Here is a 60,948-nt window from a genome sequence, read left to right on the forward strand (position 1 = left end):
TCTTTCATTACAATTGAAATCAAATCTTTCTCTCTAAAATTAAAGAGTTCTTCTCTCCTCCCTCTTTCTTTTTCTATCTCTCTCATTCCTTCACCCATTTTATCTTTCTTGTATATCATTAACAATGATTAATTACAAATTTGACTATCAAAATGTGTAACATGATATTTTCTAATTGTATTTAAATATTAAATTAAAATTAAAATATTAAAATTAAAATTGAAATATAACTATATTATAGGCAATAAATCTAAAAAGATTTATATTCCCATAATGTTATTACCAGTAAAAATTATAGGCAATAAATCTAAAAATTCTAAATACTTAGACCATAAACTATAATTTTACTCTAAAGCATAATTAATTCAAACTTCAAATGATCATTTCACATTATCTAAACTAACAATAGATGGTACTCTAAACTAACTATATCATCTAATTATCAAACTAACTAAAATTAAAAACTAACAACAAAACTTAATCTAACTAAATAAACATGTTAAAATCATAAAATAATACAACAATAAAATTAAAAAGGGACAGAAGAACATAATTACTTGAAATTGTCAAAAAGATGGAAAATAAAAAGTTTTACCAGAGAAAAGAGGATGAGAATGAAGAAGAGTGAAAATGATGAAAAGTGAAAATGAAAGGGTCACGGATTTTTATATTTGGATGAAACTCCTTAAAATTTGCCGAAGAAACTGCCGAACTTTACATTATATCAGAAAAAAATCCTACAGAATTTTATAAAATTATCTAATCAGATTTATATATATAAATGATTTTAAAATAATAAATTTAAAAATTAATTATTTTTATTGATATATCAATAATTCAATACACGATTAATTAGTAATGGGGCATCAGACAATAGCTTCGGAGAAATGGATCTCATGGATTATGGGAATGCAAATGGAGGTGGTGTTTTAGTTCCAATTTACTTGTCTGCCAGTGATATGGAGAGGTTTGCAAAAGAACTTGATGATATGCTTGGGAACCCAAATCAACCTATCCAGAGTGGTAAATACCAAATAATTCTCAGAATCTACCCTATAACTAATTAATTATAGCATATGTACATTATTTGGGGTGGGAATTCAGAATAAAGGAATGGTTTGTGTAACATGGCATTGGTTAGGTGGTATTGTGTTGGTTTTTTTGTTAAGTTGAAACAAGAAATTATGAGCAACTAACCAAATCCATTATGTTCATTGAGATTCAAGTTCATATGGACCTCAGGTCACATATTGATCAAATATAAAAAGAAGACAGAGAGATAGCTAAGCTTGTTTCAAAAGAAGCATCACATTAAAGAAAGAAATATACAATACAAGCATATCCCATAACAAAAGGGATTTCATTAGACACTATTTCCAGCACAAACCATATTAGATTATTTCCACTAGTCATCATGAGGAAATTCATCAGTTGACAAGAAACTAAACACTATCGAATCCTTAATGTTTCCTTTAAAATAAGTGTACTTTCTGAGCAGACCCTCCTTAAGGAACCCAGCCTTTTCCAGTACTCTCTGAGAAGCCTTGTTCTGAGGGGAAGTGAAAGCCTGCAACCTTACCAGATGAGACAAGTCATTGAACACTTGAGGCACAGCCATCTTCACTGCTTTGGTGGCTATGCCTTGGCCCCAGTAGTCTCCGGCCACGGCATAGCCTATGTCAGCCTTGCATCTATCATCACCTGACCACGGATACACCGAAACAAAGCCTATGGAACGGTCGTCAAGGCAGATTGAGCGTCGCCATGGATGAGGTATGCACACGTCTCTTATGAAGGCCAAAGCCTCTTCCCTTGAACCACAAGTCTTCCATCTTAAGTTTTGTGTGACTTGATCATCCCCAGCCCATAGCAAAAAGTCGTCAACATCGCTTAGCTTGAATGGCCGCAGAGAAATTTTTGAGAGATCCAAATTCGACATTTTTCACCAACTGCCTTATATATTATTCACGTTATTTATAATTTTATAGCGGCCTTGTTTTTTAATACACCATCACCTACTAGTCTAGTACACCAATTCACCTACTCCACAATTCCCATATATCTTTCATTTTTTTATCTCTGTCAGGACCCACTCACCTTACCCCATAAATTTAAAATAGGGCAAAACACTAAAATAAGTCAAGGGGAAAAAATTTTTACGTAAATCCGCCAAACCAAAATTTAGTTCATGAATCAACCAATGCATGTTTATATGTAGTTCGAATCAATTAGATTCGAACTCGGTCTACACATAATTCGAATCATATTGTTTCGAATTATACACAAAAGTCACACACACACTAATTCTAATCAACTTGATTCGAATTACACACATAAAATAATTCGAATCAAGTTGAATCGAATTACATCATGATTTATTAAAAAAATTAATAATTTATTAAAAAATTTATTAAAAAATAATAATTTAAAATTAAAATAAAATATATTTTATTTCATGCATTAAAAAAAATCTAACAAAATATTTAATTACGAGACTTTTTTTAAATATTAATGAGCTATCAATTCAAATTTCATAAAATACTCTTTTGTCCATTTTTAATAGCTCATGAATATTTTTTAATAAATTTTTTTAAATTATATGGTGAGATATTACATGATTCGAATTACGCATGGGAAATTCGAATTATACGGTGAGCAATTCGAATTCTATACAATACTCTTCTGCCCATTCTTGATAGCTCATGAATATTTTTTAATAAATTTATTTTAATTATATAAACCACAAAAAAATAATGCAAAATAATTTAAAAAATGACTTAAAAAATATTAGGAATACTATAAAAATTTGTAATGTTCTAATGATTTAGGTAAATACATGCATGTACACAAATTTTAAATAAAATACTCTAGATAGTCAATAATAATTTAAAAATTAAAGAAAATATTTTATTCCATCCAAAATAATTAAAAAATATATTTTATTCTATACAAAATAATTTAAAAAAATGACTTAAAAATGTTACGAGTACTATAAAAGTTTGTAATATTCTAGTGATTTAGGTAAATACATGATAAAAATATATTTTCTTTAATTTCTAAATTATTAATGTCCTAAGTCATTGCAAATTTTTATAGTACTCCTAACATCTTTTAAGCCATTTTTAAATTATTTTGCATAGAATAAAATATTTTTTGTGGTATAATTAAAATAAATTTATTAAAAAGTATTCATGAGCTATCAAGAATGGATAGAAGAGTATTGTATAGAATTCGAATTCCTCACCATATAATTCGAATCAGAGTGATTGAACTTTCCATGCGTAATTCTTTTTTTGGTGACTAAATAGAAAAGAAAGAAAAAAGAGACAAAACCAAATTAATTGGCTAGGGTCATATCTAAATCTATTAGATGTTGAAGCTCACTCCATGGTTGGCTCCAATTCGAGTGAATGTCCGCGACAGAAGCAGCTGCTTTAGCCATACAATCTGCAACACTATTTGCAGTCCTCTGAATTAAAAGAATAGAGACTCTCCAATTCCAATTCATAACCTCCTGAATATGCTTTGCCAAATCCCATTCCGGAATATCCTTACTAAGCATTCTCTGGTTTACCAAGAAAAGAGCTTCTAAACAGTCTGTTTCACAAATAACCTCACGAAATCCACTCTCCCAAGCAAGAAGCAAACCTCTCCAAATTGCATACAATTCAGCAAAAAGAACACTGCACACTCCGACTTTTCCAGTGCAACCTTTCAACCAACATCCATCAGGATTGCGAATAATACAACCAAAACCAGCATAGCCAGAAGGAGCAAACCAACTAGCATCACAATTCAATTTAACAGAATGAACTGGAGGTGGAACCCAATGCAAACAAAGTGAAGGAGGAGACAGAGATTGATGCATAGCAAAAATAGTGTGAAACTCCCTTACTGAACTACGAATCAAACTCACCACTTTACTAGCACTCCATGAATCATCTATATTAAATAAGTCATGATTTCTGCTTCTCCAAATCCACCAGATAGTCGAAAAGAAAAGAAAAGCATCTCCACTCCTTGCACCTCTGTAGAGCCAATCATGTAAATTCGAGTTATCTGAATACAAGCCTAAAAGGGTCCAGACCTCCTTGGCACTAGGGCACTCCCGAAGACAATGAAGAATGGATTCAGAACCATTCTGACACCGATGACAGGTGCTAGATAAAGCTAAACCATGACCCAAACGAAACTCTGCTGTAGGAATAGCATTATGGAGACTGAGCCAAATCAAGAACTTATACTTCTCAGGAATATGCAAACGCCATACCCACAACCAATTATCATGCTCATTCCAGTCAAACTTTCTTTTGGCTAGCCAATTGTACCCACTCCTAGCTGAGTAGAGTCTAGAAGATGCCACACCCCACGACCAACCCGAACTCTCTCCAGCATTCAAATCCGGATTATAAGCATTCAAACGCTGTTTGACATCTTCTGGAATGATAGAGAAAATATCATGGAGATTCCATTGACCATCTTTCCAAACGTCTCTAATAGTTAAATCAGAGTCAGATATATGTACAAAAGGGACATCTTGAGCAATTGGGCCCTCAATACTCCAATTGTCAAACCAAAAAGATTGATCAAGTGACCCAACGCACCAAGAGAAGGCATCCTTAAGAGCACCAAAAGCCTTTGAGATACTCTTCCAAACATGAGAAGCATTGCAAGGGACAGGGCCATCTAAAACTCCCTCATTCCTCAGATACTTCGCCCTCAATAGAGCAACCCAAGGCTTGTCCTGACAATGAAAAAGTTGCCACACCAATTTACCAAGTAAAGATATATTAACACACGCAGGGTCTCTAACACCCAGGCCACCAAATTTTTTTGGAGTGATCACGGTCCTCCAATTAACAAGAGAAAGACCTCTACCATCAACTTGACCCTTCCAAAGGAACTGTCTCATCATAGAAGATAATTTATCGCAAACCCAATTTGGAAAAAAGGATACCTGCATATGATAGACAGGGATGGATGCTGCAACAGAATTGATCAGGCAAAGTCTCCCTGCTTTATTTAGAAGCCTTCCTTTCCAATTAGCTAATCTTCCCCTCACCTTTTCAATCACCGAATGAAAAGAAGCCCTACTGGTACGGGAATGATTAAGGTTAACTCCAAGATATCTTCCTAAGTCCAAAGCAAAACGTATTGAAGAAACACTAGTAAAAATATTTCTTCTACGAGCAGTCACATTTTTAGAACAAAAAGCTTTAAACTTTTCAAGATTCACTTTCATGCCAGATGCCTTGCAAAAAATATTAAGAGAATACATGACCATTTGGACCTGACTTTTTGTAGCCTGGCAGAAGAGTAAGAGATCATCTGCAAACATCAAATGAGAAAATTTTGGGCCACCCCTAGTGACAGAAACTGGTTTCCACACACCCTCGACCACCTTATGAGATATATAGCAGGCAAGTCTTTCCATACAAAGCACAAATAAGTAAGGAGACATTGGATCGCCCTGTCTAAGCCCCCTTCTAGGAGCAAAACTATCCAATCTATTCCCATTCCACATAATAGAAAGAGAGGATGCACGGACACAAGTCATAATCAAATTAACAGTGATGATAGGAAAACCAAAAGCAATGAGAGTACTCTCCAAAAACCTCCAATCCACCCTATCATAAGCTTTTTCAAGATCAATTTTAAAAGCAAGAGTACCTTTCTTGGATTTTGTGTGCTTCATGAAATTCAAAATTTCTTGGGCCACAATAATATTATCAGGAGCACCACGACCCGGAATAAAACCTCCTTGTAAAGGACTAACAATATCTGGAAGAAAAGGCCGAAGTCGGTTAGTCAATACTTTGGTGATAATTTTATAAACAACATTACACAAGCTAATAGGCCTGAAATCCTTCATAAAGGTAGGATTATCAATTTTAGGAATAAGCACAATCAGAGTTTCCATGATGCTAGGATTTAAGAACTCTCCCAAAAAAGCGCTCCGGACAATATTCCAAATCTCAGTGCCTACTATCTCCCAATATTCTTTAAAAAAATAAGCTTGAAAGCCATCTGGACCAGGAGCCTTAAAAGGGCTCATACTGAATACTGCTGACTTGACTTCCGCAAAAGAGACAGGGTCAATTAACCTAGCACAAGCCTCAGTGCTTAGAGTGGGCATCGGAACATCCCCTAAACAATCAACCTCAACCTCTTCCGTTGTACCAAAGAGATTCTTGTAAAAAGAGAGGGCTTCTTCCTGGAGAATATCTGGATCAGTAGACCAAGACCCATCTCTAACATATAATCCATGTACTCTATTATGGTTTCTACGCACTAAAGTCTGAAGATGAAAGAATTTAGTGTTTCTATCCCCATACTTGACCCACTGCTCTCTAGATTTCTAGTACCAAAAAAGTTCCTCTTGCAATAAAAGCCTATTATAATCTTCCCTCAGTTCAGCTTCTTTAATTCTCAGAGATAACACATCGGTAACCTCCAAACGCCGTTGAATCTGATCAATCTGATATTCCAGCTTATTTTTTCGCACAAAAATATTTCCAAAAATCTTTGAGTTGAAGTCCAAAGAAGCCTGTTGAACCATCTTAAGCCTTTCAGTAACGCCTCCAAACTCTTGATTCCAAGCCTTACTAATAACATGTTTATAAGAAGGATGTGTTGCCCACGCAGCTTGGAACCTAAAAGGACGAAAACCTTTCACTCTGGGGCTACCATGACAACGAACTAAAATAGGACAATGATCAGAATGAAGCCTGCTAAGAATTTCAGAATAACCCTCAGGAAACATTGACATCCACGACTCATTAACTAGAGCTCTATCCAACCTTTTAGCCAAGTCCCTGCTAGCCTGAACTGCTCTATACCAAGTATATCTCCTACCAGTCACTTTAAGAGCAAAGAGCTCACAGTCATCTAGAGTAGTAGCTAATAGACTAGCTCTGTGAGAAGAAAAATAAGCACCTGTACTCTCATCTGGTGCCACAATCTCATTAAAATCACCAATGGCCATCCATGGTCTATTATGGCCTGAATTAATAGAACGCAAATGATCCCAAAGCATACATCTTTTTTCGAATTGAGGACTCCCATATACTGCACTACAAAGCCAAACTAAGTTACCCACACTCACTTTCACTGTGATACATTGGTCAATTTGATCAATAACCACACAAGAAGCATTAGCAATAGAAGATAGAAACCAAATGCCACCCCTGTGTCCTACTGCTTCCTCAATACCAACACAATGAAAACCCAACTTATCCCAAAAAATTTTTAAATTATTAAACATGGTATGAGTCTCAAAGAGAAAGAAGAAAGATGGTTTATATATTCTCACCAAATTTTTGCAATGCACACGGGCCATCTTGTTAGACGCACCCCTCACATTCCAGGCTATGATATTGAAACTATCCATAAAAAACAGCAAAAAGGGAGCTCCAATAACAAACCCGAGACTCAACATGTTGTCCCTGTCTTCGACAATCCTGCCTTTAATGGACTCTCAAGTGGCAGCCCAATTTTCTCCGTCGAAACTTGCACCATACCTGCCGTCGATGCTCCATCCTTATCTACTGGTGAATTCTGCAAAGAGTTTGGGCGAGGACGCTTTCGCACAGTGCCATTTGTTGTCTCACATTGCTGCTGATAATGAACATTGTGCCGGGTCCCCGAAGAAGCCACACTAACCGATTTTCCAATATTGATGCCCCTGCTTAATTTTACTTTGGATCCAGTAGCATGTGTTGTACGTTGGTGGTTAGGCCTTGTCCAAGTACTGGTAGCCTTGTTAGGAGTCTTCTTTGCTTTTGGTTGGACCTGATGGGTACTAGGAGAAGGCTTTTGACCCATTTTATACTTTCCTTTCCTAATCACTTGAGTCCAACCTTCCAAATCCTCATGTTGTGCATGGTCTATATGAACAGCATGCAAATCACTCTCCACCAAATCCGGGACAGTAACATTTACAGTCTCATCTCCAAGATTCTTGCCAAAATGAAAACTTGCCTTTTCCACATGCACTGGATTTTTTGAATTTGAGCTTTCTGGCTATTTTGCTACATCGCTGATCACCTTGGCATTAGTTCCTCCTCCTGCATTGCTGTCAGTCTTGCACACCTTCATATCATGACCAAACTTGAGACAGGAGCCACAAATAAGGTGAAGACTTTCATATTCAACCTCATATTCAACACCTTCAACAAGAATCTTCTTAGTCACTGGCAATCCTAAATCTATCTGAACACAGGCTCGAGCATATCGTCCTCTTTCAGCTAATTTTGTTGCCAAATCAACCTTAACGGGAATGCCAACTGCAGCCGCAACACGGAGCATTGCATCTTCTTGGTAGCACCAAATTGGTAATCCAGACATTCTAATCCACACTAAAGTTGCTCCAAAACAGTTTTCACTTGATCTAAACTCTTGATCCCAAGGCTTCACAGTCACATAATTTCCCTCAATCATCCATGGACCTCCTAAGAGAACCTTTTCTCGCTCTTCAGCCACATCAAACTTCACAAGAAAGTAGTCAAATCCCACGTCCAATAAATCAAAACCTCCCTTAATCCTCCATACCGTTCGGAGTTTATGAGACAATGCAGTGTAGCTATAATGTTTACCTAGCACCTTAATCACTATAGCATCCTTATAAGGTTCTGCCAAGCAATTCTTAGCTTCTTGGGTAAATGTGACACTCGGTGGTAAGAGATCTCCTTGCTTCCCAGAAACTATCGCAATGTTATCTCCCGATAAAGTTTCAACAAGTGAAAAAGCTTTAGCAATCTTGGAACCCACAACTTTGTCCCTGAAAGAAACCTTCAAAGGCTTAGAAACCCCTCCCGAAATATGATCCTGCTTTTCTCCTGATGCAATCCCTCCCCCGCTCTCCCCCTTATCTCTTCCGCCGACATTATCGGCTGCCTCACCGTGTTTCACCCTCAAAGTCTCTTCCCTGCTCACTCCACCGCTCATCTTCGATTTTCAAAATTGTAATTTTTTTCCTCTTAGAATTCCGTTAACACGTCTACTGTTAATATCTCACCATATAATTTAAAAAAATTTATTAAAAAATATTCATGAGCTATTAAAAATGGACAAAAAAGTATTGTATGGAATTTGAATTGATAGCTCATTAATATTTAAAAAAAGTAATATTTAAAAAAAGTATCGTAATTAAATATTTTGTTAGATTTTTTTTAATACATGAAATAAAATATATATTTTTTAATTTTAAATTATTATTTTTTAATAAATTTTTTAATAAATTATTAATTTTTTTAATAAATTAATTCGAATCAACTTGATTCGAATTATTGTATCGAATTATTGTATGTGTGTAATTCGAATCAAGTTGATTCGACACTTGATTCGAATTAGTGTGTGTGAGTTTTGGGTATAATTCGTTCGAATTATGTGTAGATTGAGTTCAACTCTAGTTGATTCAAACTACATATAAACACGTATTAGTTCATTCATAAAATAAATTTTAGTTTGGCAAATTTGAGTAAAATTTTTTTCCTTGGCTTATTTTAGTGTTTTGCCCTTTAAAATATGTATAAATAAAATGGACGGCCACAGCCAAAAGCTACTTTCTTCCAATTTATATATGATTTAAAAGACTTTAAACTGAAATTGGATAGGGACTGCGCGAACGCAAGTCCCCACTACCACAAATTATGATGTAGGCTCTCCTACTTGAGGAGACCTTAGGCAGACACCCTTCCTAAGTGCAATGGAAGTCACCAACCTAGGCCATAGGCCTTCTTGATCACCCATTGACCCCATCCAGGTAAGTATGCTAAAATGTTGCTCATTAATCTTTATTTATACACTGCATTTTCACCTCCCTTTCTTTCTCCCAGGTGATGTGGGACTTAAAGGTTCCTCTGTTCTTTCTATCTTTGTGAACCTGGGGCTTCTCCCTTTGGATTGGCGGTATCTCTTTCGCTGAACAAATATTGAGGCTAATTCTTTTCTTCTCATAACATTAGGTTTTTGGCAGATCAAAGTATACCTGTAGTTGGAGTGTTAGACATGTATGAGAATTTTGAAGCTAGGAGACTGGGAAAGGTGCTGCTTCATTTTCTTATTATGGTGTTTAAAGCAAGAAAACAATGGGAAGTGAGTTAAGAACAAAGATTCAGAGCAAGCCTCAAATATTTATCAAAAGTATAAATGAAAGAAAAGAAAAAGAAGAATCCCATGATGAGCACTTTAGGATGCAAAATTGAAAAGGAGGTAGCAGAAAACTTGGTACGGTGTTTAAATTTTAATAATAATTGAATTAACTCTTTCAGTTCAAGTGTTCCATAAACTATGGTGATGTTTGTTGAATACAATTATATGCTGATGCTGGTTAAGGCTTTGGGACTGGTTCAAATCGATTTGGAACATTTCCCCAATCAAGATGGTTTTCCCATATAAAACACATGAGAAGTGAGTTAAGAACAAAGATTCAGAGCAAGCCTCAGATATTTATAAAAAGTACAAGACTCCTGCCAAAATGTAAATAATAAAAGAAAAAGATGAGCACTTTAGGATGCAAAATTGAAAAGGTAGCAGAATCAAACTTGCAACGGAACACGTAGTCTTCCTACCATTAAACTGAAGATGAACGTTGTTTAAATTTTAATAATAATTGCCTTCACTCTTTCACTTCAAGTGTTCCATATACAAGTATACACAACTACACAAATGAATCAAGAATCCATCACCGCAATAATTCGTGCTTGTGTGACATTTCAATTCATCTTGACCTTATGGATGGTATGTGGATTCCTTCCTAAATATGATACAACAATTCACGTAGAAGTTATTGCACCATTGAATCTTCCATGGGTGAAAACCAACAATATATGATTGAAAAAACTTCAAATTGAAATTAGGTAGGGACTGCGCGAACGCAGGTCCCCGCTGCCTTATGACGTAGGCTCTCCTACTTGAGGAGACCTTAGGCGGGCACCCCTCCTAAGTGCAATGGAGGTCACCATCCTAAGCCATGGGCCTTCTTGATCACCCATTGACCCCGTCCAGGTAAGTATACTGAAATGTTGTTGCTTAATCTTTATTTGTACACTGCATTCTCACCTCCCTTTCTTGCTCCCAGCTGATGTGGGACTATCTAGCTTCTCAAGGGTTTTTATGTTCCTTCTATCTCTATGAACCTGTGGTTTCTCCCTTTGGATAACGGTATCTCTTTCACTGAACAAATGGTGAGGCTAATTCTTTTCTTCTCAAAACATAAGGTTTTTGGCAGATCAAAGTAAGCCTCATGTGTTTAAATTTTAATAATAATTGCCTTCACTCTTTCACTTCAAGTGTTCCATAAACTATTAAACTATGTTGATTTTTGTTGAATACTATTATATGCTGATGCTGGTTGAGGCTTTGGGACTGGTTCAAATTGATTTGGAACATTTCCCCAGTCAAGATGATTTTCCATAGAGAGACTCTGGATGTTAAGTCAGGCATGATGCTTCCATGTGTTGAAGTTTGAATCTTCCAACTTCTCAGCAATAGGAAGTAAAGCTTGTTTGGTAGAAGATGAGGTTGAGAGAATGAAGGCTACGGTCAAGATCTTGATTCTTTGGCTCTGATAGCATAAGATGTTTTGAGCAAAAATCAGAGAAAAGTAAAGAATTGAAACTGAATATCAATTGCACTATATGCAGAGAATGAATAATGTGAACACAAGGCCAAGTACCTATGCATTATATAGATGCAGAGCCATGCATACTACTAATATGTGACTGAAGTAATGACCTCAACAAACACTTCTTGATCTTGATTTTCTAACTACTGCTACCCTACTTCACCTATATTTATATCACTTACACAAATGAATCAACATCCATCACCACTACTGTAATTTGTGCTTGTGTGACATTTCAATTCACCTTGACCTTATACTTTATTGATGGTATGTGGATTCCTTCCAAACTATGACGGATTAACTACGAGTGATTGCATCATTGAAGCTCCTTGGGTTGCAAAGAAATCCAATACACAGTTAGTCGTCTAAAATTATTCACTTATTCTATGTATATGGCTGCACATCTAACATTATGAATACATTGCTGAATGCCAGGCTTGTTTATTCCTGTTACCTCCAGTACTCTAAAAGCTTCTTAATTAGCTCCACGCTTTTCCACAGTGCTAACTGCTAAGTGCTAACCATGAAGGATGATTGACTTGTTTATACACTTATTTTATTTACATGCAACTATGCAAGTAACTCTCCTTTGTGGAAGAGCTTGAAAGCTAAGGCTGGTTGAGAATTCGGCCCTCACACGTGTAATTCGCTCACCAATATAATTTCATAATTCCTATAAAATAACGATGATACAGGAAATGGACATCTTCCCTATAAATATGATCAGTTTATGTTACTCTTCCCTAAACCAGTTCAATCGTGTTAACTTTGCAAACAATAGTACACACCACACAGTGGATCTTCCAAAGACAGAAGAGAGATGATATAGCAACAAAATAATATATTCCTTCAACCTTTGTTTCTTATTCTCGTGCCTTTCATTTGGGAGTAAGGGAAAGAAGAGAACTAACTAGCTAGCTACTGTTACAGTGAACAAAAACCATTCTATTCAGTTCTGCCTATGCCCCAAGCAACTATTTTGCAAAATATCTCATCCTAACACCAGCTTATTGCAGTATGCAGCTTGATCAGAATTAAAATAGAACATGTAGGACTGCAGATTCATTCAGCCATTTGTGAGCACCTTCCTCGCAGTTTAATTTACAACCCCTGATTTTCTTGAAGTCTTTCCACAACACCTGAAAAAACAACCAAGCAAAGCATTAGCTAATCAATTTGGAAAAACCTTTTCATTGACATAAGGGTTCTGGTATATACTACTTCAAAAAAAAAATAAGCAGTGCCAATGTATTTTAGTAATTAGTTGTTCAATTGAAAAGGATGAGAAATGTCAAGTTGCTGTTCCCAGTTGTGCAAACAGGGACACACCAGATTCAAAATAACCTTACATTATAATTACAATACATAATACAACACCAAATCTATATTTTAGATACAAGTTAAGTGAGAAATCCAGTTTAACCAGAGAATAAATATATCATAACTTCAGCTATATATGCAGAGAAAATTAAAAACCTAGTCCAAAATCCAAACGAACTAGTGGCGACGAGTTTAGGTAATATGCCTCAATGCCAAGAACATTTCGAATAAAAAGTAATGAAAGAAGAACAAAATGAACCATTTATATTTCTTCTTTGATCCGCATGGACAGGGTGCATTCCTGCCAATGCTATTTTGTCCACCCTGAGCCATATTAGACCTTGCAAGATCCAATGGAGTTGAACCAACCAGCTTTTGGACCTATAAAACATCCAAATACCCTAAATTTAGTTGGTTGATCGGTTACACTGAATTCAATTCAAAATTATCTCCAAACCAAAACTTTTTTTTTTAACGTGGTGAATTGATTTAAGCAATTAGAAGCACTAACCTCGCTAATAGTTGTGGGCAATGGTTTTCCCTCTTCTTTTAACTTCTCAATCTTCTTCTGCGCTAACTTCGCCCAAGTGAACTTGGCAAGCGTATTCTCAACTTCAACAAGCGTCGAGTTACAATGCTTCGCCGCTTCTTGTTTTTGATCCCTAGTCAGATTCTGAAAATGACCGAAAATAAAATTTAACAAAAACTAAAATTAACAATAACTGAAACAAGATCGATGAGAAGGAGAAAGCGTACGTACCTCTCCGGTAGGATCAAAATTGGCGAGGCATCGAAGGATAGCTTCGTATTTTTCGAAGGCGGTGGTGAAGGTGACTTCGCTGCTTCTTCCAACCACAAACTGCTTAAAGGTGCCGATCCTTCTTGCGTTCTTCATTTCATCCGCAAAGCCTGTTTGTTGAAGGGCAAAACAGACAAATCACTATTAGAATATGAGGAACGAGCTAAGCTAAGATGAGATGAAGAGAAGAGGAGGATCTGACGGAGGAGGGTGAACGACTCGGAGGAGGAGTCGTTTTGCTTGGGGTTTTGGCCTGTAAAGACGTTTTTGACCTTGTCCATCCATGAGGCCTGAAGCTGTGGTGTAGAGAAGATGGAGCGATACTGTGACTTGTGGATTTGGCTAAAGGATGAGCAAAGATAGTTATTGCTCACTCTCACGAGTGCACGCATTGAATCGTTCCTTCAATTGAGGGGTTTTTTCTTTTTTGTTTTTATATTCCGATGCTGTCACCTCCGCTGGCGGCTGTCTTCAACTGCTCCTCTCCGCTAAACAGAAGGGTACTGCAGTGCTCCCCCATCGTGTTCAAACTTCAAACGACATCGTTTTTCTTTTTTCTTTTTTTTTTTTTAATTCTTTCGAAAATGATTAGAGGACCTCTCTTAAATGAAACCTATTTTAATTTTTTTTTTTTATCTAAACAAAAGAAAAGATCCAAACAAACGGATTTGGATCCTCTAAAATTTGAATTTCACTTTAGAGTGTAAAGTATGATTTCTCACCATTGATTTTATAGGTGAGCCAATAATAAATATGAAAGAGAAACTATTCAAGGGTAGAAGATTACGCTTTACTCTCTAAAGTGAAATTCAAACTTTAGATGATCTAAATCCAAAACAAACACTTATTTTAAAGTAAAACTAATAATTTGCTGAATAATATCACTAGATCTCACCAAATTATATGATTGGGATTACCTCTAATTCCATATCTAGTCATATAATTTGCCACTTTATTTGCTTCTCTAGCTATCCAATCGACTTGAATATACCAAGATCTTGGTAAAAGTTTATGAATTTTGTAAACTAAATCAGTAATTTCATACGTGTATCCATTATCAAAGTCATGCAAAAGGTGCAGGACATCCAAACAATCCATTTCACACATAATGTCTCTCAAATCGCAGTCCTAAACTAAGACAAACCCCTTCTAGACGGTAAAAAGCTCACATCTAGTGATAGATTAGAGAGGAGAACTATCAGAACAGTCTGAGATCCAACTCCATTAATGTCTCTAATAATACAGCCAAAATCAGCCAAACTCAAATCAGGAAATAAATTTGTATCACAATTAACTTTAAAACTATTACCTACAGGGGGTTCCTAGTACCAACGATTCTTGAAGGTGCTAAAGGAAAAACACCGATGCATATAAAGTCTCAAGTCCATGACAGTGCTTCTGATAAAGACAATCACTTTGTGATCTGTCCAGAGATTCCTAACATTGAGAACAACATTATACATATGTCTCTACAACTACCACATTATGGCCCCGAAAGAATCTCATTACCAGGCACAACCTTTCTAAACCAGGCCTCAATGGAAGTGCATTGAAATGAGTCAAATAAAGCGAAGGACTAACATTTGCCAAAGACTCTTGGATTTAACACAGTCGCACAAGCAATGTTCAATTGTCTCCTGATTCGCATTGGATCTCTGGCACAAATCTGAACTAGTTAGATACTGCTAGAATCGGAAAGCTTTCGCCGAAAAACGTTATGAAACCCAGTCACATAGTGAATTTGATCTTCTCCGGAAGATTTAAATGTCAAAGTTAGCTTCAATCACTATTTTCATTCCAATCACTTTATGCTTCAACAACTAACTGTAACCTTCTATTGCACTGTAATATTTTCCCCTTGCAGGCCACCAACTTTGTCCCGGATCCAGGTCAACCGAATTTGGGTAGGGAAGGCCGCAAATGAAATGCTTAACTGTAAGAAAAATTGTCATAGCAAGCATATCTACCACCCGAGATCCATCACACCACAAACCAGCCACTACAAATTCTGACTCAGATATGTGAACATAAGGAACAAGATCACAAAATCTTCCAGACGGAGTCCATTCATCATACCACATGGATTACTGGACATCCCCTACATTCTACCTAAACCCATCTTTAAGAACCTCATATGTTTTAACAGTGCTGTTCTAAGTGGCCAACACATTCTGTCCATCACTACCACCAAAACAAGTCAAATTCTGGAGGTATTTTTGTAACACAATTTGCACCCATAGTTTGTTTCTATTATTGAAGTATTCCCAAACCAACTCGCTAAGAAGTGCCAGATTAGCACAATATGTATCTCTTACACCTAAATCACCCGCCTTTTTGGGAGTAAAAGCTACTTTCCACTTAACCAATAGCAACTCTCTCCATTATCATGGCATATCCATAAGAACTGTCACATTAGTGAATCAATCTTTTCACATGCATACTTCAGAAGGAGAGTAACCTGCATGTTATAGATTGGAATAGAAGCCATTACCAACTTAACCAAACAAAGCCTTCTCGCCTTATTCAACAAACACCCCTTCCAACTAGCAAGCTTGTTCTGAATTTTCTCAATCATTTCTTGAACCGTCCTCCTGGAAGACCTTTCATGCCCAATATTAATCCCTAGGTATCTTCTCAAGTCTTGATAAAAAATGAATACTAGAGACTTCTAAGAGTATCTCCTTCCTTCTTAAAGAAATATTCTTTGAACATTAAGCTTACTAAGATTCACTCATAGGCCTGATGCTTTAAAGAACAAGTCTATATAATTCATAACTTCGTCTACCTGAGCTTTCTAGCTTTACAAAATAATAATAGATCATCAGCAAATATAAAAAATTTAGCCAACTGGTGTCCAAAAAGGGGGGTGTTAAGCTTTTAGCCATCGCTTGGGCCCTAGCTTTTTGACCCAATTTTTCTCTACCCCTTTCAACAACTTTGGTCCAGCCCCCTTGTCTGTCCAATGGCTCCTTCACATCCGCTTTCCCATGCAATGTAGTTGTCTGCATCTTCTCTGCAGAATTCGCTACTATCGCGGCATTAATGGGTGCAATTCCAAATTAAAAAATCTATTGATTATGGGTCACCAGAAAGCTTTCGTGAACAATTGGTCCTGTTTGTACATCTACAGCCACCGAAGAAACCATGGGTGTGCTACATTCTCCTACTATATGCTCAAAACAATTACACTTCTCACATATCAATGGTATACATTCATACTCCACACTATATTCAATGTCGTCGATAATCACTCGCCGAACAACTGGCAGCTCCAGATTCACTTGCACAAGCTTTAGCAAACTTCTCCTTCTCTGCCGACTTGGTTGCGAGATCCACCTTAATGGGTTTGCCTATAGCTGAAGCAATCCATATCATGGACTTTTTATAATAATACCATATGCTCAACTATGCAATACGTATCCAAACTATTATGTCCCCAAATGATGCCTTACATGGTTTAAAATTTGGAATCCATGGCTTGACTGCAATGTAATGCCCTAACATTATCCATGGACCCCTAATAACACATTTTCCTTGTCCTCCTTGAGATTAAATTTGACTAAGAAGTAATCGAAACCAATATACAAAATTTCATAGCCTCCTTTAAGCCTCCATACACTTTTCAATTTATGCACCAATGCCATATAACTGAAATACTGCCCAAGGACCTTAATCACGATGGCCTCTTGTAGGCTTCAAATAAAGCATTTCTAGCCTCCTCATAAAACCTTACCTTTGGAGGCGTTGGGGTCGTCTTGTTTTTCTGTGACCGTCATTGAATCCTTATCTAAGGTATCAACCCTAATACGCTCCAAGGTTTCAGAAGAACTGACCACTTTATCACGGAATGAAATCTTCAGAGCCATTCTAAAACTATCTTGTTGGAAATCCTCCTTGTCACCTGATGCAGCTCTCCCCACACTCTCCCCCGTAATCTCCTTGATCAGGAAAGCCTCACTGTGTTCTGCTCCCGGATTTTTGGAGTGGCGGGGGTGGTACATGCAAAGATACTCCGACACTCAAGTCAGAATAGATCTAAGAGGTAGGGAAGGTTAGGTATGTGTGTCGTACCTGAGGGCACCCTTGGCCTCCTTTATATAGTCCGAGGTAGTTATCTTGTTGGCTAAGATAAGGGAAGTGTTTGAATTTGGTTGATGGTTAGGGGTTTACGGTTAGCAGGCTGGTTTGGACCGCGGTAGTGGTCACGACTAGGGATAGCAAACGAGAAAGGCCGCCCCACCAAATCTCTTTTTTTTTTAATAAACCATTAAATATTAAACAATATATATAATTTCACAACTATTTCAATAAATTTATAATTTCTAAAGAGATAAAAAAATTATAATTTTTAAATTCATGAACATTAAAATCTTTATAATTATAAATATGTAATAAATATAATTATAAACTAAGTTTTTTGAAACAAAATAATAAAATCAACATTGTCCAATGCAAAATAAACATTATCCAAAACATATAATTAAATATCTTCAAGTTTATATCAATAAAACATAAAATATAATTCAAAATATAACTTAGAAGATCTTCAATTATCATCTTCATCCTCTTGTAATTCAATAACATCATAGAAATTTGTAAAAAAATGACCTTGACAAAAAAATGCCTGGCCCCGCAGGGAAGCCCACCTCGCCGAAATCCGCCAAAGCTTGCGGATTAGACAGGATTTTTAAGTTTGATAGTCTCAAATTTCCAACTCAACCTACCTTTTTTGGCGGGTTATGCGGATCGACCCGACGAGTTTCGGCTCGTTTGCCACCCATAGTCACGATCCGGATAACTGGGTTATGGTTGCTTCGATGGGGGCTTGGGACCGAGTCCAAATACCTAGCAATACAACAATGTACTACAAAATTATGTACATAAATCAAACATATTTGGAGACGCTTTACCCCAAGGCTAAAGTATATATATATATATATATATATATATATATATATATATATATATATATATATATATATATATATATATATATTTTGTCTTGAAACTTTGTTAAAAATTTTAAAAATATTTTTAAATTTTAATTTTTTTATTTTATTCAAAAATTTTTTTATTTATATTAAATATATTTTTAACGACTAATTTTTCAAAAAACTTAGGACTGGATTAGTCTAATATTTTTTAAAAATTTAGTTGTCAAAAGTATATTTGATACAAATCGAATTTTTTTTAAAATAAAATTAAAATAAAATAAAATTTAAAAACATTTTTAAATTTTTTTTAACAAACTTTAAAAACAAAAAATATACCTTTCTTATCATAAAAATATCCTCACCCATTTTTATACCTTAACTTTCCAAGAAACTCACTTCTAATGAACAAAATTCTTAAGTGACAAGTAATTCATAAATATTTATAACAAAATTATTTTAGTGTATATAATATAAATTAATTAGAGAGAATAAATACATTATCATCCGCATCTATGAATAATTATTTTAAACATAATAGTTAGAATCTCGATTTAACTTTTAAAATCTTTTGATATTATAATTTTAAATAAATCAATCAATTTTATAAAATTTATACTAAATCTCACAATTTTAAGATTTAAATTTTATTAAAATTTTATATTTTACATATTTAATTTATTTTTTTAATTTCACATAAAATTTCCATTTTCTCTACTTCACTTCTAATGACTCCTACCATATTCATTTTTTTACACATAAATCTCACCACCATGAAATTTAGCAATAATTTTAAAGAATTTTATATTTATACACCACCCTTACAAAATATATTTCAGCAAGACCCTAAAGATATCCCTAATTACATAACAACACAAAAAATTCAAAATTACAAATCAACCCAAACTCAAATCTCCAATTCTAGATTTGGTACTCCGTCACGATATAGCTGCCGGAATGCATTTGTGATTAGTGCCCAAGCTTTTTTTTTGGTATACAGAAACCAAATATTATTATATGAGATTTGAATTCTCTAAATTTTAAATTTTAATTTATATAAAACATAAAATATAATTTTTTATTATTTATTTTATAAATGAAACAAAAAAATATGAGAAAAAAATTATTTAAAAATAATAAATTACATTTTATTATTTAAAATAAAAATTTAAAATTAAAATTAAAATTAAAATTCAAAATTTAAATGATCCATATTAGGGACATCTCTTATGCCTTTCACTCTTTTCTTGTTCCCTTTCAATTCCTTCTGTCCTTTATGAATTGCTTTCTTGTATGCTTACTCATGCAACATACCTTAAGCCCTTTGTTTCTTCCGCCAACTTTTTTTTCAACCAACATATTGGTCGTTGACAATTAAAATGTTCGAACTTTGAAGTCAATATATAATTGTTTTACATTGATTATTCATTACTTGATGATTTCGATCATGAACTCTTGATGAATCCAAAATTTTTAAAAGAAAAAGCATTGTCGTGTATTTTATGAACATAATTTCCTACATTTGCTTGCTTCATTTCTTCCATAAGCCCAATATATAAACTGTCTTCATTTGTCGTGTGTTTTCATAATTTAATTTTTTTATAACTATTTACTGAAAATATAATTAATTTATCTATAATTCTATTTTTAGATGTAAAATAAAATGTGCAACAAAAAACACAATATCATATGTCAATTTTTTTTCTAATGAAGTTAGTAAAATATAAAGTTGTCGATAAATTTTATTATTTTTTTGATATAAAATTTAGTATAAAATTAACATATTATTATTACAGTTACATATATTCTTATATTTTCAGATTTCTTTTATTATAATTTAAGAATATTATAGACTTTAAACTATTTTATTTGTATTTTATTTTAAATAAAAATAAAATAACATATTTAATATGTTTAATATATAATAATAATAATAATAGTGTTATACTAAATTTAAAAAATTTATAATTATAAAATATTATTTTTAAACATGTTATATTAAAATATAAGTCTATACATTCCACGAGTTTAACATTAATTAAGGAGTAACTACACAAAGTTATAGAAATTATGTTGTAAGTGGGTTACAACTTACAACATACAACATATGAAAAATTGAAAATAGACAAAGGTTACCGCACGCACTGCTCGCCGCTTCTTCTGTTTAAGTGCCACGCTACGATAAGACTTCGCTTTTACCCCAAATGGGGCCCACTTTTCTGATCAAACGGCCACCGAAGCCAGCGAGAACAATCAGCGCGAAATCAATGGCCACAACTGCAATTTCCGCTTAGCTAGTTTATCCCTCAGGATGAAAAGACCATCGTGCCCCCGTCGTAATTGAAAATTGAAAATCGGCCGAACCGGGTCAAAGGATCTTTGCAAGAATATAATCGAAAGCCCATTTACTCCCAAAGTCCTAAATTCCTAATGCTCGTTTCCCTTTCTCTCTCGCTCTAGAAATTCAGAGACAACCCCGCTTTCTCTCTCTAGAGTTGAAACTTCGGCAGTAGAAAGAAGGACAACAAGAAATCACAAGAGGAAGTGCGTCGAATTCTTCACCACTGATCACGGTTTGGACTCTCAGTATTCTGTCGTCGAAGTTGATTTCAGCTTGTTCGATTATTCGTTTTGATTCGATTCCATAAAAAAAAAGGAAAAAAGAAAATAGAAGATTATATCGCAGCTATTTAATTTGTTTTAGCTTAGAATCATGTTGCTAAGTGAGTAGCCTTATGATCGGGATAGTTAATTTATTTTATGTTCTAGCAGCTATTGTTTTGCCTCATTCGTTAGCGTTCTGTGTGTTTGGGGGGATGATTTTTGGGGTATTTGATGGTTTTAGCTGGTTCAGTTCGTTGTTGCATCTTAATAGGTTTTGTATTGGTGTTTGATTACGTAACTGTGGCTTTGGTTTTGATTCACATTGAGAACTCGATGAATTTGATGTGCTATATATGTTGCGACTGGCAAATTCAGATTGTGTGGAAACGATGAGCTTGAAGTTCACCTGCTTTCCGTGGTATGGTTGTAATAGTCAAAATAATTGACACGTGGAAATTTAGGGTATAGAGCGGATAATTGAAATCTTGACTATTGAGTAGACTGAGGTCAATCTGTGATGGAAAACTTACAGAGAACTCTGTGTGCTAGTTTGTTTGAGTTAAGACTTAAGAGGCACCTCCTTGGTTGTGCCAAATACATTTTTTGTATGGCTTGTTTTGAAATGTTTGGATGTTTCTTCAACTGTTCCCTTGAGACAGCTGTCCTGTATTATGAACCTTTGTTGTTAAATAAATGGTTATAGTTCGCAAATTGTATTACTTTTAATCCCTAATTACATGGTTCTGAATGACCCATAGTAGACTTTTCTTATCGTGATTGCTTTCTGTAATGTACTCTTGATTTATGTATTGTCATAGCTTTCGCAATGCACCGTGTGGGTAGTGCGGGGAACACAAACAGTTCTTCTCGCCCTCGTAAGGAGAAGAGATTAACATATGTGTTGAATGATTCTGTTGACACAAGGGTGAGCTCATTACTTCTCTATATCTCTATATTCTGTTATTGGAAATGTATTTGTTGACATTGAGCATTAAAACCTGTTGCCTATTCGATGGATGGTTGGGTTGTTCTTGAATAAAGTTCATGCATTGAATGTGGTCTTTGAAAGATCTTTGCAATATTTCATGTGGAGATGATTAGGGACATCAATTTATTCAGGGTTAAAAATAACTTTTGGATTCTTTTGGATGTCAAATACTTATCATTTGAAGACCAAATTGCTGCAAAAGTAGGAACAAGTTGACACTCCCCAAAATCAAGGAGATTGTGTGGTTTCTGCTAAAATATATCTCTCTTTCTAATAGTGTTATGCATAGAATCTTTGTTGTTTGTGCATCACCCGCCTTATATTGTAATAATTACCAACGCTGTTAACTTATGATCAACCAGAGCTCCATCAATTGAGACTAGGACATGGCATTTTTCTTTGAAGATTTGTTGAGATGTTAAGTCATACATTATATATTTCCGCGTCAGCACCAACATTTCCTCTTTTGGTTGAAGAAAGTTAAACTTTTGGGATTTTGTTTTTATTATTTATGCTGTCAATTTTCATCAAGAGCTGGTTCTTTTCTGCAGCATTGTGCAGGCATAAATTGTTTGGCTGTACATAAATCTGCAGTATCTGATGGGTCTGATTTTCTCTTTACTGGGAGCCGTGATGGCAGGCTAAAACGATGGGCATTAGCTGAGGATGCAGCAACATGCTCAGCTACCTTTGAATCTCACGTGGATTGGGTAACCAGTAGTTTCTTATTTTATTCCCCCTATTCTTTTCTCTCAATTAGTTTATTCACATTGTTTGATAACCTTGAGAAAACGGCATTGTTTCTATACTACTGTTACTTGATGAAGCTCGTCTGTAATGCATTCTTTTATTCTGTTTTCCATAACGGGTCTAGTGGCTTTTTGTTTATAATGAAATTTTAATAACATTAATGCCCGTTCTCAGTGGTCAGGTCAAACAGTGTAAGAAATAATATGATTGATGTGTGGTTAAGTGAGTTGCATGCCATGTGCAAATATCATTTGATTATTGGGTACTTGGTATTGATTATGTGGCACCCATACCACCTTGTGATGTTCAATTGATTTGAATACTTTATCTTCTGTTTTTCATCTCCAGCAGATGTGGATTTTTATATGAATGTTATTTATTTATTTTCTCTATTACTTCATCGTACATGTTACTTGCATTTTGTAAATGTTTTTGGTTTGTTGCCTTTTTGTCTTAAAATTTATTAAGCTGTGTAATTATAATTAAAATCAATAAATAAAGCTCAGTTCTGGTGGAAAAGTATGGTTGAGAAGGAAAAGGCAATGAAAATTTGTTACCTTCTCTCTTGTATCTTTAAAAAAAAAAAAAAAAAAAAAACAAAACCAAACCTGTAAAACTGCAAGCTTGCTTAAGATTTGGTTGAATATTGGGAGACAAGATTTTGCTGTATTGTTGAACTTTTTAAAGGTTTATTTTCTTTGCTTGTATAAATCCTGATCCACTCAAGTTTTATTTTGTCATCTCCTTTAAAATAACATTTTATTATTTCATCTTTTTCCTTGTTTAAATTGCTAAAAATTTCAGCAGCTAGTTTCTTAAGGTATGCTGTATTTATTGAGCATATAATCTTGCACTTTTACAATTTCCCCTAAATTCAACACTTTTGTTTCAATAGCACTCATTACATTAATAGGAAACCAACATTGTGAGTCGTCATTCCCACAAAACATGATACCCACGCGTTTATAACTCAATTCCAATACCATGAGTGATAGTCAATTTTATAGATGTTATCTCAATCTGGCAGGTTAATGATGCTGTTCTTGTTGGTGATAATACACTTGTTTCTTGTTCTTCAGACACGACGCTGAAGGTTTGTTGATCGCTCTCCATTAATGTTCTAATCAATATTTTCAATCTGTTATTGTTAACTTGGGATACTGTATGCTTGTGCCAGACATGGAATGCATTTTCCAATGCAACGTGTACTAGAACACTGCGCCAACACACTGACTATGTTACTTGCCTTGCTGCTGCAGGGAAAAATGTAATGTACTCCAAACTTTCTAAACTCTTTATTAAGTCTGTGCATCCATAAAAGGTTCATTTATTGTTTTCGTATATTCTGCATTGAACATGATTGATACTTTGTTTGAATTAAAAACTTGTATCTTTATCAAATGCATCTTCTGATCCTTTAATAGTGGCATGCATTTTAGAGCAATATTGTTGCCTCTGGTGGCCTTGGTGGGGAGGTTTTTATATGGGACATTGAAGCTGCGCTTGCTCCAGTTTCCAAGAGCAATGATGCTATGGTTGATGATTCTTCAAATGGTATCAATGGCCCTGGCAATTCACTACCATTGGCTAACATACGGACCATCAGCTCAAGCAACAACATATCCATGCACACTACTCATACTCAGGGTTATGTTCCAATTGCTGCCAAAGGCCACAAGGAGTCTGTTTATGCATTGGCAATGAATGAAGGTGGAACACTTCTGGTTTCTGGTGGCACAGAAAAGGTACTATGTGGGATTAATTTTCAAATTTGTGTTCTTAGTTAGGATTATGTTCTCTTTGGAAATTTACAGGTGGTTTGTTTGAGCTATAGTGGCTTGAACTTCCTTAGCTAATTGTGGAATTCTGCCCTGATCTTCATACTTGCTTCATTTCTTTTTCTTTTTTGCCCCCTTTTCCCCTTTAGGTTGTGCGTGTTTGGGACTCAAGATCTGGATCAAAGGCTCTGAAGCTAAAAGGGCATACAGATAACATCAGGGCTTTGCTCCTGGATTCCAGTGGCAGGTTTGTTGAGTCCACATCTAATTTTAGTTGCATATTTTCAATTGACATTTATATTTAACATCAGAGTGCTGCGTCTGGGTCACGTTGAGTGGACATATAAGGTTAGATATACATATTTTCAGAAATTTATATTTTAAAGCTGTACTTGGCCACTTGCTTTGTACTTCAAATTTATTATTTTTCTCTAATATCTTAAATCTTTCTCATTTGTTGTTATATGGTCTCTCAACATATTAATAACTCATCTCTTACAAGTCAGCCAAATTATTTTAACAATGATTATTTCAGGTATTGTTTATCAGGATCTTCGGACTCTATGATAAGGTAACTTATGCATATGGTGTCATAAGTGTTTCTATCTTTCAATTTTCCCCGTGTTTCTGTTGACTAGTAAGATCTCCATCTTTTCTGATAGGCTTTGGGATATAGGCCAGCAAAGATGTGTTCATTCTTATGCAGTTCACACAGATTCTGTTTGGGCACTTGCCAGCACCCCAACGTTTAGTCATGTCTATAGTGGTGGGAGAGATTTTTCAGTGAGTGCAACTTTTGATTAAAGATTATGTCAAAATTGTTTATTTAGTTATTGTGTTGTATGGCTTGCTGATTTTTCTAATGCATTTGTTGTTTTTTTTTTTCTTTTTTGGGGTAACGTAAGCTATACTTAACAGACCTGCAAACAAGAGAAAGTAGTTTGCTTTGCACAGGGGAACATCCTATTCTTCAAGTGGCGTTGCATGATAATAATATATGGATTGCATCAACAGATTCTTCAGTTCACAGGTGGCCTGTTGAAGGACGCAATCCCCAAAATATTTTGCAACGAGGCAATTCATTTTTAGCTGGAAACTTGTCCTTTTCAAGAGCAAGGGTGTCACTAGAGGGATCTACACCTGTATGTTACATTTAGTTCTGAAAAAATCACCAGTTAATTTTTTATTTATATAATCTATGAAGTTTTATTTTGTGAACTTGGAACTCTATACTACCAGTTGCATGTGTTCTTTACGGAGATGAATATTTTATTTATCTCATCTCTTTGCTTGATGTTTGGAAATGGGAGGATTGTGTTAAAGAAATTCTTTTTATGAAACTAAAGTTTCTGTTGAATCTTTCTGCTCTGGGGAACTAATAGTTCTTACTTTTTGTTACCAATATTACAAATGTTAACAGGTTCCTGTTTATAAAGAGCCCAACTTAACCATCCCTGGCACCCCTGGAATAGTGCAACATGAAGTTTTAAATAATAAGAGGCATGTTCTGACGAAGGTAAGCATAGTGTTTTTTCATGATATTAGGCTGAAACATGTCAATATTATCATCCATTTGCTGCTAAATTTTAATCTTTCTCTATGACTTTCCGAATCAAGTGATAAATGTATCTTTTCTTAGGATACTTCTGGATCAGTCAAACTATGGGAGATTACTAGAGGTGTTGTGATTGAAGATTATGGGAAGGTGCATTTTGTTTTGTAACTTGCATGACATTATTGTTTCTACGGAGGGTCTGAGCTTTAGTGAATAATATTTGACAATTTCAACCACAGCTAGCCTGCTCATTTGTTTACTTGTGGACTCTTTAATTTAGGTTTCATTTGAGGAAAAAAAGGAAGAGCTATTTGAGATGGTATGATTACTAATTCACCTTAAGAATTTAACTTTGTCATATTTTTTAATTGGTAGGGCCTCATTTATGAGTTATATTAATTTGTTAATTCTAGCTAACATCTATTTTCTTTTGATGCTGATTCAGGTTAGCATTCCCGCATGGTTCACTGTGGATACTAGGCTTGGAAGTTTGTCTGTACATTTAGATACACCCCAGTGCTTTTCTGCAGAGATGTATTCAGTTGATCTTAACATTGCAGGGAAGCCTGAAGATGATAAGGTATGGGTTTATTGTCAAAAATAACATACCTGCCTACCCTTGTACTGAATTTCCAATGATATTGATTTTGCCCCTATTTTTGGCATGCTATAACAATAGCATTAACTTACAATTTGCTTGTTAAGCTATGATAGTTGTCACTTAAGTTTAAATATGTTGGCAACATCATCTTATTAGTGTATTGTTTATGGGATCAATATACATAACCATCTATAGTTAGTGTTCTTGCTCAATCTGAATTCTGGAGTGATTTCTTTCATGGTGTTAGTCTTAATGAACATTAATGTTTTTATAATTACTAGTGAATTGACAGGCATGTGTCAAAATTGACATTTTTTATTTTCACATAAATTTTTTAGAATGTAGTATTTTCATCGGACAAAACTATCCTTAAACTAAAATATACTATATAAGTAATAGTTTTATAATTGAAATATTATTGAATTCAAAAAGTAAAGGATAAATATTTCTGTTAAAGTGATTTTGGCTCAAGTCTATCCTTAAGCTAAAATATAACTATATAAGTAACAGTTTTATAATTGAAATATTATTTAATTCAAAAAGTAAGGGATAAATATTTTTGTGGAACTGATTTTGGCTTAATTCTATTATGTGCTTCAGGGAGTCAGGTTCATGCACAATGACATTATGATAACGTTCTTGGTAGCTTACCATCATTAATCCAAAATATTAACATTATTCTGCAGGTTAATTTGGCTCGAGAAACTCTTAAAGGGCTCCTGGTTCATTGGTTGATAAAACGGAAGCAAAGAATGGGTTCCTCGGCTCCAGCGAATGGGGAATTATTATCTGGAAAGGATATTGCTACTAGAAGTCATACCCATTCAAGAATTGAAGTTGATAGTAGTTCTGAGAATGATGCTATGGTTTATCCTCCTTTTGAATTCTCAGGTGTTTCACCTCCATCCATTATTACAGAGGGCACACAAGGAGGTCCATGGAGAAAAAAAATCACGGATTTGGATGGAACTGAAGATGAGAAAGACTTCCCATGGTGGTGTTTGGATTGTGTTTTGCATAACCGGTTGCCTCCCAGAGAAAATACTAAGTAATTTTTTTTCCTTACTCTTGTTCTTTTTCTCCTAAATGGTTGTGTTTGCACATTGTTGTAGTCAAAAGGAAGAGCAAGAGTCCATGCTTGAGACAGCTATCAACTATTGTATCTCAAGTTGTGGGAATTTTTTCTTCCTATTAATACAGTGCCATTGTTTTATTGATCCCAAAATTTTTGAACATTTTTCTACTTCTAATATTTGTTGCCATAAAAACAAATGGGATTTTGTTCATGAGTTTGTAGTCTGAGTATGATAGCTTTAAGCTTTAACCATGATTGAGACAGCGATATGATGTTCTTTCTTTGAAATTGGTTCTTTGTTATAACATCTGCAGGTGTAGCTTCTATTTGCATCCATGTGAAGGTTCTTCAGTCCAGATCCTCACACAAGGGAAGCTAAGTGCTCCACGTATATTAAGAATTCACAAAGTAAGTTTTAATACTTACAGTAGTTGACAGTTGGAAATAATTGTTTTCATAGGAAGTACGTGTTGTTTAGCTGATGTTGATAATGCTTGAAAGAGATTCCTTGTTTTGTCTTTAAATTCATTTATTTTTAACTGTTGGTCTAGGTTATTAATTACGTTATAGAAAAGATGGTCCTCGACAAACCTTTAGATAGCTTAAATACCGATGGTAGTTTTGCCCCTGGACTTGCTGGGCCACAATTGCAGCATCAAGTAGTTGGGGATGGATCTTTTCGATCTGGATTTAAGCCTTGGCAGAAGCTTAGACCTTCTATTGAAATATTGTGCAACAATCAGGTGAGTTATATTTCTCCTTCAATGCAGTCTTATGATAGTGCATATCTTATAGCTTTGCTGATGCTAATATTGAGCAAGTTCATTGCTTAGTAGCTTGCTTTTGAATGATTGTATGTGTTCTCTGGAATTTGATGACATATGTATTACTAGAATTATGTTATTCCTGAAGAATTTTTATTTATTAATAGCGTCGTCTGATCCATATAGCCGATCCTACCTAATGGGATAAAGCTTTGTTGATGTTGTTGTAATGCATCTGCAATGTTACACCTCACTAATTTCCAAATGCATGAGGAAGAGTTCATAAAAATCTGGTCACTAGCTATTGATGTGGGTAAAATATTTCTGGCCTGCTTACAGCTAAAAATCAGTTTACTCACACGTATGGCACCTAGATGCTTCAATTCAAACAATAGTGATGCTTTTTTAGCATAAAAATTGGTAGCCATGTATAAATTTTATTCACTTGACATGATGAGAATAAGATAAACAGATAATGCAGACCTGCAAAGATACCTACATCTTCAGACTTAAATGCTTAACTTGTACTCCACTGGTCTGTATTTGTCATAAAATTTAATGCCAGTTGCTATATTCTCCAACTGAAATCTTGAGAATATTTTAAGTCTTAGAACAGATCACATATTATTTTGAGATGCAATCAGCTGTGTTAAAGTTTGAGTTTTAATGCAGTTTTTGAACTTTTGGTAATTTTTGTATCATGGTATTTGTTGTTTCAATGTTGCTTCACCTAATCTTCTGGATTGTATTTTGTTCAATTTATAGTACTTTTTCTGCTTAAATATGATCATTATTTTGGTTGAAATCTGCATTTAACCAACTGCTTGAATTGTCTCCAGGTGCTGTCTCCTGAAATGAGCTTAGCTACTGTGAGAGCTTATATATGGAAGAAATCAGATGACCTGGTCTTAAATTACAGAGTGGTCCAAGGCAGGTGAATACAAATTGCAATTGCATCGAGGTGGGTTATCGTACACTATTCTTACTGAAGTGTATTGAAAATTTACTCCTGATGTAGATGGATTGATTAGCCAATACATGTTGTCTCAGCATGGTTTCCGTACATAATTATTATTAGTTGTTGCAGGTTTTTCTTGTGCTTGTGTAAAAATACTTCTGAGCATTGGTTCTTGGATGCCTGAATTGATCGGTTTGTAAATTATGGGATCACTCGTTGATGACCGAATTCGCGGCCGTTCTTTTGACCAGTTTGGCTAGTGTCTCTTAAGCACATAGCTCCTACCATAAAATTTTGAAATATAGGCGGCGTGCACACCTTTGCCGGACATGGCAGAGTCGTGGGGTGTTCTTCTGCATCTGGCTACATGAGGGTTTAATTTTTAATTGACTGTTGATAATTAGTGGGTTGGGGATCATACTTGCATATTGTGGGGGGTTGTTTCGTTCAGGAATCAGGTATATTGAAATTTAGAGATGACAACGAAAACGTTGTAAATTTGGACTGTGCATCAAGTACCTAGCCATAGAAATTCAATTTGTGTTTCTCAGAGTGTAACTTACATTTAGCTCCCCCCATTTTTTTAATAAAATTTTGTTAATTATTAATTGCTAATAATATTTTCATTTGTTCAAATTAGACAGTTGGATATCTGATATCTCCTATGGATAGATGCTCTTCTGTTGTCTTCTCAGCCTGTCAGCCATCCACTGTTTGGTTTGTATTTACCTTTGTCTATCTATGTATTTCTCTATGTATATTTGAGAAGTTTAAGAATGAGGCAGTGTTGAAATCTTAGCTGATAACGTATTCAGTTTCGTGTCCTAGGCTGACATTATTGAACTTGTATTTGTCGGTTACCGTTAGGTGCCTCCGTTGCCTTCGTTTTATGAATATGTGTTTAAACTCATTAATTTAACGAGTTAATAATAATATAACTCATTGGACACTTGCAGAGGTTATATGAGACTTAAGTAATTTTTAGTATTTTGTCATTATTTGACCATTATAAATACTAAATTATTTTTAACAAGTAAATTTTATTAATTCATGTAAAATTTGAAAAATGTGGGCATAAATTAGATTGATTTACATGTGTAAATTCTGGTAAATATAAGTATAAATTATATATTTATTATGCGTAAAAAAAAAGTAATATGTACTGGCTATGTAGCATTACTAGAGGATATATAGCATAAGGTGTGTTTTCTCCTTTTAAAAAAGAGAAATATTGACTCTGAATTTGAGCTAGTATGTGTTCACTAATAATTTATTGTGAAATCGATTTTTTTAATACCTATTAACCATTTATCAAACCATAAAATTTTGAATTGTTCAATATACTTCCGGGATAAATTTAACAATTTAATAATTGAAATAAATTATAAAATGTTCCATCTTGGCATTCATTAAACGCTTTGTATTTTTTTTACACACTTACACTACACACTTACCTATACCATATTTAAGGGTTCATGTTCAAACACTTAGTCTATTCACCAAGATTTAAATTCAGATGCAACATATTAAGAGGCGTATATTTAATATGGGAAGGGGGGGGGGGGATAGTGGTATTTTTTTTTAAATACAAATGAGAGTCAGATTTGAGTTTTTTTATTTTAAATTTTTTGAATATACAAATCTAATTCTTAGATTTCTCTACTTCAAATCTGAGAATCCGATTTGTTACTTAAAATTAAAAAAAAATTGATGTTACTTAAAATAAAAAAAAATTGATCTTATATCAAAGAAAAATATAAAAATTATCTATAATAATAAATTACACACAATTTTCTTCCATATAAAAAAATTAGTTTCATTAAAAGTTAGGAAGGTTTTCAAGTATATCATTATACTTTTTTGGCATACTGATATTTCAATTCTTACAGCCATTGAGATTTATATTAAATAATTTATATAGTTCAGATTGAGTTGGCAAAATTATTGTGAGCATGTAATTTGAAAAGTTCACCAAATACATGCAAATGGTCTTTTCTTTTTCCGGTTTTTATTGGTTCAAAATTCTATGGTTGTGCAACTTGTACTTGCATTGCAAAAATTTTTAGCCTTTTCTTTTTCTAGCCATAATATGTTGTAGAATGTAGAGTAAGCTGAGCTTAAATTTGAAGTCGCGTTTTTTCTAATGACCCTTTCATATGTTAAAACCAAACAAAAATAAAATATGCAACTAGTATAAAAGTAAAAAAATATTTGGTCATTTAGACAATTAATCAATATTTAATTTTGATAAATATCATTTAGTGATTGTTAGTCATATTAGTAAAAGTATATGGTAAGTCTAAAAAAAATATATTATTATTTTTTTAATGATTATCTCTATATTTTAAAATAGCTATCAATTATACATGTGTGTAAAGATAAAAAAAGCAAATGCTATGATATTTCGGTTTAATTAACGAGTATATAGTTTATTTATATGCGATTAGAAATATAACACTATAATAATAATAATAATAATAATAATAATAATAATAATAATAATAATAATAATAATAATAATAATAATAATAATAATAATAATAATAATAATAATAATAATAAAAAAGTTATTTTTTATCATCCTATTTATTTGCAACCAAAAACTAAATGCAAAAGATTTTTATAAAGATGACATCCTATTTAACATTATTTGATTTTTTATATACATATTTAAGTTAAAGCAAGGAAGATAAAAATATATATAATGAAAATTTTCTCATGAATAAAAAAATGAGTTTTATTTTGAGATGATTGCCAATGGGATCGTATATATTCTTATTACTAACTACATAAAATTAAGTAGTCTATGATTTCAATTTTCTTATTTTTACTATAAATTAAAATTAAGGCTAAGTTACTTAAATAAAATGGTTACAAATCAATATTATCATATTACAACTTTTTCAAATTCAAAATGCAATTGCAACTTTTTACGTTTTATCTTTGGCCATTCTTAATAAAATAAAAAGATGATTTATTAAATAGATAAGAATTGTATTCAAAATTTTTATTCGATCTACATTAAAATATAAATAAATATAATTTAAATTATAAAACTTTTAAAATTTAAAAATTAATACCAAATATGTTATATGAGTACATTATATCAGTAAGTATTGTCCACTTAAATTCAGTTTTTAGATAAATAAAATTTAAATCTTAAAATTTTTAAATTTAAAAAATTAATACCAAACTTTTTAAAATTCAGTAAGTATTGATTTTTTAAATTTTAAAAGTTTTATAATTTAAATTTTATTTATCTAAAAATTGAATTTAAGTGGACAATACTTACTAATATAGTGTACTCGTGTAGTATATTTGGTATTATTATTAAATTTTAAAAGTTTTATAATTTAAATTATACTATTTATATTTTTTGATAGATTGAATCTAAATTTTGACGATCCAATTTACATTGATCTCCTATTTACATTTAATATAATTCTTATCTATTTAATAAATTATCTCTTTACCTTGTTAAAATGGGTAAAAAATAAACCTCACATAAACTAATCTTGCCTATAGCAGTTTCTACCTAGTAGTAAGAATAAGGAACTAAATTTGAATATCAAAATTGCACCCCTAGAGAAAAATAATCGTACACAGTATTTTTCAAAATTTTTAATGAAGATGTGAGAAATAAAGAAAAAGGAAATGCATCAATGGATTGTCTTTAAATACTAATTGTTGAATATTTTATCAACTCTTTTATTAGTTAGTGGAGGCAGGCAAAATTTTTCGTTGACAGCTTTGTTAACTGAATTTTCAAAAACACATTATACTTTTCTAAGAACATAGAATTATAGGCCTAATAAATGCAACCCAATAAGGCAACTATTACATGCCACACAAAATATATTAGAACGAGTTTTGACGCTTTGCAGCAACAACCAATGTATGTGTTTGTCTTTTAATAGGTCCTACATCGATGAATCCACTTATGCTTCTCACATGAGAGTTATTAGAAATAGTGGTGATGGGCAACAACTGCAAAGCACGCAGCTACGCATTATGTACAAAGCGAACTATTCTTTCGCCTTTTACTAAAGAATACCGTGTACATGTTGCATTAAGTGGCATACGCCAATTTTTGAAGGGCTTTCTCCTATTTTAGGAGTTGCCCACAACAATAGTTATAAATTTTATTTTGTGAACCTTATTAGTAAATTGCAAATAGATGCATGCTAGGGGGTTAAAAAATTTAGCTAATTATAATATGTAAAAACTTGTTATATGTGAGTACATTGAAATGATAATATTATTTTTATTTAAAATTTTAAAATATTATAAATTAAATTATATCTTTTTAATAATTTAAAAATTTTAAATTGATAAATTAAAATAAAATAAATTAAATAGAGTATGATGTTTCGCAGAGATTGGACTACATGTACATTTAAATTAATTTTAAAGATAAAAAATATAAGTATATAAGTTAGGACTACATGTACATTTAAATTAATTTTAAAGATAAAAAATATAAGTATATAAGTTAAGAAAATTGTGTTTTATATTTGTATTTATATTCAGATTTTTTTATTATATTTAAATATTAATAAACCCCAAAAAAATACATAATAAATTTGTGCAATAAAAAAAAAGATAGACATACATTCATAACATTAAATAGTTTGCACATAGCTATAAAGTTATGGGTTTAATTGCAAGTAATAACCTCTTGTTGATTTTATAAATAATTGTTCCATATAAAATATACATTATATAATCACCGGATAAACAATTTGAAATTTAAAATTTTAAAATGAAAATTAATTCTAAAAATAATATTATGATATTTATATAGATCTAATATATTTAAAGTTTTAGTATCATACATTCATTAATAAAAAGAATTCAGACTATTTTTAAAGTTAAGAAAATCTCATTAATTATATATAAAAGCTTGACTCGTGACATTGTATTTTTGAAAAATTATACAATCATTTTTATATGCCAAACTAACTGTTTTTTAATCTCTTAGATTCATTTAAAAAAATAATGTATTCAAATAATTATTTTATTTAGATATACTAACTTTTTAATAAATTTAAAAAATAAAATAGATATTTATTTTGAAAAAAATATTAAATATCAAATAACTTTTAGAGAAAAAATTTAAAAATAAAAAATGTAAATATAGATAAAATAAAAAATTTTTAGATATAAAAAAATTATTAGAAAAAGAAGTTGACTAAATTAATAAAAAATTTTATTTAAAATAAGAAATATAAAAATTTAATGAAGTACAAATCATGTTAAACTTTTTTATAAGTAAAGATAATAAATAAAATGGTTAAATATATGTAAATTGATGTAAGAAAAACATGACACTTTAATAGATACATATTTATTTGTTAATTAGTAAAAATGTTTGTATAATATTAAACAAATTAGTTCATTAATTGCAAGTGATATATAGTGTGAGTTGTCTTAAAATTTTTTTAATATAAAACAACAAAAACGATGGTCAATGCTATACTAGTAGATTCGGTACCATTTAATTTTTTTATGCATTGTTCTAAGGATATTTTAAATATTGTATTATCCGTTGTATAACAAATATTTTACCAACTATTGTTTCATACATGGCATAGCAGTATTTCAATTAAGTGGATAAAATATGTGAATTTTTTTTAGTTATTCTTGTTAGGGAGATGGGGAGTAACATTGGAACTGAAAAGTTTCAAAGAGGTTAGCTGTGTTTCTGTCATTGACTTTGAGAGACCTCTTTAAATTGTTTCTATTAATGATTTATCAAAACTATAGTAGGAATAATATATAATTTTATATTATTTTATAAAAAGTAGAGAGGTGAGACTCAAATAATCAATCGCGTAGGAGAAAAATAGATTATTGGTAAAATAACATTCATGATCGAATCATGTGAATAATTTATGAGAATATTTATGAGTTGATGGAATTTGAGAAAAATAGTTTATTATTTAAATTAATCTTCAAAAAATTTTATTAATTATATCAGTTTTTAAAAAATATAATTATAAATTAATTTTATATTTTCATCTATTAAATGATGATGTATTGTGTTAAATTTTACGTCACATGATAATGTAGCGATTAATACTACATGTTATAAAATAATTGGTGAACTAATTATAATTATGAATATGTCAACTAATCATTTTATAACATATGATATTAATCTATCATGTCAATATACCACATAATATTTAATGTGATATGTCATCATCTTGACTTATGATTATATTTTTTAGAGACTAATATAACTAATAAAATTTTTTAAAAAATTAATTTAAACAATAAATTATTTTTAAAGACGAATTTGAGTATTAATCCTATATTTATTTCCATAGATAAACTAAAAGGTGCTCACTTGAATTATGTTTGTAGCACCCAAAGAAAAATAGTATAGCCAAAGGTTTTATAATAAAGGCCAATTTTATAGTGTCTATGAATTTTTACCTAAATTTTGCCTAACTTATTTTTTGTAGTAAATTTTTATTTTTTAAAAATGATTTATTCTTATATCTTTTAAATTAAATAATAACTTTTAACCTTTTTTAGTAAATAGGCACCACCTTTTAAATACTATAGCATTCATCTTATAATAAAATAGAAAAAGAAAAATAAATAAGAAGTAAAAGTACTATTGACTTCCAAATCACATTTGAAATTGGCAAAAAAAAATTGGTGTTATTGCTAGATATAAAAATTTAAAGTCATATCAGTCATAGTATCAATATATGCTTTTTTTTATCTTATAATTTTTAATTGAATAAATACCCAAAATGATTCCTAAATTTTAAATTGTTATTCAATTTAGTCTTCGACTTTTTAAAATGATCAATTAAATCCTTGAAATTCAAAAAACTGCATATTCGCTAGTCCCTTGCAGAAGTGACGTCTAAACGTTGATGATGTGGCATTCTAATTCTATGTTGATGTGTACTAAACTTGAATTTGATTCAAATTGGTACTTGAAATTGCTTAAAAATATTCAAATTAGTCAATTTTCAATTATAAAACCCTAATCTCCAAATTATTGTCTTCTCTTCTTCGATCTCTCTGCTGTCTTCTTTTCTTCTTCGTCCTTTCCGCTATCTTCTTCTCTTCTTCGACCTTTCCACTATCTTCCAGTTCATCTTTTTTTCTCGTCTGCATGAGTGATGATGGGTGGTGGAGAGAGAAGCCAAAGTAGCTCAAGTAGGAACAACTTTGTAGGGAGACCTTATGGCAGCAAAAGAATGTGCAACAGGGGAGGTAAGAACGCCATTTTCTGTAATTGCAGACTTTGGATGGTGATGAAGTACTCAACGACAACAGAGAATCTTAGTAGACTATTTTATGGTTGTCCAAACTATGAGGTAAGGTTATAGCTCTAAAGAAAATGTTAAAATAGTTTCACTTTGAGTTTGGATTCACCTGCGTTTTTTACTTTGTAGTATGAAATCTATTGTAATTTTTTCTGTTGGGTTGATGGAGGTGAAGAACTAGTTTGTGCAACACCCATTTCACAAAAATTTTTGCATGAGTTCAATTAAAAAATGACAAATTTAGAAAGTGATGTTAAGACATTGAAGATGATGATAATGGTTACCTTCTTAAAAGTGGAAAATATATTTTAGTTTAATGGACGAACCTGCAAGGATACATATAAATTAAATCTGTGTTGAACTTAAAATTAATCCAACCACATTAAATTGTAATTAAAATAGTTTTTAGGTAAGTGTACTGATGTTGTAGTTTAAGATGAATATGAACTGAAAGATAGCGGTGAGGACGAAGAAGAAAAGAAGACAGCAGAGAGATCAAAGAAGAGAAGACAATAATTTAGGGATTAGGGTTTTATAATTGAAAATGGACTAATTTGGATATTAGTAAGCAATTTCAGGTACCAATTTGAATCAAATTCAACTTTGGTACACATCAGCAACGTTTAGACAGCACTTCTGTAAGGAACTAACAGAAATACACTTTTTCGAATTTCAGAAATTTAATTGGTCATTTAAAAAAGTCAAAGACTAAATTAAATAACAATTTGAAATTCAAGAACCATTTTGAGTATTTACTCCTTTTTAATCACATAGTCCCTCAATTAAAAATTGGCTTTTTTTTAACATTTTTCACTCTTTTTATTTTTATCACTTACTTTTTTATCATGTAATATGAATTTTCCTTCACCTTTGTCCATATGTGAAATGATTTCCAATAATCTTTGGTATCACAACAATGTTGTGTAGGTTTCAAGTTGAACTTTTTAGTTTTTGTTATTTTATTATTAAATAAATCACCAAAAATATCCTAAATTATTAAATTGTTGACAAAAGTATTACTAAAAAAATTTTTACTATAAAAATATCTTTAAAATATTTTAAAACACGATAAGAGTACTTAATTGTTAGATCAATTGATCTCCACATACAAGTTTTTTCACTATACAAGTCTTACAAGTCCTCAATATCCCTTATTCCTAAAACGCGCTTCTTATGACACGTATGTTTCATGCCTCCTTAATAGATTTTTCAATTAATCAACGTGCGAATATATAACTTCTTTTTTCAAAAGAATTTTGTTTCATTTTTCGAATTTCTTCTGCGTTTTCTTACCTTCTCTCTTCGATCTCTTTCATGCGTTTTTTTGTCTTCTCCTTTGCCGTTTACGTAAGTTTCTCTCTCTGTTCTTTTTCTTCGATTTTCTCGTTTTTCAATGTTTCTGAAATCAAACTCTAAAATTGTTTTAAAGATAATGGATGATTCAACTTCAAATTGTCAGCTGAATCAGAGCAAAGTAGATTTTGAATTTGAATTCAATGAAGTTTCTGAGGTGTGGCTTAATTCCAGTTAATAATTGAATCTGAATCTGAATCCAGTTAGTAGTTTATGATTGTGTAGCTGAATAATGCGTGGACTTTGCCTGTGAAATTTGTTGTTCATTGTTCCTTGTTTGAATTGAATCTAATGTACTAGTTGTGATGAATTTGTTGTTCATTGTTCCTTGTTTTGACACTTTGCCTGTGAAATTTGTTGTTCATTATTCATTGTTTCTTGGGTGTATTTACAGTTTATGAATTTTCATCTAACTGAGGGTGATTTGTCTTATTCTTTTAGTTGAATTGTTTCAGTTTCTGTTTAATGATGATTCATGAATTTGATTTTTGTTATTTTGTATGATGATTTTATAGTTCTATTTGTATTCTATAGTTTATACTCATTTTAATATGGTGTATTTTAGGTGTATTTTCTAGCCCCTCTATGATATTGATGAGCAGTTTGTTCTCCAAATATAAGTGTTTTTTTCATACAAGTCTTTACAAGTCTTCTCCTCCTTTTATTGTTTTGAATCCAATCAAGTGGCTGAGGGTGCGGTTCAATTCAGAAGAAAAAATGTAACATTAGAGGAAATATTTTTCTGTACAAAATGCTATTTGTATACTAAAATTAGCTACCAATGTATTTGTGTATAAATACATGTGTGGTTTAATTTATTTTCAATGTATATTTGTATTCCAGTATGTATTTTATACTGGTGACTAATTTTAGTATACACATAGCATAACTCATTTCTGTATTTGCAGCAAATTTGGGGGTAAAACAAAGATATTTGGATGTAACACGAAGATATTTTGGTGTATTTTAAGAAATTTTGGGTGTATTTTTATTCTGATAAGTTCTGCATAATTTAGAACTCTTTCTCTTCCTCCTCATCATCTTTTGCTGCTTCTTTTTTTTTTTTTCATTATCACCATCTTCTTCTTCTTTTTCTCTTATTCATCTTTTCCTTTTTGTTTTACCTTCTCAAGTTTCTTTTTGTTTTACACTCTTAACAAGAATAAAAACAAAAAAAATCAAACAAAAAAAAAAGAAATACATAATACTCCAAAATTACTTGAAAAAATATGAACTTACATTCATTTAACTAAAAGAAAGAAAGAAATAAGGAAAAATAAGAAAAAAAAATACAGTGTTAGAAGAAACATTTTTCTTACAAAAATGCTATTTATACACTAAAATCATCTACTAAAATCAGCCACTAATGTATTTGTGTATAAATACATGTGTGGTTTAATTTATTTTTAATGTATATTTGTATTACAGTATGTATTTTATACTCGTGGCTGGCTTTGGTGGCTGATTTTAGTGTACACGTAGCATAACTCATTTCTGTATTTGAAGTAAATTTGGGTGCAAAACGAAGATATTTGGGTGTAACACGAAGATATTTGAGTGTAAAATGAAAATATTTGGGTGTATCGTTATTCTGATAAGTTCTGCATAATTCATAACACTTCTCCTTCCTCCTCCTCATCTTCTGCTGGTTCTTTTTTTTCATCATTATCACCATCATCTTCTTTTTTTTTTCTTATTCATCTTTTTCTTTTTGTTTTACATTCTCAAGTTTCTTATTGTTTTACTCTTTTAACAAAGAATAAAAACAAAAAAATCAAACAAAGAAGAAGAAAAAACACATAATGCTGGAAAATTACTTGAAAGAGGATGAACTTACATTCATTTAACTAAAAGAAAGAAAGAAATAAAGAAAAGAAGAAGAAGAAAAAAATACAGCTTTAGAGGAAGCATTTCTCTGTACAAAAATGCTATTTGTACACTAAAATCAGCCACTAAAATCATCCACCAATGTATTTATGTATAAATACATGTGTAGTTTAATTTATTTTCAATGTATATGTGTATTCTAGTATGTATTTTATACTGGTGGCTGACTTTGATAGTTGATTTTAGTGTACACGTAGTATAACTCATTTCTATATTTGCAGTAAATTTTGGTGTAAAACGAAGATATTTGGGTGTATTGTTATTCTGATAAGTTCTGCATAATTCAGAACTCTTCCTCTTCCTCCTCCTCATCTTCGACTGTTTCTTCTCTTCTTTTTCAACTTCTTATTTCATATTCTCATAATTCTTTTTGTGAGAAAAAAATCAAACAAAGAAAAAAATACATAATGTTGCAAAATCAAAAGAAGAAGGAGGAGAAACACGACGATGAAGATAAAACACGCGAAGAAAAAAGGAGGAAAGACTAAAAGAAAAAGGAGAAGAAGAAGGAAGAAGAGGAGGAGGAGGAGGAGGAGAAACGCGAAGAAAAAATGACAGTTATGGTTTTCACTGAGGAAGAAGAAGAAGAGTCGTTTATAATGGTGAATGAGCGCTTTAGAAACGTGATGTGCATGTTAACACGTTTTTGTGGGTGAGTGTAGCTCGTGGTGGGTTTGCCCCAACTTGTAAGACTTGTAAGTCAAAAAGACTTGTATGTGTAGCATAACTGTTACTAAATATATATTTTTTAGAGTAAAGTGTATTTTTTGTCTCTAAAGTTTGACAAAAGTTTTAAAAATATTCCTAAATTTTATTTTGTTTTAATTTTGTCTCAAAAATTTTCGATTTGCATCAAATATATCATTGACGGCTAATTATTCAAAAAATTTAAGATCAATTCAACAATAATTTCATAAGAACAACCCTCAACAAATCAAGCATATTTTTCATGCATTATTACTAGATTGGTCTTACATTTTTTAAAAATTTAATCGTCAAAAGTATATTTGATGCAAATTGAAAACTTTTGGAATAAAATTGAAATAAACTAAAATTTAGGGGCATTTTAAAATTTTTTGCCAAACTTCAAAAACAAAATATACTTTATCCTATTTAAAAAAAAAGTTTAAGATATTTGATAATGTATTTTTGCAAGCATAATTAGAAAAATAAAATATTTATATTTTAAAACTTGATAATTTTATGATTTTTTTTAAATGTCAAAAGTATTTTTTTTAAAAAAAATAAACTAAAATTTAGAAATTGAATTTTGTTTTTTTTTCATGTACTTTTTAAATATATTCAAATATTCTCTATAAAATTTCGAACTAAATATCCAAACAGTTTGTCAGACACATTACACATAAGTCATTTGCTATTTTTTTAAAAAAATTGTATTTTCTTGTTATTGTTATTGCATTTTAAAATATTCTAAAGGTATTTTTATTATTATTAAAGTTAGAAAATAGTCCTGACAATGATTTAATAATGATTTAATAATTAGATGACATTTTTGGTAGTTTATCGAATATTAATTATCTATTTCATTTGTTTTCAAGTCTGATAAGTGAAAGAAGGAAAAAAAATCAGAGCTGAAAGAATTTCTGAAAATAAAAAATAAAAATGAAAAAAGTACATTCTGTCTCTTGATTTTCTATCCGCACATTTCAGAGAAGCACAAGAGAGGTTGGCGTGTATAAATGTTGGCCACATCAATTGCAGTTGAATTAATGGGTTCCTTCTTTGATATTTGCCTGCGATTATTAGTGAGAAATCCTGTTTTAGTTTAGTTTCTCTAAAAAAAATTTTACAAAGAAAAATAAATCTTTTTCTTTTGGTTACATTTATTAAACTCAATATTTTTTATAATAAAAATTTAGATATAATTAACTAAAAAATTGAATATCGTTAAATAATTTAATAAATTTAATTAAATTATTAATTAATAATTTTTAATTATAAATTTATAACTGAGTTTCTGTCATATTCTATAAGTTAATTTTTTAATCACGTTATAATAGCTCACCCTTTTGCATACGTCTAATCTAGACCCCTCTTTTCTAGTATTAAAAGATGTAAGAAAAATATATAAATTTGAACTATTTTTTATATAAACTATATTACGTATATATTAAAATTAATTATTAAAATTTATTATTAATATAAAGGATATATTTAAATATAAATATACGTTAAAAATAAATTAAATTATATATATATTTAAATATAAATATATTAATAACTAATTTTAATTATTAATTTTAATATACGAATAACATTTTTGTTGCGATATATTCCCATGAAAGCCCACTTATTTACGGTAATGCGTCATAATTTATGTGGGGCTGATACGCAGTTCTTGTAGTGGATTAATGGTTTATGATATTCTTATATCTCAGTTACTCCCACGTTACAGATTATTCATTCCCTCTGAATATAAAAATTAACAAAAATATTATTTATAATTTTATATACTAAAATATTATGTATTTATATATAATATATATTTTATATTTTAATATATATTTTATATTAATAAATAATAACTGATTTTAGTATATATTTGTGGATTTATTATTTAATGATTAAGATGTTAATATTAAATGCTTATGTTTGAATAAATTATCATGTTAATTAATAAGCTAATAGAAATTTATATAACTAGTTAATTTAAATTGATCGAGCGGTTAATTCACTAGTTTATTTAAGTAATTGTCAAGATTCGAATTATATTTTATGCTTAGAAATACACTTTTAAATAGAATTTTGATCCGCAATAAATTAGATATTAATTTGTTAGAAAAATATCCTAAAAAATAAAAAACTAAATACATAATCAATTAAAAGAAGAATTCCGCTAGATAACTAACACCCAATTAGCCAACCATGACTTATCATTAATTATTAACCCTAATTTTTCAAAAACAACTGCAAAGAGACTAGTAAAATTTGTGACTTATAGTTACTAATTAATTATCATTAATATTTTTAATAGTATAAAATTATTTATTTTTTTTACTAATTAAATCTTAATCAAATTTTAATAAAAACATTAATTTACTAGTATTTTCAATAGGATCAAAATTATTCATTAAATTATTTACCCCACACCTGCATTCTAAAATGCCTATAAAACAGTATAGAATTGAATCACTATTTAAACCACCATTTTTCTATAAATTTTTTTTTTATTATCATTAAAATACAATAAATAAATAGTCATTTAAAAAAATTATTAAACATAAATATAAAATATTCAAAATATTCTATCATATTTTTTTATTAATATATATAAATCCAATCAGCAGGGTTGGTAGCTAGGAATAAGACTTTCTCTTTTTCAAATTGTCATTAAAAAACTATACATTATTATTATTAATTATATTATATTATATTAACCAATAAGCATTAGATAGAAGAATATTGTGCGCATGTACTATTCGTGTGTTTAGCGGCATGTTAGCTTGTATCTCTCATCCTCTGTTCTGTTTCTTCCGTTAGTGTTCCGAACACCAAACATGTGACTCTGACGGTTTCATTTTCAGACATCGGTTTTAAGGATTTTAGCACAATAATCACAGCAAGTTTCGTGTGGTGCTTCTACAGTCTCACTTGAATGAAAACTGAAAAGCCAACAACAACAACCACCAAAAAAGAAAACAAAAAGTAACCATAATAAAAAAGGTGAACTCTTTTCTCGTCTTCAATTTCCTCAAAAGCCTTGTGTGAGTTGAAGAGTGAAGGTTCATTTCAACTTTTTGCCATGGCTTCTACTTCTATAATGAGTTTTGGGGTGTCACCCTTTTCTGCAATGAGGCCTCGTTTTCGAGTTCAAGCTCAGAACTTGGACGGTCCAGTAATCCCCACCAACACAGTATTGCCATCTGAATCAGATTCAGCAGTGACTGCAATAAATGGAGTTTCTTCTTCTTCCTCACTTGTTCTTGATACAAAGCATGAAAAAAATGATTCCTTTATTGTTGAGAAGAACAAGGAAAATGGGAAGTTGATAATTGAAGAGAAGAGGAAGGGCAATGATGCAGATGATGCTATGGTTTTGGAACCCCTTTGGGATGATGGGTATGGTACTCAAACAGTGGAAGATTACTTTGCAGCAGCAAAAGAGATTATCAATGGTGATGGTGGCCCACCAAGGTGGTTTTGCCCAGTTGAGTGTGGTTCTCCTTTGAAAAACTCTCCCACTCTTCTCTTTCTACCCGGTATAACAATTTCTACTATTCACTCCTGTATATTTCAATTTGTCTAGACTACTCTAGGGTTGGCACTTTTTTATTCCTCAAAATTCTTCATGATTTTCTTTGGTGTTAGTTGGATTCAATTTCCAATTATGTTGGCTACTTGTTTGTAATGCTGCATATTGAATGCCAACTCCAACACTGAGTTGATCTAGTCCCTTCCTTGCAATGTGAAGCTTAAGCCATAAGGAAGGTAATGAGAGGGGAAATAATGAACCCGAGCCGGGTTAGTTGGTTGATGAAACATGTATGCAGTGTTAAAGTTCTTGAGTTTTATTTTTGCAGGGTTGGATGGTACAGGATTTGGCCTCACTTTGCACCACAAAGCTCTTGGGAAGTATGTTGTGCTATATGCATATTTTAATAACTAATATAAACAAGTACTCTAGGAATGGCATTTTAGAACATGTTATAGTCTCATTTTAGAACATGTCATAATCTGCGAGATTTGAGTTAGCACTTTTCTTGTAATTTTATTTTGTGTTCTACTTTCTCACCCATTTTGTTTCTGGATTTCAGGGCTTTTGAAGTTCCTTGCTTGCACATTCCTGTTCTTGATAGAACACCGTTTGAAGGTAGTTTCGTATACTATTGTGTTGTAGTTTATGCTTTTAACTGATACCAACTCCTGGTTGATAATTGTTTCTAGAAAGTTCAGAGATATTTTGTTCACGCCTTCAAATTATCTATGGGATTTGGATTTCTATTTCTTGTTAGGTTGGTATTTCGTCCTTAACTTTGTTTTTTCTTCCGTATTTTAATTTTATGAAGGACTGGTGAAACTTGTTGAAGAAGCTATTAAGGTTGAGTATGCTTTGGCTCCGAATAAACCGATATATCTGGTAGGTGATTCCTTTGGCGGATGCCTAGCACTCGCTGTTGCTGCACGCAATCCAACAATCGACCTGGTTCTGATATTAGTCAATCCAGGTACACTGATTAGTGCTGTATTCGAAATTGTCATTATTCGTGATAATAAAATCTGACAGTACATTTTTTCAACCCAGCTACATCCTTTGGCAGATCCCAGTTGCAACCTTTGTTTCCTATCTTGGAAGCTTTGCCCAATGAACTGCATGTTACCGTTCCCTTTCTTCTTAGTTTCGTTATGGGTAAGTAATCTGTTTTCTCATGACACTACTTTTACATTACATTTTGTTCATGGAACTAGTGAGTTTATTTTCAAATGTATTGAATGGTTCTTGTGCTATCGAAAATTTTTCATTGTTGATACAATGCTATGTAATTTCATGAGATCAGGCGAGCCAATGAAGATGGCATCAGTCAGTATCGAAAACAGTCTTCCACCTGCAAAGAAACTAGAACAATTATCATCCAATCTAACTGCATTGATGCCATGTCTTCCTGTAAGAAAACTTCAATATTCTGTTCTTGTCACCCTTCTGTTTAGGATTTTATATTGTTTCTAATTGCATTAGTTGACTAGAATGACAAACTTGTAGCATGGATTTCAACTCCTAAATTTCCAATTACAAACTTGTGAAAGGTTTTTTACCTAGTAGTATGTTCTGTCTTTTTCCTCTATCCTTCTCCCTTAATCTCTATATCTCGAATTTTTATCACGTATGCGGTGCTGAATTATATTGAGTTGCCTATCAATATTATAATTCGTCCTATATTTTTTTCAGGAGTTGGCTAATATTATGCCAAAGGAAACTCTTATTTGGAAGCTTAAGCTTATTAAAACAGCAGCTGCCTATGCCAACTCACGTCTCCATGCGGTTAAAGCTGAAGTACTCGTGCTTGCTAGGTTCTTACTCTCTGGATTTTATGTCTCCTATGATTTATGGGGTGTCTATATGTGTTTGTTTTTTCTGTGATCTCTTCTTCAAAATGCATGGTTTTTGGGTTGTAGCAGTAACTGAATCAATAATATTCTGTTTTAGAACTTAGGAATTTATACATTCTTTTCTGTGAGGTGTGTGATCATCAGTTCATGTAACATGTATAATGTGCTTTCAAATTTGTGTAAATTGGTTGCTAAAAAGTTAGATTGATAAATTTTTTTATTCTAGTGGCAAGGATAACATGCTTCCCAGTAAAGATGAAGCTCAAAGACTAGCACGTTCGATACAAAATTGCAGAGTCCGTAATTTTAAGGACAGCGGACACACCCTTCTATTGGTATGTGAATGAACAGATATTCCTGCAACTATCATCATAAATTTCAAAGGCTATTGTAGAAACTTCCCTATGGCTTCTGGTTAAAATGTTCTATTATGCTTTGCATTTTAGGATTAACTCATTAGCTGTTATAACAAACTTTTGTTCTTTTATATTTATTACTGCTTATGTAGTTCTCTTGTGGTAGAAGCTCTATAAGAGTAAGAGTCTTCTTTCTAATTCTCAATGAAGTGACCATTCAACTTATAATAATTGAAAAAAGCTGAAGACTGATCTTTCTAGTAAATTGCTCTCTTTAGAAGCTAAAACCTGAATTTATTTTTTATTTTGGTTATTTACAAAATGTATGCGAAAGGGAGCATTGGAGCAAGGTTGAGTTTGTCTCCGTGTGACCTCAAAATCACGTGTTCAAGCCGTTGAATCAGCCCTGTGTTAACGCAGGATGCTTGTGCATCGCACTTGTAGTTAATCAATTGTTCATTGTTCATGGTGATACAGGAAGATGGCATTGGTCTATTGACAATCATCAGGGGAACTTGCATGTACCGCCTTTCAAGAAGACATGATTTGGTCAGGGATTACATTCCCATCAGTATGACTGAATTCAAAACTGCAATGGATATAGTTGGGTAATTTTCTTTTAGTAATTAATCAAGTATTATGCTCACCATGTATTGTTCCTAGAAATGTATTAGTAGTTAAAGTATAATTGTTTGTGCTTTACTTTCATATTCTTCTTTAAGAATTTAAGTTGTACCTGTGTTCCCAAGTAAATGAGAACAACAACAAAATAAATGTTGTTGCAGATTGTTGCGTTTTCTTACCGGTTCTGTCGTGTTCTCAACATTGGAGGATGGAAAGATTGTGCAAGGTCTTGATGGTGTTCCGGTCGAGGGTCCTGTCATATATGTTGGTTATCATATGTTGCTTGGAGTAGATCTTCCCTCACTTGTGGAAGAATTTATAACTCAGAAGGGTATCGTGCTTCGAGGAATATCCCATCCTGAGCTTTTTGAAGGAAGAAGGGAGAATGTTTCTTCTGAGTTTGGTGTATTTGATTGGATGAAGATATTTGGTTCAGTGCCTGTTTCAGGAAGCTATCTTTTCAAATTACTTAAGAACAATTCACATATTCTTCTATATCCTGGTGGTCAACGCGAGGCTCTGCATTATAAGGTCCATCAAGTTTCCAAAATCGTACTCTAAAAGAATCCATGAAGTTGATGTGCATACAGTAGTTAAATATTTTTGTACTTTTGTGACATCAAAACATGCTTGTCAAAGTTTGAGGGCAGCTCTGATATTGTTCCCATTTGTTGTTTAGGGGGAAGAGTACAAGGTAATTTGGCCGGATCATCCAGAGTTTGTGCGTATGGCGGTGCGATTTGGCGCTACAATCGTGCCATTTGGTACTGTGGGCGAAGATGATATAGCTGATGTAGGTTTCTTCTTTTTCTATAATGATTTCTTTACTCCCTTTTTTTTAGTATTATTTTTTGATTAATGTTGCTATGCTCAATACTACTTAAGCCTTGGAGGGATTTTTGGCTTTCATAATCACTGAAACAACAATTATAAACACTTTAAGAATGTGATCAACACAAAATTACTGTAATTTGAGAATCAGCCTAGTTAGCCAGTGCAATTTGAGGAGAACTTCACTATCTTCAGCTCTTTTTTAACTATTTGTTTTTCATAAGAAAATATCTGCTATATTTCCTTTCTTTTTGCTTGCAAACCTGGAACATGATGAATTAATTGGGCTCACATCTTGATTTTACAGATAGTTCTTGACTTCAATGACTTAGCAAAGATCCCTTATTTCATAGAATATGTCAGAGAATTGCAGCGAGGCTCGGTTAAGTTCAGGTAATTACTCTCCATCTTAAAATTCAGGCTGCTTGATTGTGTTTTTAAATATCCCATGATTGAATATGTATATTTAGGTGAAAACTTAGGTGCAGTCAACTTCACGTGAATTTGATAGTTGAGAACCGTTAAATGATTTGAATGATTTGACTAAATTTTCATCTAACGACTCTCAATTATCAACTTCACGTGAAGTTGACTGCACCTGAGTTTCCACTGTATATTTAATATAGTTAATAGTTAATATGTCAAAGTTGTGGAGTTGTTAATAACAATCAAACAATTTTCAGAGATGAGATAAGTGGTGAGGTAGCAAGCAGAGATATAGCTCCACCATTGATTCTTCCAAAATTGCCTGGAAGATTCTACTATCTATTTGGGAAGCCAATAAGCACAAAAGGGATGGAGAACATGCTTAAAGACAGAGAAGCTGCCAACAAACTATACCTTAAAATTAAGTCAGAAGTTGAGAACAATATGGGTTACTTGCTCAAGAAAAGGCAGGAGGATCCGTACAGGAATTTCATTGATAGGAGGTTATATCAGACACTTTACCCTCGCTCTGAATCTGATCAAACTCCAACATTCAAGATTTGAATGAGAAATGCTTCATGTGCTACACTATTCTTGCTCTTAGTGTATTCATAATAATTATTTGGAAGCTCATTATTATGTACATGCATGATGATCATATTTATAATAGTCAAATAAAAGAAAATTATGCTTTCTTTGACGTTTAAACCTTGAGTTTTGATGCAATTAGAAATTGAAACAAAGTTAAGAGCTAGCATGCTCATTGCACCACTTTAATCAAAGCTAATATGAGTGGTCTAATGATTTGAGAGATTAGGATAATATGGATGTCATTAAAGATGTAAACTCAATATATGAAACATAATCTCCTTGATATTAGTACAACAGAAGAAATGATTCACCTAAGTATTTATGGACGTGATTACAAACCATTCTCCGCAATTATTTTGCATGATGACCTCAGTATTTGAGTGGTGAATATTATTTTTAACAAATTTTATGAAAGTAGAAATAACAAAATGTGGCTAGGTCTTATTGAGCATAGTAATATACATGTGTTATGTAAAAAAGATATTGAATATGTTCATCATTTGTTCTTTGATTGTGAGTTCTTTTAGTAGGTGTGGTGCGTTTAGTTAATTGACACTAAAAAATTTTGAATTTTCTCAAATATAACAAAATAATATTGAGAGTTGGGCAGAAGTTGATAATAAAAAAGATGAGCTACAAAAATTGTAAATGAAAGATTCTTTGCAATTATTTAAAATATTTAGCTAAAAAAAAATAAAGGATATTCCAAAATAAAGAGTAATTATTCAAAAGTTAATTATGAACTATAAAAAGTGAAGTAGTTTAAATTTTTTTGTTGTTGATAAATACTAGATATCACAGTGAATTAAGTTTATTTTTTTTGTTTTGCTGTTTTTCTTTCTCTTCTTGCTTCATCCTTGTTAAAAAAAAAAGAAATAACAAAATATCAATTTGTTTTAATATGTGCGATTTGATTATAAATATTTTACTTCTTTAAGTTAAATCTTTTTATTTGTAAGTGTTTTAAGGATTTTTTTTTTCTAAAGTTAGGAGTAAGATTTAAATTCGAAATTTTTAGATAAAAATGAAGAGACTATATCATTTGAGCTATAGCTGGTTGCTACAAGAATTTTTCTCTTTAACCAAATCTAAAGAGCGAATTAAATCTAATTGTATTAAATGACATTAATAACCATCAATTAGTTCCCTAAATTACACGATTAAACAATTAATTTTGTTTTAATTAGCATCTTTGACTACAAAAGATTAGACTTGATTCAATACATTATTTCCATATTAACACACTGCCAAGTAGCAATGTCAACACTCGACACACTTACAAATCCCCGCCATAGTTGGTTATGCTGTGCAAAACTTGGTTCTTCTAATGGCCTCCGGAATCAGCACCTTTCATGTATCATCACTTGCTCACACTTACTTGTTGCTCTTTCTTCTCGCTATTCCCAATGCCACCAACAGTTCCAAAGTGAAACTCATCCCAAGAACTGAAATTGACCCATTCCTCTTCCCCAATAACCTTTCCCTCCTTGAAACACACAATAAACAGGCTTGTACAACTCTCAAGTATTTTTCTTTTATTAATAATAGATTATGGATGACATAATAAATTAATAATAAGTAAATATTAATTAATATTTTCTTAAAATTAGAAAACAGCACTAAATGTCTAAATTAGAAGAGACACTTAAATACTTAATATAAAATAGAAGAAATAATAAATAAATAGAATAATTTGGCCGAGATAATACTCAGTTTGATCTCTGAATTTTTATACAAGCCTTAATTTAGTTCATAAAATTTCAATTGTCTTTATTTAGTCCTCAAAACGACTCATGTTAGTTTTTGAAACAATTTTTAATATATAAACGTTAATACAACATCTGTTATGGATGTCATGTTAGACTTTGTAAAATAATGTCCTTTTTATTTTGACATTTAAATAATTCGAAAATGATATCATAAATAGTGTTTAATAAAATTTTATCTAACAAAACAAGTAATATCACGTTATTTTTAAACTATTTAAATGCCAAAGTAAAACGACACTATTTTACAGCTTTCAGTAAAATCGTATCCGGGACTAATATGAGACACGTAACAAATTGATTAACTCAATTTGGGCTGATTAATGTGACAATACCATACTATTTTGTGAAGAATAAAATAATTAGACATGTGAGTGATGCAATAAACGGCAGCGTATTGGGGTGTTTTATTTACGCTTTCACTTTTTAGTTTTAAGCTTTAACCTCTGAAAGGCAAAGCTAAGAAGTAAGAAGCAATGAAAGTCATTGTCACTCAGATTAGAAGCACAAAAAACACAAAACCATAAAAGTTACAGCTTGTTTTTGTTTCCCTTTGCAGAAAACGTGAACTATGCAAATTTCTAGTTCCTAGCTCCTAGCTAGCTTTCCCTCACAATTTTCCATTTTTCCAATCAGAACTAACTTGTCCAATTTCAAATTTCGAATTTCACTCTCCACCACCCAGATCCTCTCGTTCTACGCTCGTAGACTTGTTTCAGAAAGGTCTGAATTCCATGTTTCATGCTTTCTTGCTTGTCTATTAGGATTAGGATTCCTTCGCTTTCATCATTCATCAATGCAATTTCTGAGCTTTTTCTTTCTGTAACTAATTTGCATGAATGGGGCTTCACTGATTGTGCTCGGTTATTATTGGATGGTGCCAATAATGGGGGTTTGTTTGGGTAGATGATGAATACATAGGTGTATGTATTAATAATCTCTGTTTAATTCTTGAGCTGCTTCGGTTGCAGCTACTTCATTTTTGGGAGGGGGTATTTTTGGAGTTTCTTTGTGAGAGTGGATTTTATCAAAATTCTAGCGAGATGAATTCAACTTGAATTTCACCAAAGAATGATTTGTTATGTAGTTATATTTATTATTGTATTCAACTCATCACTCCTGTTTTGAACATTGCTCTAGGTTCCGTTAGTTTTGCAGACTTGGTAAGTTCATATGTTTACATGGGGTGGATGAAGAATCTGCTTGTTCTTTAGTGTAACCGTGGACATTTTGGAGAATATGATTTATTTTTATCTAACACAAAGGTCAATGGAATTCCTCTTTTGAAGTATGTTCATTTCTATGCAGGCATGTATAAGAACCGGTTGCAAGAATTGGCTCAAAGAAGCTGTTTTAATTTGCCAGCCTATTCATGCATCCGAGAAGGGCCTGATCATGCTCCTCGTTTCAAGGCAACCGTCAGCTTCAATGGAGAGACATTTGAAAGCCCTACATTCTGCTCTACCTTAAGACAGGCAGAGCATGCAGCGGCCGAGGTGGCTCTTAACACTTTTGCAAAAAGGGGCCCCTCTAGAGCTTTGGCTGCTAGGGTTCTGGTGAGCAGTTGTGATATTTGTATCATTCTGTCTCCCTTTTTGCTGGATTTCATTTATGCATTTCTCTTTATTGATTTGCTTAATATATCAATTTTATAATTGCTTATCTATTGCCATTCAGTGGGTAATGCATAGGAGTGTCAAAGCAAATGATAATAAAGTCCATTAGGTGGTTTGGACATGTGGAAAAAGATTGTTAGAGTATCCTATGAGAAAGGTGGACTATAGAACAGTGGTTTGTGGTAGAGAAAGACGTAAAAAGACTCTTAAGTGAGATTTCTGTGTGAACGATCTCACAATAGACATGATACATGATTGGGCGTATTAATGTCATTTGAGATGAAATAATACCCCCCCCCCCCCCCCTCTCTCTTCTTTTTTCACGTTAATATAAGAAATCCTGGATATTTGTTTGTGGCATATGGTTTGCTTCTCTCTTCAGTCTTTATTTTCCTTTTTCCCCTTCTCTGTCCAGTGGGGTAGAAGAGAAGAGATCTGGAGTGGCAAAAGTTGAAGTTGTTATATTACAATGTAGAAGGGTCTTTATTATTTAAAAGGTTATCATCTATACTTTTGTTATTTGGATATTGACAGGATGAAACTGGAGTGTACAAGAATTTGTTGCAGGAAACTGCTCATAGAGCAGGACTAAATCTTCCTGTGTATACTACCATTCGATCTGGACCAGGCCATGTTCCTTCCTTCTCATGCACAGTTGAGATTGCAGGAATGTATTTTGTTGGAGATCCAGCTAGGACCAAGAAACAGGCTCAGAAAAATGCTGCTATGGCTGCTTGGTCTGCATTGAGAAAACGTGAGCACTTGTGGCTGTGATTACATCTTTCTTATATTTACTTTTCCAGTTTCAATCCTGCACCTAAACCAACCAGTCTTCTTTCCAACATTCTGTATTTCCCTTCAGGACCTGACTTTGTATTCCATTTGTTTGAATTTCTGTCTAGTATCAGAGCATCATTTATCTTCTTCAGCTTCATCCTTATGTCCTTCGGGGTCTAAAGGCAATGAAGAACAGGAACAAGTTGTAATCGCCCGGGTTCTAGCAAGTTTACATCCATCCGAGGCAAGACCCCTTTTAGAAAGTGTCAATCAACATAGATGGCAAAAGTCAACGACAACAACATCCTTCATGTCAACACAGCCGATTCCGGCCATATATCCTCTGCAATGGCAGCACTGTGGAATATCTGGTTTTTCCCCTGAAGTGGCGCTGTATCATTTTTGGCAGCAAGAACAAATTATGCAGCAGCAAAATCGCCTGTTGGCACTAACCATTCAGCAAGCTATTCCATCTGCTCCACCGATTTATCCTATGATGCACTCTGTGCTTCAGCCAGAGCACTGTGTTTATTTTCCGGCTAGAGAACTAGCATCAGTTCATGTTGGACCGAAGTTCCCTATTGCTACATCAAGGCCTTCATTTTACTTATCAAATCAAATTGTTCCCGAATTAAGCAGAGGCAGGTCAACGGTAACCATTAGAGAGATACAAGAGGAAAAAGCAGAGGATCCCCCAGCTTGCGACTCTAGTACCGAGGCCAGAGTTCTAACACTACCTTCGGATGATGAAAGACTGAAGCACGGTGGCTCTGAAAGTGGAAGCAGAAATGCTGAGCTTGGAGGTGAACAAAATGGGAATTCAGAATGGACTTCTCATAGGAGCATGGGCACTGTTCATAGACCAGTTAATATTAACAATTCCTATCTCAGGGCACATTCTGAAGCAAGTTCCAACAGAAGTTTCAGACCCCAAGGAACTGCTTCTTCCATGGTGAGAACAGTCAGTCCTACTTCATCGGCGGGGTTCAGACCACAACACAGGGAGGTACCTCTGGCTTCAAGGATGAGAACTGGTGTCCCAACAGGAATGCTAAGAGGGACTACTCCTCGGTTCATGGCGCCACCTGTGAGGATCAGATCAGTAGTTCCAGTATGCTCAGCTCCTCCTCCAAGGAGATCCGTATCAGAGGATTCCAGAGTCGAAGAAACAGATGATCTGAAACTCCAAGACCAAGAAGTCTCAAGAACAAACTTTGATCTTGGCAATCTTAGAATATGAGTAATATACTAATATATACATACTAAGGATAGATATTTAGTTGAAAAAAATGCAAGGTTTGTGCCAGATAATATGGTGCTTTTTGGAGTAAAGAAAAAGGTTGGCATCTCTTTGATGATATTAATTATGCCAAGTTAGAAATACATGTGTGATCTGTTGTCATAAAAATTATTGAATCTGAAGGGTGGAGTAGAAGAAATACTTGCGTATTCTTCATCGAAGTAGGAAAATCCGCCGGTTAATTATAAATTGGGGCTTTGTTACTTAAATAAAATAAAGGAGATTCAATGTTACATGAATCTCCTAAATTAATTTTTTGTTACGTGAATTTTCTTTCTTATATTTATATAAATTGTCTTAGGGAATTGAGATTTAGGTTAATTAGTAAAAGACGATACCTAAAGCGATTTACGCCTTGTTTTCAATTTTAAAGATGAAGTATTAAAGTAAAGGATGGCTTTAAGGTATAACCAGAAGGTAATTTAGAGAAGTTTTGTCATCAACGACCTTATACTAATCCGAAATAACAATGGAGTTCAGAAGTTGGGCGAGAAAAAGTTGGCAGAAAATTGGACCTTATACTAATCCGAAATAACAATGGAGTTCAGAAGTTGGGCGAGAAAAAATTGGCAGAAAATTGGAAAGGACTTTATAAGGTTACCAAGGTCTTAGGAAAGGGTTACTATAAATTGTCTAACTTAAAAGGGAACGAGCTTTCGAGATCGTGGCACGCATATAACCTAAAAAGGTATTACAGTTAGAAAAATGTATCTTGCTTTTTGATATACTCTTTTTTCCGATTTTATGATTTTTTTCTCAAAAAGGATTTTTCTGAAAGGAGTTTTAATGAGGCATCACAGCAAAGACTAGAGATTATAAGAAAATCTTTAGCAGCAAACTTATGTAAACCCCTTTTTTTCTTATCAATAATAAGATATTTCTTCTACCAAATTTTTTATTCTCAAACGCATTAATTTAAGCTTGAAAAATCGCAAAAATCGCTGACCGACCTATATGGTTGGCAAAATGAAGCGACGAGGTACAAATTAATGTAAGAAGTTGTGTAAGCAATTCGTAAACCAACCCAAAAAATAAGTCAGAACAAAAATGAAATGTAAAAATAACTTGGCAAAAGTCCAATTATACGAAGTCGGAACTTACAAAGGAAAACATAATATTTGTATATGAAATGTCCAGAAAGGACCGATCTACTTAGCCGACCTCATTTCTAAGTAAAAAACAGCATCAAAAGTTGTTAAAGTAAAAATTTTCACCTTAACAGCAGTACAAGTTAAGATATATTTCAAAATACGCAATCACTTAAACAAAAAAATCACTATTAAAGTGAAGAAAGATTTTTTTAACAAGATCATAAAATTGTTCAAAACTATAAATTACAACAAAATAGAAATTATTCCAAACCAACTACTACAAAGATTTAAAGACCTACAGATTAGGCCATTCAAAGCTACAAAAGAGAATGAGTTTACAAAGGATTAAGCTATTTTTCTGTGATGACATCTTCGACTTGAGTAGAAGAGGTCGAATCGTATTCAGACACTAGCACTGCGAGAATGGGACGATTTGGAGGAGGAAGGAGCTCACCACCAGATTGAAGGTCAGGATCCTGAGAAGACTGTCTGACCTGTGCCCCCGAGGTCTTTGAGTCAGGCATAGGGGTATCCTCCTCATTATCTGGAGCAGGAACGATTTTTCCGTCCACAACTACGTTGTCCGGGCTGATCAGAAAAAGGTCCACCTAGGGAGCAATAACTTGAAACTGGACCTTCAAGTTTTCAACCATCTCGTCCATACCCTCAGCCACAGCCTCCTCGAGCTCCGCATACTTGTCCCGGGCTATAAAAATCTCATCCACCAAATTAAGTTTCTCTCCAAAAATCTGGGTATAACTCTCTTAAGCTTTCTTCTTCAACCCCTCTGACATGGCCAAAGCAGCCTCCGCCCGTTTGATTTTGGCCCGAGCTTCACCGTGGTCGGAGAGTAGTGCGTCCCTCTCTTCTTCAAACTCTTTTTTGGACTTCCTCAAGGAGGTCACTTTGGCCTGCGAAGCCACCATAGAGCTATGAGTGGCATTGAGGGAAGTCTTCTCCAATTTTTTGGCCAAGGCTGCACATATACCCGCTATCCGAACTCCACTTCGGGCTAAGAGTTGAAGGTGACTTTTGATGACCATATCATCCATGCTGATGTGGCTATAAGGGAGGATGTACTTTTCACTCTACGCAAGGCCGTCAAAGCCCTGCTCGTATATGCTCACTAACTCCAATGTCTTGCGCTTCTTAGGATTCGGTTCGTCAGTAGGAGGTGGAAGCCGAGGAGGAGTGGATTGAGAAGTCGGGTCAAGATAATCTTCAAAGAAATTGAAATGCCCAAGTTTGACTTTGAGGGCGAGGATATGTCAGCAGTTTCACCAGCTTCTTTTAATTGTATGTTCCACACAACAACGTTCTTTCTAGTTGAACGGAGCGTTTTCATGGCAAATGACTTAGGAGCCATCCTTTTTGCAACACCCAAATGAAAGCACATTAGTCGTCAACACAATTTTGCAAGTAAATCTATAAAAGTAAGAGAAAACTATCTAGCTCAGACTGAAACTGGCTCGAGTTCCCTAAATACCTCTTTGTGTCCAGATAAAGAGCTCAGCCCCAAAACTTTTGAAGCACCCCGACCACACTCTCTTTTACCTCGTCTAAATCATCCAAGTTATACTTAACTATCACAAGGTTTTTTTTCCAAATACAAAGAAAAAATAGACTCATCTTCATCATTCAAGAAAAAAGGTCGGACACTCTCTATAGATCGGACCTTAAAGAAGTAATTTTTAAAATCATGAAAGGACTCATCAAAAATAGCAAAAAATTTCCTACCTTAAATAGCACGGAAAGAAAGCCAACCTTGTTTATTAGAATTAAAGAGTTTGGTGAGCACGAAGAGGTAAAAGAAGACCTTAAGAGAAGGTCGGACATCTAGTTCCCGACAAAGAAGTTGATATATTTTTAAGAAGCCCCAATAATTAGGATGTAATTGAGTAGGGACAACGTTGTAGAATTTAAGGACCTCAGATTCAAACTCTAAAAAAGGAAAGATAACCCCTAACTTCGTAAAAAAACAATCATAGACATATATGAAATGTCGTTCCGACCTATCAAGTCGGGGGAAGCATAGCCTCTCCTTAGGGTCATCAATGACAATCTCATAGTTCCTCTCATCCTCTCGACTTAAACATAGCCTATAATATCTATGAAAGGCCTCGCCATATTCATTATCAATTACAGGGACAAGAGTAAGGACAGTTAAATCTACCCATTTTAACTCAGATGAGACCTTAGACGATATGTTATGAACTACAGAATGAGACATACAAACTACACCAACAACACAATAAAACAAAAAATCATCACTACAAATCGGACAAACAAGACAAGTAATTATAAGGTTGGGTCAATTTAAAAGGTCGACACTAACATCTAGAACATAAAAAGATGCAACACAGGCATTCACAAACTCAAAAAAGGTCGGGTCAACATTGCAAAACCCTCCCAAAGCATAAACAATTATGTGATACCTCGTACATATAGAAACGAAGCCACCTTCTATTCGAAAATGGTAACGTTTGGGGGCAATATAGAACCCCATGTTCGAAACCACAACAACAGTAAAAATCTTTTCAAATATTTTCAAACAGCCAAAATTAGATTTTCAAGAACGCAAAGCATCAAAGTCAAACTAGAAATCACAAGTAATATTTTACAACTACCATTCATTTATACATTGATACAACCTAGAATGCAGAAAAACAAGAAAACATAGACAAGGGCACAAACCTTGAAAAGTACGAAAATAGAAGGGCACGTCGAACTGCAAAAACACAAACGGTCCTCTACCGAAGTATGAACAAATCTTCTAAAAGCTTTAAGATGGAGAAATCTTGAATAAATGGAGCAAAGTGCAAAGAAGTGAAATGAGAAAAGGGAACGAACGCTTCGGAAATGGAAAAAGAAGAAGGAAAAAAGTGAAGTATTTATGACACAAGGGACAAAAGAGACATTTCGCACTCCTCATTAATGGTGCGCACAGATCCCAAGAAAATTGCAACGTAATGTATGCTGTGTCATTAAGTGGCACAACGTTTCAAAAATTTTCGAAACACGTTGAACACCCGATCTTTTGAAGGCGGTGTACCTGATGAAGGAAACTGAAGCCACAAATGCTCGAGTCCAACCTTATAAGAGCTTGAACTCAAGCAAAGGTACTGTTCGTACCCTGACCCAAAAACATAAAGACTGTCCGAATAAGAATAAAGGCCTACCCAAAAAAGGTGGTCTCATCTATTTATCCGACTTCATAGAGGTTGGATACGACAAAAGTAGTTTAACCTTACTTATCTGAATAAGTAACCACCTCCTGAAATATCTCCTATTATCTCTAATTTATCTAGAAGAAAAATCTCAACAAACTTTCAAGATAACAAAAATGGTTATCCACCCATAAAGGTGAAATTACTCTAAAAATGTGGTTATCTCTCTATTATAAATATACTGATACACTCAGGTATATTCAGAGCCCAATCTACTAAAAACATGCTTAAAACACTTGTTAACTTAAATATCAGAATCTTTTGTAGATACAATTCTCTACCTTCTTATAAAAAACTCAAACGACGATACCTTAACATCAGTACAAGTCGAACGCTGTCTCAAAAGAAGTCTAGACCTTGACATTGAGGCTTAAACTCCCGTTTCAGCTACCCCTCAAAATAGTTTAAAAGCTGGTTTGGTGCTATTTAATTGAAAGAAAACTAGAACACAAGAAGAGATAATAAATTTGATGCCGAAGAGTAGGTAGTTGTAGTAGTAACTTGTCCCGGGATTTGAGCCCCGAGTGACCGGATCACTTGTTTAATACTTCTTTCTCAAATTGATTTATCCTTTTATTTTTTTAACAAATATAATATATTTGGACAAAAGAAATAATCTTAAATATAGTAAATTTTGAATAAAATTAAAAATTAAAAGATAGTACTATTATTTGGATTACCAACTTACCACCCACATGAAAAGGTTACTGGTGAATTCATTCCACCTTGTGAGTTCCAACCATGCTTAAACTGTGGGCATTGGGCGCTTAGCTGTATACTTACTAAAAGGTTCAGAAATAAGTGAACTACACTATTATAACTAGTGGATTGATAGGTTAATCCTCGTCTTTTATTTATGGAATATTATAAAAATAGTCACAATGAAAAAATAACAAAAAATATATACAATAAAGAAGTTATTTATTAATGTTAGTAGAAGGATATATTGCGCAAAATTTGATGTGATCAAAAGTGATTGTTCTCTTTCAATCCGTTTATTAGTAGTAGGGATATATGGTAATATTATGAGTTTGGTTACACTTACATATGTTTTTTGTTTAAGTCTTCAAAATAAAAACAAAAAGGGTAAAAAGATTAAAGATAAATGAAAATGAAAAGTTTTAATTCTTTTAAACGTATTTATTGCATAATTATTTGCACATGGATAATGGGTTTGCTTCTGTCATATAAATTATAATAAACAGTTCACCTCCTGCTCATACGGTCCATGTTATTGATGTGCAAAAAATTAATATTTTTGTACGTAAATTTTATATGATTTTGTGGATTTTTATTATTTTGGCCAAATGCCTAATAAAACTTTTCATTTTAATAATATGGTATGTGGATGATTTTTAAAATATAATTAATCTCTATTTAACTAACTAAATCCAACCAACCAAGTAGTTTTAACCTAATTCATCTTTACGCGTTATTACATCTAACAAATTTTTTACTTAATGCGCGAATATATATAACTATTTTTTTATCTAGATTTTGTTTTTTTTTTCAATTTTTTTTTTTGCATTTTTTGCATTCTTTGCAATCTCTTCCTATTCATATTCTCTGCATTCTCTTTTTTTTATGTATTCTTTTTATTTTCTACTTTTTTTGTTCAAGATTAATGTTCTTTTATCTAATTTAAAGATTTACATCAATTTTTTTAAAATCAAGCAATAAAATCAACTTTGAACATATATTTCATTTTCGAAGACAATAAATGATTCAAAAGAAACATATTATCCCAGTGTCTTTTTTTAGCTTTTAGAATCTATTTCTTAGTTCAAGATTCAATGTTTAGGTGATTTATCTGTTTTTGACTTTATTGCTTGAGCATATATATATTTTTTAAATTATCTGAAACCCAAGTTATTAACATATATAAGTTAAAATCTGTTTCTGTCCTAAGATGGAGGACTATGTCAATTGTAAGAGGTGCGAATCCATCTGTCCTATAGATTTCTTAAGTGTTCGAGTTTATTTGTGGCATGAAACA

At 32.6% G+C, this 60,948-nt stretch overlaps 6 protein-coding genes, 1 long non-coding RNA gene and 3 other non-coding genes across 11 annotated transcripts; 5 read left to right on the forward strand and 5 right to left on the reverse strand.

Moving 5' to 3' along the window:
- Nucleotides 1-1,182: 1,182 nt before the first annotated feature.
- On the reverse strand, nucleotides 1,183-1,981 carry LOC112695466 (uncharacterized). The gene has a single exon (XM_025747814.3). It carries the CDS (start codon nucleotides 1,937-1,939, stop codon nucleotides 1,406-1,408), a length of 534 nt encoding a protein of 177 aa, XP_025603599.1. The 5' UTR covers nucleotides 1,940-1,981; the 3' UTR covers nucleotides 1,183-1,405.
- A 4,377-nt stretch (nucleotides 1,982-6,358) lies between these two features.
- LOC140173571 (uncharacterized) lies at nucleotides 6,359-8,946 on the reverse strand. The gene is made up of 5 exons (XM_072198046.1): nucleotides 8,047-8,946; nucleotides 7,521-7,959; nucleotides 7,313-7,368; nucleotides 7,096-7,231; nucleotides 6,359-7,002 (listed from the first exon to the last, which is right to left on the reverse strand). Exons 1-5 carry the CDS (start codon nucleotides 8,944-8,946, stop codon nucleotides 6,359-6,361), a joined length of 2,175 nt encoding a protein of 724 aa, XP_072054147.1.
- Nucleotides 8,947-9,566: 620 nt separating this feature from the next.
- LOC112695468 (uncharacterized) lies at nucleotides 9,567-10,276 on the forward strand. Its single transcript, XR_003150401.3, has 2 exons — nucleotides 9,567-9,763; nucleotides 9,837-10,276. It is a non-coding gene; the product is annotated as an uncharacterized lncRNA (long non-coding RNA).
- LOC112699558 (U1 spliceosomal RNA) lies at nucleotides 9,611-9,771 on the reverse strand. Its single transcript, XR_003152507.1, has one exon. It is a non-coding gene; the product is annotated as a U1 spliceosomal RNA (small nuclear RNA).
- Nucleotides 10,277-10,860: 584 nt separating the features above from the next.
- LOC112699561 (U1 spliceosomal RNA) lies at nucleotides 10,861-11,015 on the reverse strand. Its single transcript, XR_003152509.2, has one exon. It is a non-coding gene; the product is annotated as a U1 spliceosomal RNA (small nuclear RNA).
- A 1,437-nt stretch (nucleotides 11,016-12,452) lies between these two features.
- Nucleotides 12,453-14,567, reverse strand: LOC112695467 (uncharacterized). The gene is made up of 5 exons (XM_025747815.3): nucleotides 13,948-14,567; nucleotides 13,707-13,855; nucleotides 13,458-13,619; nucleotides 13,206-13,327; nucleotides 12,453-12,765 (listed from the first exon to the last, which is right to left on the reverse strand). Exons 1-5 carry the CDS (start codon nucleotides 14,135-14,137, stop codon nucleotides 12,723-12,725), a joined length of 666 nt encoding a protein of 221 aa, XP_025603600.1. The 5' UTR covers nucleotides 14,138-14,567; the 3' UTR covers nucleotides 12,453-12,722.
- Nucleotides 14,568-21,049: 6,482 nt separating this feature from the next.
- On the forward strand, nucleotides 21,050-30,367 carry LOC112695469 (uncharacterized). Of its 2 annotated transcripts, XM_025747816.3 has the most exons (19): nucleotides 21,050-21,249; nucleotides 22,099-22,205; nucleotides 22,820-22,978; nucleotides 24,046-24,111; nucleotides 24,196-24,285; nucleotides 24,458-24,763; nucleotides 24,946-25,043; nucleotides 25,332-25,367; nucleotides 25,459-25,579; nucleotides 25,702-25,938; nucleotides 26,217-26,312; nucleotides 26,436-26,501; nucleotides 26,632-26,670; nucleotides 26,797-26,931; nucleotides 27,639-28,000; nucleotides 28,342-28,435; nucleotides 28,579-28,770; nucleotides 29,631-29,752; nucleotides 29,879-30,367. In XM_025747816.3, the coding sequence occupies exons 2-18, from the start codon at nucleotides 22,107-22,109 to the stop codon at nucleotides 29,727-29,729; spliced, it is 2,295 nt and encodes a 764-aa protein (XP_025603601.1). In that variant the 5' UTR covers nucleotides 21,050-21,249; nucleotides 22,099-22,106; the 3' UTR covers nucleotides 29,730-29,752; nucleotides 29,879-30,367. The 2 variants fall into 2 exon arrangements, with proteins under 2 accessions (XP_025603601.1, XP_072052666.1); XM_072196565.1 differs by lacking the exon at nucleotides 25,332-25,367 and having other exon boundaries at nucleotides 21,058-21,249; nucleotides 24,946-25,052; nucleotides 25,435-25,579.
- A 3,382-nt stretch (nucleotides 30,368-33,749) lies between these two features.
- Nucleotides 33,750-33,867, forward strand: LOC112699567 (U5 spliceosomal RNA). The gene has a single exon (XR_003152514.1). It is a non-coding gene; the product is annotated as a U5 spliceosomal RNA (small nuclear RNA).
- A 9,795-nt stretch (nucleotides 33,868-43,662) lies between these two features.
- LOC112695471 (phytyl ester synthase 1, chloroplastic) lies at nucleotides 43,663-49,292 on the forward strand. Its single transcript, XM_025747817.3, has 13 exons — nucleotides 43,663-44,501; nucleotides 44,823-44,874; nucleotides 45,057-45,112; nucleotides 45,309-45,467; nucleotides 45,545-45,649; nucleotides 45,798-45,904; nucleotides 46,187-46,308; nucleotides 46,574-46,682; nucleotides 47,181-47,311; nucleotides 47,489-47,858; nucleotides 48,007-48,120; nucleotides 48,466-48,551; nucleotides 48,842-49,292. The coding sequence occupies exons 1-13, from the start codon at nucleotides 44,045-44,047 to the stop codon at nucleotides 49,146-49,148; spliced, it is 2,175 nt and encodes a 724-aa protein (XP_025603602.1). The 5' UTR covers nucleotides 43,663-44,044; the 3' UTR covers nucleotides 49,149-49,292.
- A 2,062-nt stretch (nucleotides 49,293-51,354) lies between these two features.
- LOC112695472 (uncharacterized) lies at nucleotides 51,355-54,742 on the forward strand. The gene is made up of 4 exons (XM_025747818.2): nucleotides 51,355-51,664; nucleotides 52,250-52,497; nucleotides 53,092-53,311; nucleotides 53,460-54,742. The coding sequence occupies exons 2-4, from the start codon at nucleotides 52,252-52,254 to the stop codon at nucleotides 54,572-54,574; spliced, it is 1,581 nt and encodes a 526-aa protein (XP_025603603.1). The 5' UTR covers nucleotides 51,355-51,664; nucleotides 52,250-52,251; the 3' UTR covers nucleotides 54,575-54,742.
- Nucleotides 54,743-60,948: the final 6,206 nt, after the last annotated feature.

The sequence above is a fragment of the Arachis hypogaea genome, chromosome 6 (genome assembly GCF_003086295.3).
Source record: "Arachis hypogaea cultivar Tifrunner chromosome 6, arahy.Tifrunner.gnm2.J5K5, whole genome shotgun sequence".
Lineage (NCBI taxonomy): Eukaryota > Viridiplantae > Streptophyta > Magnoliopsida > Fabales > Fabaceae > Arachis > Arachis hypogaea.

What these genes read in the sequence shown, in the direction of transcription:
- LOC112695471 (XM_025747817.3), top strand. Translation starts at nt 44,045, where the DNA reads ATGGCTTCTACTTCTATAATGAGTTTTGGGGTGTCACCCTTTTCTGCA. An exon ending in TCTGATATTAGTCAATCCAG is followed by an intron (nt 45,468 to 45,544) that starts GTACACTGATTA and finishes TTTTCAACCCAG; the next exon opens with CTACATCCTTTGGCAGATCC. An exon ending in GCGAGGCTCTGCATTATAAG is followed by an intron (nt 47,859 to 48,006) that starts GTCCATCAAGTT and finishes TTTGTTGTTTAG; the next exon opens with GGGGAAGAGTACAAGGTAAT.
- LOC112695472 (XM_025747818.2), top strand. Translation starts at nt 52,252, where the DNA reads ATGTATAAGAACCGGTTGCAAGAATTGGCTCAAAGAAGCTGTTTTAAT. An exon ending in CTTTGGCTGCTAGGGTTCTG is followed by an intron (nt 52,498 to 53,091) that starts GTGAGCAGTTGT and finishes GGATATTGACAG; the next exon opens with GATGAAACTGGAGTGTACAA. An exon ending in TTGGTCTGCATTGAGAAAAC is followed by an intron (nt 53,312 to 53,459) that starts GTGAGCACTTGT and finishes ATTTCTGTCTAG; the next exon opens with TATCAGAGCATCATTTATCT.
- LOC112695466 (XM_025747814.3), bottom strand. Translation starts at nt 1,939, where the DNA reads ATGTCGAATTTGGATCTCTCAAAAATTTCTCTGCGGCCATTCAAGCTA.
- LOC112695467 (XM_025747815.3), bottom strand. Translation starts at nt 14,137, where the DNA reads ATGCGTGCACTCGTGAGAGTGAGCAATAACTATCTTTGCTCATCCTTT. An exon ending in CGAGTCGTTCACCCTCCTCC is followed by an intron (nt 13,856 to 13,947) that starts GTCAGATCCTCC and finishes TTCAACAAACAG; the next exon opens with GCTTTGCGGATGAAATGAAG. An exon ending in TGCCCACAACTATTAGCGAG is followed by an intron (nt 13,328 to 13,457) that starts GTTAGTGCTTCT and finishes GATGTTTTATAG; the next exon opens with GTCCAAAAGCTGGTTGGTTC.
- LOC112695469 (XM_025747816.3), top strand. Translation starts at nt 22,107, where the DNA reads ATGCACCGTGTGGGTAGTGCGGGGAACACAAACAGTTCTTCTCGCCCT. An exon ending in AGAGGCATGTTCTGACGAAG is followed by an intron (nt 26,313 to 26,435) that starts GTAAGCATAGTG and finishes ATCTTTTCTTAG; the next exon opens with GATACTTCTGGATCAGTCAA. An exon ending in TGATTGAAGATTATGGGAAG is followed by an intron (nt 26,502 to 26,631) that starts GTGCATTTTGTT and finishes TCTTTAATTTAG; the next exon opens with GTTTCATTTGAGGAAAAAAA.
- LOC140173571 (XM_072198046.1), bottom strand. Translation starts at nt 8,946, where the DNA reads ATGAGCGGTGGAGTGAGCAGGGAAGAGACTTTGAGGGTGAAACACGGT. An exon ending in GAGGAGGAACTAATGCCAAG is followed by an intron (nt 7,960 to 8,046) that starts GTGATCAGCGAT and finishes CATTTTGGCAAG; the next exon opens with AATCTTGGAGATGAGACTGT. An exon ending in GGATGGAGCATCGACGGCAG is followed by an intron (nt 7,369 to 7,520) that starts GTATGGTGCAAG and finishes TCAATATCATAG; the next exon opens with CCTGGAATGTGAGGGGTGCG.